This window comes from Cryptomeria japonica, chromosome 6 (genome assembly GCF_030272615.1).
Source record: "Cryptomeria japonica chromosome 6, Sugi_1.0, whole genome shotgun sequence".
In the NCBI taxonomy this organism is placed as follows: Eukaryota; Viridiplantae; Streptophyta; class Pinopsida; order Cupressales; family Cupressaceae; genus Cryptomeria; species Cryptomeria japonica.
In genome coordinates, this window is record NC_081410.1 from 63337493 (window position 1) to 63409581 (window position 72089).

Here is a 72089-nt window from a genome sequence, read left to right on the forward strand (position 1 = left end):
CCCTAATCCCTCACCCCCCAATCGTCTTCTCTTTTCTATGTGTAGGTTGTAGGTACACGGCTGAAATTGAATATCTGGAATCCTTGTGCAGAGACGAACAGATCCCCCTTTGTTTCGCGGATTTTTCGGAGGACCGTGGCGCTCGGGCGCCATTGTCCCGGCAACTTTTGCTCAAATTTGCAGGACAGCGCCGTATCGACATTTTACTGCTAATTCCAGGTCCGCAGCTTCATCCTATATCCTTAACTCAGTTTATAAGCGAATCTTTCTCACTTTCTATGCATTCCTAGCTTAATTCTTCTATCAACATTCTTTACAAAAGAGGGTAGCCTTGCTGTCATAACCCTTGAAACTCATTTAGCATCCAATCTTGCATTGCGTGGGATTGGATCTTGTGGGTTTCAACCCCTCTTTTGAATGTAAAGTCTCTCCCTTAAGTGAAAACCATCAACCCTAGTGAATCTCCCTTCTCTCTCCTTGGAGTTGGAAGAGGGGAGAGCGACTAGGGTTCGATCGCGATTTTCCGCTTTACATTTTGGTGAACCCGACGTGAACATCCTTTTTGATTATTCATGATTAGATCTAAAAATTGGATTCCTTGATTACATTTCCATGTTTGATCTTTTGCAAAATTTTAGAGGTTAATTGCATAAAAACCCTAAATTTTCTTTTTAAGTAATTAAACTTGTGAAATGTCTAAATGTTAATGCTTGTTTCAGATCTACCCTTCTATTACAAATTATCAATTCATATCTATGCTTTAATTTTGAAAATTAAGTGGTTAAGTGTCAAAACCCTAATTTTTGAAACCCTCTTGATTCAACCTTTGTCCGACAATTTCACTGATCAAAACATCTCCAAATCAGCTGTAACTTTGGATTCCGCAATAAAATCACAATATCTTTCATCCCTGAAAATTTGGAAAAAAGTTGCGAGGACCGTGTGCACTCCGAGCGCCATCGTCCCCGACATTTTTTCCGAAATTTCGGGAGCTAGATCTTACTATATTTTCCTGCTAAAATCCAGAATTTTGGCTGATTTTATCAATTATAACACTTTCAAAATTAAAGTCAAAGTTGGTCTAGGGATTGCTTGGATTAACGCTTCTAATCATTCAAAAATCATTGAAATTGAAATTTTGTGTCAAAATTGTGTTCTTACTGTCCTAAATCTGAAAAGTGTGTTTGCATTCATTAAAAATTTCAGTGCTTTATTTAAATTCTTGCAATTTGTGACTTTTGAAATTAAGTGCTTAATTACAACAACTTTAATTTCCGCTTTCAAAATTGAATTTTGCGTGAAATTGAGTCAACTTTTGAATTTCAAAACTTGCATTGCTTTCGGTATTCCCTCTAAAATCATAAAATTCAAAATTTCAGTTTCCCTCTCTTTTTCAAAATTCAATTTTTTGCATTTTTCGACAATCTTGGTAGGGTTCAATTTCGAGATTGCAACTTTAATTTGGCCTATCTACAGATCGTAAAATCACTCAATTTTTTCAGATTAGCTCTAAAATCATCATAACTTTCATCCCTACAAATTTCGAAAAAAGTTGCCTGGACCGTGTGCACTCCGAAGCGCCACGGTCCCTGACATTTTTTCTGAAATTTCGGGAGATTGTCCTGATTATATTTAACAGCTTAAATCCAGAAGATTGGCTGATTTTACTGAAAATTGTTACCTCTAAAATCAAAACTTTCTCTCTCTCTCTAGTGCATGAGTTTTACAACAATAAGCCCTACTTACACTATTCCCGTTAGACGAAGCCGTAGAATTAAGTCTTTTCAAGGTTTAATTACCGAGGAGATGGAACCTAATTTGAATAGCCTTTTTAACGAGGACATGGGTAATTCCTCTAATCCTCCTAATGATGAAGAAGCTCTCCATGAGGTTTCTGAAGAACAACTTTCGAAATTGGATAACCAATTTGACGATTTTCGACAATGGATGTCTCAAGAATACCCCGATAGTCAAGCTCTTCCTTTAATTGAGGGTCTAAAACGTATGCTTCAAAGTGATAAGAATGGAATTGATATTTTGCATGGTATTGCACACATTGTGGATTTGAATGTGATGCCTATGAAGAGTTGTGCTGAAAATTTGGGTTATACACAACCTCCTACTCAAGTCAATCATTCTATTCCTTTGATGACTTCTATTGCTAGCGTACCTACCTTTACATCAAACATAATGGCTACTTCTACACAATACATTCCTCTTGTGATCACCAGTCATGGGGGCAATCCTTCCTCTTCAATTAACCCTCTTCCTTCATTCAATCTGATTTCTTCATTCACTCCTTCAATGAGTATCCCTATTATATCTCCACAAATGAACATGACGCAAGGGGGCAATTCATTCAATCATTCCATTCCTCCTTGTAGTGTTCCTCCTGTCCAATCATCTCCTATGACTAATTATCATAGGGTCCCACCACCTTACTCTTTACCTTCTTTCAATAGCATAACACCTCCATCTCAATCTAACACATCTAATATGAATTCTTCGACTGAAGCGACCATTAACAATCTTGCACAAACTGTCTCTTCTTTACAGCAACAAATTGCCTCTATGAATCAATCTAAGTTTAGTGTGCCCACATTTGATGTTGCGAGCCCACTTTCTCTTGACATTGTTCGAGCTATCCCTCCTAAACATGTTGAAATCCCGCATTTGGAGCTTTATAATGGTAAAGGTGATCCTCTAACACATGTTAAGACTTTTCAAACAATATGTACTGATTTTGCTTATGACCAAAGGTTGCTTGCAAAACTGTTCACTAGAACATTAAGAGACAAAGCCCTACAATGGTATTGCTCGTTGCCTTCTTATTCTATTTCTTCTTTCGAACAACTGGCAAATGCTTTCATTCAACAATTTCAAAACAATATAAGTCCTAAAGTTACTTTGATTGATTTAATGCATTGTAAACAAGGTGTTAAAGAAAAAGTGACTGATTTCATTGGTAGATATAAGCATTTGTATGCTCAAATTTCTTTTCCAGTGCCTGACAATGATATTCAAAGAATCTTTATTTCTAATTTACAAAAAGATATTCGAGACAAACTTCTGTTTTCTGAGTTTACTTCTTTCCAACAGTTGTGTGCAACTCTTCACAATTATCAACTGACTGTGAGTCAAATGGAACAATCACATCCTATGGCTCCGAGTGATAAGGGTGATAGCAGTCAACAACCATTTGGGAAGTTTAAACCGAATAGAGATTCCATCAAATTCAATGAAAACATCATCAACAACAATGTGAATGCAGCATCAGGTGTGCCTCCTATTTCTAAATTTTTCAAGAAAGAAAGAAAGTATACTCCTTTGAATGAATCATTGCATACTATTATGAATAAGTTATTGGAACAAAATGTGCTTACTCTTCCTCCTATAAGGCAAATTGATCTTGCAAAGATTACTTCACCTTATTTTGATAACAAATCTTTTTGTCAATTTCATCGTCAGCCTGGGCATGATACTGAAAAATGTTTTTCTTTAAAGGGTAAAATTCAAGATTTGATTGATAATAATACTATTTCTGTTTCTGGAGTGAATGATAAAGGCAATACATCTGTAGCTCCTCCTAACCAAAATCTTCAGATTTTTACTGATCCATTACCTTCTCATACCTCTAATGTGATTGAGACTAATGATTCCTCTCTTTCATCTGATGGTCTTGTGTCTATGACTCCGAATGTGATTAACTTTGTAGAGCAGCAAGAAAACCCTAAAGAACCTTCCATCACATTTGATTCCAGTGAAACCATTAGGGCACCTGATGGTCCTTTATACATAGTTGCAAAAGTCAAGAATACACCTTGCCGTGGAGTGCTTATTGATCCTTCCTGCATGGTTAATGTTATTACTGAAGAATTTCTTTTTACTTTGCAATTGAATCAAGTGATTTATGACAAAACAGATGTGATTGTGAAACTATTTGATGCATTTTCTTCTCCTGCAATTGGTTCTATTACATTGCCTATTGAGGTCCATAACAAATCCCTTGATGTGAACTTTGCTATTATTCCTTCATCCGAACAATTTCGTGTGAAGCTTGGCTATCCTTGGCTATCTTCCATGAAAGCTATTGCTTCTCCTATTCATAAGTGTTTGAAATTTTCCCATAATGGTAAAGTTGTTACTGTCAATCATAGTCTCTTTAGACCAGCTGAAAGAACTTCTAGCGTTCCTATTGATTACTTTTGGCCTAAACAATTCCAATCTCTTCCTCCGTGAAGTGATCATCTTTTCAAATCTTATCAAAAATGGAAAACAGATATGATCCTATCTTTAAGTGAACCTAGAACACCCAAACTTGATATTCCTATCATTCTTGAGAAGGAAGTTCTTCCTTTGAAAGATAAAACTAATGTCTTTCCTCAAGAAGATTCCCAACCCATCCCTATGGATGTGATTATGTCTATGCCTAATAAACCTTCTAAGAGTAGACCTATACCTCCTCGTCATGATGGACTTGGTCTTCTTCCTAAACCAAAAATTCCTCCTTTATATGGAGTAGTTCCTCCTCCTTCTTTTTATAGAGAGAAGAGACCTTCTTCTTCTCCTATTATCCAGCCTAAGAGACCACAACCTAAACACCCAAGTGATAAGGATGAGAACATTCCTCCTCCTCAATCTTCTCCACTTCCTACTAAGACTAGACGAAATCGTTCTGCATGCGAACGTCGACGAAAGCGTCGTCTTAGAGCTCAAGCAGCTGCTTCTCAAACTTTGCAATCTCCAAAAACACCTTCAACAAGCATTATTCCATTTTCTCCAAAATCTCCTAAACATAAGATGCATGATGGTCTTGATCCTGTGCGAATTAAAGACCCTATTTTTATAAATCTTGATGATGCTATAGATGAAAATGTTATTCATGATGAAAATGTTACTTCTCTTGCTTCTGATAGTGAATATGAACTTGTTGATATTGATAACCATTTATCTAATGAATTTTCTAAAGCACTTATCCTAGCTCCTAGACAAGAACAGTGTGGCTTGGAACATGAACATAGCCCTTGTTTGGATCTTGTGATAGCTCCATCTGCTATGTTGGATGTTCCTCCTCTAGCGTGTTCCCTGCCTTCCCAAAACGTTGATCAGCAAGATCGGGGGGTAGATGACGTGCTAGACTAGTTCATTAGCATAGCAGACTCTCTCCTCCTCTCTTTTGTTACTTCTTCTATATGTTATTCTCATTCTTCTATTTGTTGTCCTTAGTGTTGTCTACTTGAGGACGATGCAAAGTATTGAGATCTCTCGATCTCTCTCATGTTGACTCAAAAGACACATGTGTTCCCTTCTTCTAGGTGACCTTCCTTGATTGGGGAATGAAGAACAATTATGCATACATACATATGATATACATGAATTATCATACAGCATACTGACCCTGAGGAAAGCGAAGTCACCTCGTGCTTTGTGTTTTGTGTCTATTATCCTTGGGCTTATCTCACACTTGGGGGCTAAATCCTTGCGATAACGTGCTCCTTTCCTTTCTCATTTCTTATGTGTATCACTACGTTAAAACAATCACCCCCATTGAGGCGTGTGCGATCGCTTTAACGTAGGGGGGCATACACCCTGTCTATCCCTTCAAGATGCTTGAAAATTTTCGGTATTTCTCTTGCATGACTTATAGTGAGGGAACCTTACTACTGACAGTCATGGTTCTCCTTCGTGATCTTCCCTTTTACTTTGTCAATCGAAGTCGTAAGATCCTTAGTCCACTAGGGGCTTGGTGTATCTTGCCTCCTTGACGTGGTGAAAGTTTTTCAATGTTGTTTCCTTGTACTTTACCGAAAGTATGAGCGTACGCTTATACTCCCGCTAAAGTGGGGGCTAAATGTAGCGTCCTAAAATTGTGACACTTGCAATTTTGACCGCATTTGGGTCTTCACGATGGCGACGCAATACGCAACCTGAATGGAGACCCCGAAACCTGATTATGACACTGAAAACTGCATTTTCTTGCACCCTGGCCTGAACCTCCTTTGCACCCTGCTGTCCCGAGAGGTGGGACCAGAGCGCCCAGCGCCCTGGTCCTTCAGGACCAGGGCACCCAGCGCCCTGGTCCCTGGGTCCTATTTTGGGCCTGGTCTCTTTTGGACTTCGGGTCTTTATGTTTGCAAATTGGAAAATTATCTTTCCTGGTCGGCCTAAGGTCGGTAAAATCAGTCTATCAGCCCTAATTGACAAGTATATAAACTACATTTTCCTCTTTCATTCGATATGATGGAAAAAGCATGGAAACTATACTCAAGCATTCAAGCATTCAAGCATTCTTTCAAGCAATTGATCATTTCAAGTCTCCATTCAAGGCTAAGTGTTGCATTCAAGACAAGGATTCAACCATTGAAGAGGAGATCACTTACAACATACTACTACAACATACAACATACAACATCTATACCTTCGCACATAAGGATACAAACATCCTTACAACAAGGTATTAGTACTTGTTTTACATTACATTTACAGCATTGCTCATTTCTTGGTTAATTCCAAAACTGGGGTTTGACCTAAAGGCAAACCCCTAATCCCTCACCCCCCAATCATCTTTGCTTTTCTGTGTGTAGGTTGCAGGTACGCGGTTGAAATTGAAGATCTGGAATCCTTGTGCAGAGACGAACAGATCCCCCTTCGTTTCACGGATTTTTCGGAGGACCGTAGCGCTCGGGCGCCATCGTCCCGGCAACTTTTGCTCAAATTTGCAGGACAGCGCCGTATCAACATTTTACTGCTAATTCCAGGTCCGCAGCTTCATCCTATATCCCTAACTCAGTTTATAAGCGAATCTTTCTCACTTTCTATGCATTCCTAGCTTAATTCTTCTATCAACATTCTTTACAAAAGAGGGTAGCCTTGCTGTCATAACCCTTGAAACTCATTTAGCATCCAATCTTGCATTGCGTGGGATTGGATCTTGTGGGTTTCAACCCCTCTTTTGAATGTAAAGTCTCTCCCTTAAGTGAAAACCATCAACCCTAGTGAATCTCCCTTCTCTCTCCTTGGAGTTGGAAGAGGGGAGAGCGACTAGGGTTCGATCGCGATTTTCCGCTTTACAGGTTTATATATGTAGCAGAGATTAAACCGGTACTGGATCTGGCATAGCAAATGCTAATCTGAAGTAGTACAAGACATTGGATTAATATAGTCCATTTTTGTAAGTCAGTGTGACTTCTTTGTAATTGAGCAGTGTGCTCTAGGCACTTGGCCTTCTTGCATGTGCAAGCCCCTATTGTAAGAGTAATATTCCCTTATTGGCCAGTAAGTGAATATTGTGGGTCAGAAATCCCACCGAGATTTTTCCCACACCAGGTTTCCTCATTAAAATACTGTGTTATGGTGTGCTTCTCATGTGGTTGTTTTTATTCTTGTTTACTGCGTTATTTCTGGTTTACCGGTACACAGTTTTAATATGCTTTTCGTGTTTTAAGTCAAGTAAATTTATTAATCAGTCAGATATTGATTCACCCCCCCCCCTCTCAGTATCTTTGGGAATCCTAATCCTAACACTTATAATGTTTCTCAACTACTTGAGTGGATTATTGATTCTGGTGCATCTTAGCATGTTACTTCTCATTAAGAATGTTTTGAATCTTTGCATCCTAATACTTCCAATATTCTTGTTCAATTAGCTAATAATCGTAGTTGCAAAGTTGAATTTATTGGTGATGTGAATGTCCCTAATGGGAAATTACATGATGTTCTTTATGTTCCTAAATTAAAATCAAATTTGCTTTTAGTTCCTAAAGTTTGTCAAGATTATAAGATTAACTTTTATAGCGGCATGTGTTATATCATTGATCCAAAAACTAATCATGTTATTGCTACTGCTAAAATGGATACTGATAACTTATTAAAGTTCTATGAATTTTCTCCTACAAAGTATTCATTGCTTACTACTGTTGATTTTACTATGTGGCATGAAAGACTTGGCCATCTCAATTCTAATTATATTTCATTTATGCAAAAAGAAAATATGGTTGATGGATTGCCTACCAATCTTGGAGGGCATATACTAAATTGCATCTAGTTCATAGTGATCTCTTGGGTCCTATGGAGAATCCCTCCATCCAAGGTTCAAGGTATGCTCTTACCTTTGTTGATGATTTTTCAAGGAGAACATGGATATATTTCCTTCATAGTAAGGATCAAGTGCTTGATGTGTTTACTGAATTTGATATGTTTGTAGAAAGGCAATGTGGTTCTAAAATTAAGATTCTTCTTAGTGACAATGGAAGAGAATATGTCAATAATGCATTTAATGCATATTTGAAATCTTTTGGAATTAAACATGAGATTGCCATTCCTTATACACCACAAAAAAATGGTGTGGCGGAATGGAAGCATAGGACCATTGTGGAAATGGCAAGATGTTTATTGCATGCAAAAAATATGGATTACAAGTTTTGGGTTGAAGCTATGGCTTGTGCAACTTATTTAATTAATAGAACACCTACCAAAGCCTTAAAGGATAAAACTCCTGAAGAAGCTTGGTCTGGTAGAAAGCCCAATTTGCAAAATTTAAGAATTTTTGGTTCCACGACTTATGTTCACAAACCTAAGGAGAAAGGACAAAAATTAGATGCTAAATCTTCTCCTTTTATTTTGGTTGGTTATGATGAAAATACTAAAGGTTATAGAGTTTACAATCCTATTAATAACAAGGTAAAAGTTGCAAGAGATGTTTGTATTGCAAAAAAAGGCATTCATGATTGTTCTAAAGTGGAGGATGATGAACTTGCTCAAAGCAAAGTTGTGCTTGTGGAGGACCAACCTCCTTTTCTTAACCATATTCCTAATGTATCTCTTTCTATTCCTTCTAGTGATAGTGATGATGATAATAATAACTCTACTCCTCATGACTCTTCTTCTAGTGATGAATCCATTACTTCTAAAAGAAGACCTAAATGGTTTAAATCTTTAATTCAAGATAGTGATGAATACTTAGCTAGAATGGATAGACTTCAAGCTAAAAGAGTTAATTATTGTAATTATGCTTTAATACATACTATTATGAATTCTAATGATCCTAAAACATTTGATCAAGCTAAAAATCAACCACGTTGGCAAAAAGCAATGAAGGAAGAATATGATACTTTAATTTCTAACCAAACTTGGGATTTAGTTCCCTTGCCTCATGATAAAAATCTTGTTTCCTGTAAGTGGTTATATAAAACTAAATTGAATGCAAATAATGAAATTACTAAGTTTAAAACTAGATTAGTTGCTAGAGTTTTTTCTCAAATTGAAGGCTTAGATTATACTAAAACTTTTTCTCCCATTGCTAAAATGCCTACTATCAAACTTGTCCTTACTTTATCTTCTAATATGAATTGGCCTATTCATCAAAAGGATGTTAAAAGTGATTTTCTAAATGGTGATTTACATGAGGAAATTTATATGTCTCAACCTCCTAGTTTTGTTAAGGAAGGTAATGAACATTTAGTTTGCAAGTTAAAGAAATCAATTTATGGTTTGAAGCAATCTCCTAGGGAATGGTATTCTAAGATCAACGCACTTTCTTTCTGAAGGTTTCATTAGAAGTAAAAATGATCCAAATTTGTATATTAAACATAGTGTAGATGACATTGTGATTATTATTTTATATGTAGATGATTTAATTCTAACTTCAAGTTCCAATAATTTGATTTCTGAAATTAAGTTTCAATTCAATAAAAAATTTCAAATGACTGATTTAGGACTTTTACATTATTTTTTGGGAATGCAAATTTGGCAATCAAGTAATGGTATTTTTCTATCTCAAAGTAAATATGCTCAAGATCTTTTAGACAAGTTTAAAATGAATGATGCTAACCATGTTTCAAATCCTATTGAATTAGGCACTAAGTTAATACTTGATATGCAAACTCCACTTGGTGATCCTACTTTGTATAGACAATTAGTTGGAAGTTTGAATTATTTAACTCTTACTAGGCCAGATATTGTTTATAGTGTTGGTTTGGTTTCAAGATTCATGTCTAAACCTCAACAAACACACTTTAAAGTTGCTAAAAGAATTTTAAGATATATTGAAGGAACTATTAATGTAGGTTTGTTTTATGATGCAAATTCTAATTTTACTTTAAAAGGTTTTACTGATTCTGATCTAGGTGGAGATCCCAATGATGGGAAATCTACTTGTGGCTATTGTTTTTTTGTTGGTTCGGGAGCAATTTCTTGGAATAGTAAAAAGCAACAATCTACCTCTCTTGGATCCACTGAAGCTAAGTACAATGGATGCACTAATGCTTCCAAACAAGCCTTGTGGCTTAGAAGACTACTTGAAGATTTGGGTCTACCTCAACATGAACCAACTCCATTGTATTGTGACAACCAAAGTGCCATTGCCTTGGCTAAAAATCCAATTTTCCATGCAAGGACAAAATATATTGCTCTCCAACACCACTTTATTAGAGAACAAATTGAAGACAAGCAAGTTTCACTCCTCTATTGCAAGGGGGAAGACCAAGTTGCAGATATTTTGACCAAGCCACTTTGTAAAGAGAAGTTCCAATTTCATTTTAAAAATCTTGGTTTGCAACTCATTGAAGGGTTTGATGTAAACTCCCCAAGTAAAGCTTAAGGGGGGTGTTAGAATATTTAATCTTTACTTGGTTTAGGTTTATCTGTATTTAGTTTGAAATATTCCTTTGGAATCCCTACATGTAATTTGTCCTCTAGTACATGTGTGAGGATAAGTCATTTCTTTTATTTTCCTTTATTAAGGAATATTAGATTTCCTCCTTAAGAGGATGTGGACACATGGCACACACATTTTATGAATGGTGGCATTCATAGATTTGGGAGTTATTTTGTAACTCCTCTCATCTCTATTTAAGAGATGTCTCCTCTTTCATTTCTTCTTAATGACAATATTGTAAAGAGCTTTTTGCTCCCTCTCTCTCTCTCATTTTAGGCATTGCCTCATTCATAATAACACAAGGGGGTTTTCTTTGCTTTTCCCTTTTCAAAAGTTCTTGTGCCTCCTTCTTCACATTTGGGTGATTGCTCCAAGGTTTTTGCATTTCTCTTGGTAACATTTATTTCATCAATAAACTTACTTGGATTTTGTTTTTTCTTTCCTTGCTCTTGTATTTTCTTTCAGGTATTTTGAATTAACATCGCATATGGGTTATTACACATACACATTAAGGCTTGTAATTATTCTTGGATGATAGGATTGAGGCTTGGGAGCATCATTTCCCTCATTTCAATGTGTTTTTTCTTCTTCCAATCTAGTTTCTCAACTTCCTCGTCATCAAGTTTACACATTATCAAGTGGGTATTTGTAAAATTGCTACCATAATTTCATACATCTTCTCAGCTTTCCAAACATATAATTTTTTAAATTTGAACAACATTAACATATTAGTTTTTTAATTTCTTTTACCAATGTCTCCATAGTTCTCAGACATATGTGTGTCATTTTTTTAATAACTTTTGACCTACTCGTCCAAATTTGAAATAAATTATATATTATTATTTTGTACTTCATTCTTTATGTTAGCACTCTCAAATTCAATATAGAATATGGGTGCACATGTGAAACTCAAAATAATGCACACATATTTACCCTTGAAAAAGTCTATGTATAATGCCTTGGGGTTTGGTTTTTAACCTCACATTATTTTTAAAGCGTTTTTCAATATTCCTTTGGCAGGTTTTCATGTTTGCTCGGTGATCTCTTGTTCTGGTCACCCTTGGCTTAAGTTGTTCTTTCATGGGTTATTAATCATTTACCACCAACCTCACATCCTAGTGCCTTCATTTCAACCAGTAACTGTAGTCTATGATTTATCTTAAGTCTTTTGTGCCCACCATAATGTTTGAATATATTGTGCCTAGTGTTTGGCCTCTTTCCACGATGTCCTACGGACATGACTTTTCAACACGTGCTTTAAATTATTTCTAGGTTAGCCTCTATTTTAATGGTCCTTGACATGCGCTAAGATGTTGCACATGCCTAGCCAAGCACCCAAGTTCCATCTGATGTGGCAACAGGGCAATGTTCTAAGGGGTAACTCGGGACTCTGTGAGATAAAGGAAGGTATCTCACTGAGCTCCAAGCAATGTTATTTTTCATAGAGGCAGAGGTAGTGTTAAGTCGAGTACTCGGTGAGATGTTTCAAAGCTCTCATCGAGTCTCGAGTCTTATTGATAAGAACGGGAGTCAAAGAACTCAGAGCTCGATAAGGTTTCTCTTTTAATCGATCGAGTGTCTGAGGAAGGTGACAGTGGGATGAAACGTGGAATAACACAACACTTGCTAAGATGTTTCCCTTCTTTTGAGTGAGTTCCTGAGTAAGTATCAAGAGAGATTTCTATAGCGGATGAAGAGTCTAGTGTGTCAACTCGGGACTTAGTGAGACTTCTTATGGGATTTTGATGAGTACCTGAGAATGGAAGAAAACCAGTAAAATTAAAACCAAGAATCATTGAATATATTTGGTAAAGCTCTAGATGACTCTCATTGAGCTTAAATGATAAAGTCAAGGAGATTCAAATTTTGTCAATGGTCGTCAATGCTTTATGACCAACCAACAAGATTTAGAGGAATAGCCTGTAGATTTATCGACCAAGCAATAGGTCAGGAATGCAAGTCTATGGCCAGAAAATAGGAAGATCCCATCGAATCGCCTGCAAAAGATAATGTCACCAAAGGAGGAAAATCAAAAGACTTAATGTGTGATAAGCTTGAGGAAAAGCTTTAGTGGCATAGAAGTTGCATGAGTACAGATGATGGATTGTTCTTAAAGGAAGAATTGAACTATCAGTTAAGTAATCATAGCAGATAAGTTTTGAATATTTGAAAAGACAAAAGGCAAAAAAGATGTTTTATATGCATGGTTCAACAAGCTTAGCTATATTTAGAGCTTTTGAATTTAGAAGCGTCAAGTTTTTTCTCAAGTCAGTGACTAATGAGTTGGTCAAGCAACATTATAAGTATGTCCCTATATGCTTGTTCGAGAGTAGTTTCAGAAACGGAGTGCCTATGTGCAGAAATAGACTATGTGTTCACAAGATGTAAATTTAACAACACCAGGTGGAGAATACTTCAGTAAAGTACCTTGTAGCTAAAGGGATATTGAAAGGCAGCTTCAATTACAAAAGACCTTTCAAAAGCTACCTATCTTCATCCCTTCATCGTTTGATGACTAAGAGGCAAGGGGAGTGGGGAGGAGAACAAGGAGGATCAGGGAGAGTCGGCTCTAGCAAAGAGCCTGTTTAATTGAATTTGATAGCTAGAGCTTCGCCCCCTATTCTGATTATAAGATTTCTCTATGAGCTCCTCTGCTAATTTGTATAATGTGAATCTTGCGTCCCCAAAGTCATGAGCAATGTGATGGTGGTGTGGCTCAAGCAGTTGGTCTTCAACGACATTTTATTCTTCACTGAGATGGTTTCTAGTGCACATAGTCTGATAAGTAGTCCTTTTTTGTTTTAGTTTTCATATATTGGGAAAAAAAAAATTCACATGTATAAAACAAATATGTGTCAAGTGAGAATATGCCAATTGTAAACAACCTAAATCTTGTTGCATTCCTTACTCATATAGGAGGAATTCCAGGACTATACAAAAAGGGGATCCTAATTGATATAGAATTTTGGGGGTTTTTACAGAAAATGGTAGAATAGCAGTGTCTAGGTGGTGCAGGAGCACCCATGGAGACAAGGTGCACTAGGGTCATTAATAGGCCCTCATGGAGAATCAAAGGGAAATTTAATTATAAAAGGCCTTTGAGGTCTTAAAACAATGTAATAATGGCCAATAGAGCCTAAATGTGCAATGAAATGTAATAAAAAGATCAAAAAGTGTAAAATTGTCAATGTTGGCAATTAGGCCTAGAAAAGGCTAAAATTGGGTTTTGAAGGGTAGAATAGGTGGGTGAAGAGTAAACCATGTTTTAAATGTTTGTAAGGTCATATTAAGACCATTTCTATGTGTTGGTAGAGTTAGGGGTCCAAGTTGTTCGTGTTGACAACTTTGCTTGTCAACATGACAACTTTTGAGAGCAACTTTTATTGTCAAAATTGCAAAAATGACAAGAATAGGTGGTTAGAGGTATTTGGGTGGCTATAGTTTGGTCTTGAAGGCCACAAATACTATAAAATTTTGCAAAAAAATACTTTTGAGGGATTTTGTGGGTGTATGGTAGAAGATAATCAATTTGAAGCAATAAAATCTATATTTTCATGTGCATTTTTTGAGTCTCAACGTGTTACAAGCTGATCTTTATTAATTTTGATGCATTTGATGTTCATATCTTGAAATTTTATTGGTTAGAGATGATAAGTAAATTATTTAACTTTTCTTTGGAAGCAGTGGCATTTGATTTAGTGTTCATTAGATAAAGTTATCAAAGTTTTAGTAAAATCTGCCAAAACCCTGAACTAGGGCATCCAGTGGCTTTATAAATGTAATATATTTTATTTTAATGTTTTTCCAATCCTCATTTTGGGCAGGGATGAGGTTAAGGGTGTATAATACCTGTCCATGGTGTGCAGAGGGTTCCATGCAGGAGATTGAACGTGCATGCAAGAGATTTCCATGACTGTTGCAGTCACAGAGGGGCAGTTTGACTGTCACAGTCAATGGTAGAAGCTTTGTTTGAAGTGACAAAGTGTGCTATGGCTAGGAGGGCTTAGAGGGGAATTTTGTGGTGTGTCTACTACCTTCTCAAGGTGTTTGTGCAAGTGGAGTGCCCAAAGGAGGGGCTAAACAAGTGAGTTAGTAGCATACTATCACAGTTAGGATAGTAGAAGGTAAGGAGGATTATTTACCAAGGCACGTTGATTGCAGAGGTGCCATGGGATGTAGATAGAGCCTAGATGTATTTGAAAGTTCCTTAAGTGTGTGGGAGTGGATATAACCGTTGTTTGGGTGTTCACCTTAAGGGGTATTGGCTGACTATCAAGCAACCAGTGTTAGGACATTGATAGTATTTTGTCTTGTGGACCTAGTTTGGATTCTAGTTGGGTTGTAAGACTTTCAAATACAATGTGGGAAGAGTCTACCTTGGTGTTAGAGTATGGATAAGACTAAGAGAAAAGTATTGATCCTAGGGTAGGGTCCAAAGGAGTGAGTAGGCTATCAAAACCTTGAAAGTGTGGTCTTAAACAAAATGATGAGATGATCAGTCATGATCAATAGGAGTTGGAATGGAGAGGTTGTAACACCTAGCATGTAGAAGGATCTTTGGTGTATCTCCTTGTGTGACTGAACCCTTGGGAGTTTTAGAATAGATCCCTTTGCATCACTAGGTCAGGTAAGGATTCACTCACAATGAAGAATGTAAATATTTCATCAGTAATATCAATTAGTTTCTAAACTATCATAGAAATTTTGTAGAAATTGTCTCCATGTTGTATTTCTTCTTCTTACATGAATAATAATATCAAGGATTTTGTTATTTGTATTCACAAAAATCTTGTGAATGTGTAATTCTATTTATGGGTTTTCTTCATGGAAGAGATTAAATTCCTGCATACATATTGTAGTAGGCTTATAAATATGGTTTGGATCTATAAGAATGATTTCTGCCACAACAACAAGAGTTGCATTAGTGCTAGGCATTAATGTCATAGAAGCTCACTAATGAAGATAAATTGCTATTTGATGTTTGCACCGGATATGGGTTTGACTTTGTACCCTGGAATAGGCACTAGTCTATGAAATGTCCAAAATTGTGACTCTCAAACTCTCAAGAAAATTCAAAGTCACATTTCCTTTTATTCTTTGTTTTCTTGTTTAAGTTATTTCTGATGTCTCCAAGGTGTTTAAAGGGTAAAGGAGCAAAGTATGAGAATGTTACCATTTGTTCTTTTATATGATTGAAATAAAGATGCATATTTATTTATTCCCAGTGATTATCTGGATGAAATTGGATTAGTATTAGGTAATGGTGAATTATGAACACCCATTCTTTATGAACCTAAGAATTATCCACCATTAACGGCCTACAGTTGTTTTTTAGGAATGATTTAATGATATTGTATGATATTGTGAATTGGGAATACCCTCCCGAGTTTAGTGGAGCTCAAAGTGAAGAATTCTTGTCCAACCTTGTTAATGTTGTGTTTCCTTTTCCTAAATCTAAAGATAGAGTCAAGTATATGACCTAGATCCTTAATCTCATGTTTAGGTTTTCATATTTTCTCTTAGGATTGAGGGTAGCAAGAAAATTTGTCAACACTTTACACTTTCAAAAAAATATTATTATTTTGGTGCAAGTTATGTGACTTACATGAATAGGTAGCTAATTTTCAAGATGCATCCACACTGAAAAATTATTAAAAAAAATAGTTGACAAAAAATTACAAAACAATACACAACTTCTAGTACTCATTCTTAACTATCTTTCTACCAAAGGGTTCTTCAAAATACTAATTGCAATTGATGCTCTGCAAAAAAGGATTAGAAAATCTGTTTGATGGCAACACACACAAGAGCACAAGAAACAAACGTTAGTGTTAGCAACAAAAGATTATCCTAAACAGGCATATCAAGAGAGATATTAAGCATGAAATAGAAAGCATATAAACATAGAATAAAATAGCTAATCAAGATGCTCATAGTTGTTCCTCCTTTGTTCCTCTCCTCTCCAAGTCCCAAATGAGTGTAGCTCTCAGCTTTTAGCACTAGCCATGGATGCCATATGGAGATTCAAGATAGTTGAATATGATAAGCAAATGCTATGCAAGTGTAGATAGTGATGCTATGAAAAAGCTCTATGCTAATACCAGTATAACAACAATACTCTAATGCTTCTCTTTTGCTTGAGGAGAAGGGTTCTATTTATAGAAGAAATGGGGAAATGAAGGGTTAAGATTGAATGGTTTAATCAAGGGCCAAGTTTGAAAGTTGGGGATCCATGTGCACAATTGGCACCAATAAAATGGTGACAAGTGTCAACATAGGATTGGGTTGAGAGAAGAGGTTGGAGGCATTAAAGGCCTGAGAAAACCTCATGGTTATCTAGAGGCTAAGGGTCAAGTCCAAATTAAGATTACCCACTGGATTAAGAGTTAATCCAAGGATAAACCTTTGTGCAAATGTTTAAGAGATAATCATGGTCAAAGCATTAATGGCCTGATGAGACCTTTGGGTTGGGTAGAGGTTGAGTCAAAACAAATGTTTTAACTATGTGGGAGGGTTTGAGGTAACCATTAATGGTTAGTGGAGACTTTGGGGATTAAGTGGTTGAAGGTTGAAAGCCTTCAATGGTTATCAAAGACTTTGAGCCATTTAGTGGTTGAAGGTTGAAACCCTTTAATGGTTATCAAAGACTTTGAGGGTTTGAGAAGTGACTTCCCTTTTGCTTAGGAATGTGACAAAGTTTAGAGAAGGGGTTAGGTTATTTAGAAGTGATTAGAAAATTCTAGAAGGGGTTTAGGCATGCAAGTGGATTTTGTAGGAAAATGCAAGTGGGAGAAATTTTGGTATTTTCAATTAAAATAAAATCATTTATTTCAATTAAATGGTGTAATTTGCATTTGGATAAATATTCAAATAAATATTAATTTATTTAAATGAGAAAAATGAAGATAAAGCATTAAAATGCTTGAAGACTTTGAGGGAAACCATTAAAGGCTTGAAGACTTTAAGGAAAACCATTAAAGTCTTAAGAAGACTATAGAAGGAAGCCATCAAGTTCGAAGACTTTAAAGCCATCAAGTTTGAATACTTTAAGGGAAACCATTAAAGGTTTCAAGTGGGTGAGGATAAATAGGATTTTAAATAAATAATTTATTTAAAATAGTTGTGCAACTTGCTTTTGTAGGAAAATACAAGTGGGTGGAGGATAAAGGTGATTTAAATAAATTATTTATTTAAAATAATTGTGCAACTTGCTTTTGTAGGAAAATACAAGTGGGTAGAGGATAAAGGTGATTTAAATAAATGTTAATTTATTTAAATGTGAGAGGTGGGATTTCGGGGGATTTAAATAAATATTAATTTATTTAAATGTGAGAGAAGATTTAATTAAACAAATATGATTTATTTATTTAATTAATGGTCTGAATTTGGTTAAGTGAATTAAATCAAATAAATTGAATAATTTATTTAATTAATAGGAGAAGAGGGTTAAGATGAATTAATTAAATATTAATTTAATTAATTCATTAATTGATGGTTAAATAATCAAATAAATACTAAGTATTCATTTAATTAAGTGCACAGATTTATGTGACTACATTTGCCCCTCTTTGAGACGGTGCGGTTTATCGCGTCGTTTCAAAGAAAGAAAAATAGGTGTGAAGAAATGCCCCATAAAATGTAAATTTAATGGGTGGTATGCCCCCTCAAGAGATGGGCCGAATTTTTTTGAAAAATCGGGCAATCTCTCGAAAAAGAATGAAAAGTGGAGGGGAGGTAGAATAGAAGAAATTAGAACTAATGATGAAAGAATGGGAGAAAATGGAGTGAATATGAAGAAACAACAAGCCAGTGAGTACCCTGAGGTCATGCAAGAGATACATAGCAGATGTATTGTGGGGTTTGGATTGATGCTATACAATTGATCAAAATTGGTTGGACAATCTGGTGCAATCGGTTTAATTGCCCCGGTCAAGTCAAAGCGTGACAGTTGATGTCAGTTGGTCGCTTGGACATGATAAAGTCTGATTAAGTGAATCAAAGTGACCTGATGTGACTTAGACAATTGATATAATTGCCCGATGAAGTCAAGGTATATGAAGCAAAACACTCGTTAAGATGTAGACAATTGATGTAATTGTCTGTTGGATTGTGTTTGATTGGTTGATCAATTGATAGTGTGTGTGTGTGATGGATGGTTGTGGGGAATCATGGCAGCCCCGTTGAGACTAGGTCATTATGATAAATGCCTGATGTAGTCTAGGATTACCATAATTGATTACCTGTTGAGACCCGAAGATACTTGATCAGAGTATCTGTTGATAGTCTAGGTGTGTGGGAGTCCATGTATCTATGTAGACAGAGTAACTGGCTTAATTTTGTGGATGAGTGAGGATGGGAAGCGATGAAGGGATTAGGATGATGTTGATGATCAAGATAGGGAGGGTGAGGGGGGATTTGATGTTAGATAGAAGATATGGAGGACTAGGACCAAGTCCTATGGAAGAAGATGAGTAAAATAGAGTATGCATTATTATGACTATGTATGCATGATATGCAGCTATTATGAATGTATGGATGGGTGGAATGCAACGAAATGCAATATATACAGATGAGATGGAATGACGATCCATGGTGCTTTATTTTTCATCATTGAGCTTTAAAATGTTGTAAGAAAATACAAGCAACTTGACATAAAGATTCAAGATGACCAGAGTATTTCTTACATGGATTTTGATAGAGCAAGTTAATACAAGCAACTTGATATAATGGATCAAGTTGACCAGAGTATTGCTTGCGGAATAGACAAGGATTATCTCCTTTCATGCATGACTTGGATCGTCCTCCTTGATCTTAGGCTGATCATATCCTGAGACAAGTGCATACCGTAATAAGAGATAAAACCTTTATCTAGTTTGGATGAGGTAGGAGGAACCAAAGAAAGAGCATTGTACCTGCAAACAAACAGTATATACATAAAGAATAAAGATTAAGGATCCTTGGTAATAGTTCATGCTCATATGGTCGAGGTATATGCTGTAGTCAGCAAGCTGTAGTGATCTATGACTGTATTTTTGCCTATGATCACGTAACTTAGTGAACTTCCCACGTAGACACCATTAGTACATGCCCCAGAACTTCATCGGAAATAATGCGCAAACGATACAAAACAATGCTGCAAGATCCTGATACAGATAAACGAACGATTGTACTCACAAATCAACCAAGTATTTGATAGCTTAACATAATTTTCTTGTCAAAGAAAACGTCACTTTTGTCTTTGTTTTGGTAAGGAAGGATGCATCCTTGTTGAAGACAGTTTGATTGTTGATGTTGATTGTGTGGTTGATTGGTAAATGGTCATTGTGTGAGTAGTTTGTCAATGTTTATTTTGGTATCTGCATGGATGGGTATGTACAAGGTGTTGTCATGTTTTTGTGTGATTTTTCAATGGTTTTGTCGATGTTTTTGGATTTTGAATTGTTTTGAATGTTTTTGGATTTTTGATGATTGTTTGAATGAAGAACTTAATGAATCATAAGACAATGTGGAATCCACTTCCATCAATAGGTTAAAGGCATTGCCCCCAATTTTAGACATGACTATGAAAAAGCGAGATGCAAGATGTATGGAGTACTATCATAATTGCAGAGGAATAACAAGCCATGTTTTTTGGATGGATGGATGTATGTATGAAGTAGATGTGATCGCAACAAGTCTGAAAGACAATGGAGCCATAGCCTTTACGAGTGGTGCCTGTTTTCCAAGTTTTCACCATCGTACTTACCCAAGGTGCCACCGGAGTGGTTGTTCACCATTTGGATGCATGATTTTTCTTTACTTTTTTTGAATGTTTTTGTATTTTCTTCAGGACATTTTTCTGAATGTTTTTGGTATTTTCTGGTATGTAGGGGAGCCTGATGCTCTGTACAGCTTAGGTATAAAACCATTTGAGGTGCATGTTGTTGATTGGATCTGCAAGCGGTTCTCCTTCTGATGTAGCCAACTGATATGCCCCGGACCCGAACACAGCAGTGACAACATATGGGCCCAGCCAGTTTGATTCAAACTTGCCCTGATGTTCTCGGTTTGGTTGGTTGCAAGGATTCTCTCGTAGAACAAGATCACCTACCTCAAATGTACGAGGTCTAACTTGGTGATTGTAGCTTCTGCTCATGCGCTGCTGATAGGCTTTGAGATGATTGTATGCAGCTTGTCGTTTCTCATCAAGTAACTCCAAGTCCTGAAGACGGGATACTCTGTAGGCTTCATCATCTATTAGATTATGCAAGGAAACTCGTAGTGATGGTATCTCCACCTCAATAGGCAAGATAGCTTCTGCACCATAGACCAATGAATAAGGAGTTGCACCTGTAGGGGTTCGAATGCTAGTTCGATATGCCCATAGCGCTGGATTTAGTTGAACATGCCAATCACGGCCGACATCATTGACTATCTTCTTTAGGATCCTCAATATGTTTTTATTGGATGCTTCGGCCTGACCATTGCCTTGTGGGTAATAGGGGGTGTAAAAGCGATGTTGGATATGAAATTTCTCACAAAGTTCACGGACATCCTGATTTTTGAAAGGAAGATCGTTATCTGTGATGATGGACATGGGTACACCATACCGGCAGATGATGTAATTGAGGATGAATGAGGCGATCTGCTTGCCTGTGACTTGGGTAAGTGGAACAACTTCGATCCACTTTGTAAAATATTCGGTGGCGGTAATAATGAATTTATGGCCATTAGATGAAGATGGATGAATCTTACCCACAAGGTCAAGGCCCCATTGACAAAAAGGCCATGGTGTTGTGATTGGTTGCAGTTCCTGGGCTGGTGCATGTATCAAGTCGCCATGAACTTGGCATTTCTTGCACTTCCTGACAAAGTAGTAGGAATCTTTTTCCATAGATGGCCAATAATATCCAGCTCGCAGGAGTTTCTTGGCTAGTGATGGACCACTTGAATGAGTCCCGCAAATTCCTTCATGTACCTCTTCCAAAGCCTTTGTTATCTCATCTTGTTCCAGACACCGAAGGAGAGTACCATCAAGACCGCGTCGGTATAGGGTGTCGGCAATAATGGAATATCAAGCAGTTTGGCGAATGAAGGTTTTTCGTTGGTTATTTGATTGGTTGGGAGGAGGGGTATGATCGCGGAGATAGGTGTAGAACTCACCATACCATGGGGATTCGGTACCGACAAGGCGACATATCATCTCGGTTTCAGGGATATCATAAGCGGGGATCCAAAGCTATTCTACCAAGAACTCGTAGCGTGTTGAATTTTGTGGAAGATCTAGGAGAGATGCGATGGTAGCCATAGCGTCAGCAGCTCGATTCTGATCTCTTGGTATCTGCTCAAAAGTGATAGTAGTAAATGATGTCTTTAGAGTGTCCACCATTTGCTTATATGGCATGAGTTTATCATCTTTGGTCTGATATTCATTAGTTGCTTGTCGAATGACTAGTTGGGAATCACCATATACTTGCAGTTCTTATAATTTCCATTGGATGGCTAACCTGAGTCTTGTGATCAAGGCCTCATACTCGGCTATATTGTTTGTGCATGGAAATGTGAGCCTGTAAGACTTCGGGATGCTATCACCTTGAGGTGTGATAAACAGAATGCCTGCCCCCGAGCCATGCCTAGTGTATGAACCATCAAAATATAGTTTCCATGGTTGTGCTGTTGTGATCATGAATATCTCCTCATCTGGAAAATTGGAAATAAGAGGATGATCACCTGTGAGTGGTGCATCGGCCAACTGATCTGCAATAACCTGACATTTGATAGCTTTACGGTCTACATACTCAATGTCAAATTCACTTAGAATCATCACCCATTTGGCCAAGCGGCCTGTCAATGCTGCTTTGTTAAGTAAATACTTGAGTGGATCAATCTTTGCAATGAGTTGTACCTTGTGTTTTAACAGATAGTGTCTCAATTTTGTGGCTACTAAGATTACTGCTAGGCAAGCTCGCTCAATAGGGGTGTAATTGAGTTCATAGCCTACCAGTGTGCGAGAGATGTAGTAAACAGCACACTCTTTTCCTTCTACATTATGTTGTGCCAGTAATACACCTAATGTTGTACTTGTTGCCGAGATATAGAGTAACAATGGTCTACTTGGATCTGGTGGCATCAACAATGGTGGATTCATGAGATAGTTTTTAAGCATCTAAAATGCTTGCTGGCATCGGGCATCCCACTGAAAGCGGATGTTCTTGTGTAGCAGATGTGTAAATGGGTGACACTTATCGACCAATTGTGCAATGAATCTTCGGATGGATTGAAGTCACCCTTGTAATGTCCTTAGCTGACTGATATTCTTTGGTGGTGGCATGTCCATGATTGCTTTTACCTTTGCTAGGTCGACCTCAATACCTTTGCTTGAGACAATGTATCCTAGAAGCTTCCCGGAGGTCACTCCAAAGACACATTTCTTTGGGTTGAGTCAAACATGGTATTGTTCCAGTCTATCAAAGATTTTATCTAAGATGTGGAGATGTCCTTTTCTGGTGAGTGATTTTGCTAGTAAGTCATCCACATAATCTTCCATCATGGTATGCATCATGTCATGGAAGATGGTGGTCATTGCTCTTTGATAGGTTGCTCTTGCATTCTTGAGGCCGAAAGGCATTACATTCTAGCAATATGTGCCCCATGGTCATGTGAAGGCTATCTTATGTTGATCTTCTGGTGCGATCTTTATCTGATTGTATCCTGAAAAGCCATCCATGAGTGAAGGCATGGCATGTCCCGCTGTTAGATCCACTATGATGTCGATATTTGGTAGGGGGAAGTCATCCTTAGGATAGGCCTTATTTAGATCTCTGAAGTCAGTACAAATGCGGATGCCCCCTTTTGGTTTGCCAACAGGCACAATATTGGAAATCCATTCTGCATAATCAATTGGTCTAATGAAACCAACATCTAGGAGTTTCTTGAGTTCTGTTTTAACTAGTACTGCAATTTGAGGATGCATCTTACGAAGCTTCTGCTTGACAGGTTTGGCTCCTTCTGCGATGGTGAGCTGATGCATGACTAAATCAGGATCAAGCCCAGGCATGTCTGCATATGACCATGCAAAGTTGATTTGATGCTTCTGGATGAACTCTATAAACTTAGGTTGTTCCTCTAGAGTGAGAAGAGATGCTAGATGTATGAGATGAGGATTTTCAGGAGTCCCCACATTGTATTCTTTGGTTTCCTCGATGAGAATCGTTGATCGTTCCTGTTATGCATTAGCAGGGAGAATGTCAAACCCTTCATCCTCAGGTGCCTCGAAGAGGTTTTCACCATTGGATACGCTCTTTCTTTTTACTTTTGTTGGATCAAACAGTGCCACAGTGTGGTTTTCACTAGAAGATCCATGTTTTAATGTTATATTTTTGTAGCTGAAAGGTTTGGCATCCACCCCGAAGTATGCTGCGCTATTAAGTTCAATGGCAAATCTAGCTTTGTGATCCCCGCTTGGTAGGTTATCCCTTAATTCCAAAAAGTCAATGATGGCCTCATCATTTTGGAAGAGGTCAAGACATGGGGGATTTGGTTGGTTCCATTCGATGAGTTCAGGGTGGATAATGGGCATTACTTCATCGATTATGTTAAGTGCGGGAGATGTATTAGTGAGGGTTAAGACGTTATGGTGAAGGTCGTTAATGGTACTCTCCCTGTCAGAATCAGGCGTAGGATGAAACGTAGGGTCTGTGGAAGACGTTTCCAGCTCAGGAACCCAAGTGGTCTTTATCTGTGCTTCTCCGTAAACAGGGATATCTTTGCGTGGTGGAGGTGGTGATGTGTCTTCCTCATCTGAAGTGTTAAGCTGTACAGAATCAAATTCCCACTCATGTGAGTCAGTCTCTGAATCACTTTCCAGCATCCGATTACTATACCATACTGGGATGTCCTTTGAGTTAAATACCGCAGGTGTGATTGGTTGATGTACCTTTGTAGTGATCGGTGCTATAGGAAGTTTGATGGGGATAAAAGAATCTGGCACAGGAAGTATCGGCAGTGTTGACTCAGTGGCTTCTGCGGGAACTGCTAGTACCATAAATGTTGTTGCGGGTTCTGATACAGTTGCTGCTGCTAATGGTACTATGGATGTAATGGCTGTTGCGAATGGGATTACTGGTTTGATTGGTGAGATGATTGGTATTGTAGATGGTTGTGTTGGGGTTGTGAGCCTCGATGGGGTAGTCGGGATGGTGCTTGATCCTGCTTTAATGATGAAAGGTGTCCTTTTTGTAGTAGGTTGACATAATGGTTTGCTGGGTTTTCCTTTGAATCTGAGTTTAGGAAAGATTTCTTTCTCAAAGCTTAGGCCTATATTACCTTTGGGCTTTAATTCTGGCAGCAGAGGTTCATGTCGTCCTTGTTTGCAATATCCTAAAGCACTCTGACCATCATACCCCATTCTTTGCATAATGAGGAGGCCTTTGCCATACTGATCCATAGGAAGTTTAACTTGTGGTAGATTAGTGGTGATGGGATCTTTATAGATCCATTTTGCTAAGTCCTCATCTTGGGTTTCTTCTTCTTGACTCTTTCCAAGGATGAAAGGCGTCAAAGCACATGCAGGAGTGATTAGTGGTTGCTGGAGTAACTGCTATGGTTTAGCATGTGTTCTAGGAGAAGTGGGCATCTGTCCCACACAAAAGAGTTGACTCAAGTTGTATTCCCCGGGACCTTCCTCTGCTATTTTCATCTTAAGCTTTTCTTGCTTTGGTATAGTGGTGTTCGAACTGGCAAGAGAGGCTGGACTTATATATGATGTGGAGGAAATGGCTTCTCTATTATTAGGAACAGTAATCTCTGGTTGATGGTTGATATTATGGCAAAATGCAAAGGGGTTTGCATTGCCCAGAATTGTGATCTCTACACCGTTATGTGGGAACTTGATACATTGATGGTAGGTAGATGGAACGGCTTGCATGGCATGTATCCAAGGTCTTCCTAACAATAGATTGTATGGCAGAGGAAGGTCCAGAACCTGACAAATGATGTGCTTTACCATGGGGCCCACTCGGATTGGTAGTACCACAGCTCCTTTGGATGAACACTGCATCGTCATAGGCTTTGATTGTGATCTTCTTACGAGGATCCACTGATTCTACCACAGCCCAATGCTGTGACCAACTGTAGTGTACAAATGTTCAGGCCTGCTCCATTATCTATCAAGACTCGCTTGATCCTATGCTGGTTAATAAATCCTTCGATGTGGAGTGAGGCATTATGAGGTTGCTGGAAGGAAGAGTTGTCACTTTCAGAAAAAGTGAGACAAGGTGAGGACTTTAGATTTCCAACCATGGCTTGAAATTGGTCTGTATTCAGATTTGCAGGGACTGACGCCTCTTGGAGTGCTTGATCCAAGATAGTTTTATGAGATGGCGATAGATGCAAAAGCTCTAAAATGGATATAAGTGCAGGGGTTTTGTCTAATTGTTCCACAAGATTGTACTACTTTGGGATGGAGGTGGTGCCTTGTGGAGCTGCCTTTATGGTAACTTTGCCACGACGCGTAACAACATTGTAGTTTGAGTTGGAATTTTTGAAGGTTATAGTTGCAACTTGTTCATTGGCATCATACAGATGATTTACAATGTAATTATACGCAGCCTGTGTATAATCAGTGGTATCAGTGCCTCGCCTAGAAGTGGATTTTTGAACATCAGATGATCATTATTTGTTGTTTTTGGGTCATGTCCTTCAATTTCAATTTCTCCTCGATCAATAAAATCCTAAATGAGATCTTTCAATTGGTGACAATTACTTGTCTTGTGTCCTCTCCCTTGATGGAATTCACAGTGTTCAGTATCTCTCCACCATGCTGGTTTGACCTGAGGCTCATAGTTTGATAGCTTAGGTAGAGTGACCAAATTTTGAGAGAGGAGTTGTCGCAACACTGTTTCAATGGGTTCCCCTAAGGGAGTGTATGTCCGTTTCTATTTTTGCTGATGAGGTCTAGGTTCATCATGAGATGTGATGTGACCTTGATTGGAAGGAACATTTGTGTTATTCTAAGGTGGAGGATTTTGTCTTGCAAACCGAACCACAGGTTGTGCATTTTGGATAGTTCGGGCATCCACAACCCCATCGTTGATGATATTCTTGTTTTTATTCCAGAAGCTCGGTTTATCACTATTGAAGCGTGGGCGAGGACCATCCTTTGGTTCATTATAGATTTTGATGAGTCCTTTCTTGATAAGTGCCCGTTCACATTTCAAACCCTTGGTAATCATATCATTAAAAGAGTCTGTGTCTTCGACATCCAGGTGAAATTCCATTTCTTCATTTAAGTTGGAAATGAATATTTCCACTAGTTCTCATTCAGGTAACTGAAGAGAACGTCTGCTAGACATTTGGCACCATCGTTGCAGGAATACTGAGAATAGTTCACCTGGTTTTTGTTTGGTGTTGCACAGATCAGCCATGGTGATGTCGCGTTCAATGTTATGAGAGTAATGAGTGAGGAATTTTTGGATAAGTTCCTCAAATGTTCTAATGCCACCTGGTAGTTGGGAAAACCATGATTTGGTTGTTCCTCCCAAGCTTTGGGGGAAAAGGCGCATTAGGTATGTGTCTTCATATGCTACTTCGAGACAAGCGGAATGAAATTCTCGGACATGATCGCGGGGATCCCCCTTTCCTCTATATTTTTCAAATTTGGGTGTTTCGAATCCTCGTGGAAATGGTGGCATGTAAAGATTCCTATCAAAAGGATAGGGACAGATGTCATTGAGTGAGAATTGGTTAGTCTTGACACCACTATGAAGTTGTTGGGCGAGATTCTCGACTTGTTGCCGCAACATCTCCATTTCATTTGGAGGAGGAGGTGGTGGGTTACCTCGAGGAATGTTATATCTGATGGGATCTCTACCTCTTTCCTCTTCATGGTGACTTTGTCTTTCTGATGCTTGTCTTAATTGGGCAAGATCAAAGTTAGAGGGGAGTTTTGCTCCTTCTTGAGCGAGTCTTAAGAAGTGAGCATCCGCATTGCTCCTGAGTATTTCGTCAAAAAGTCTGTTAAAGAGAGGGTTATGCTGAGCCCTTTCTATTGTTGCAAGAGTGGGAGTACTTGGGTTTTCATCATCTGCATTTCCTCCAAGTGCTTCTTGAAATTCATTGAGATTTTCCTCTTCTTCTTCTTCCCTTTCTATTTCTCGTTGCCTGGACTGTGATCGGGTTTGAGCCATTTTGCTTGCAAGCTTTTGTTGAAGTTGATTGAAGATGATGATGAGTTGTTTGATGAAATGAGAGATTGATGGTTGGTGAATTGTGTTGCACGTGGATCTCTAGCACCTTTAAGGTGGATGTAACCAAAATTCCTTCTTTAAATTGCTTGTTTGTTTGATAAGTTTTGATGTGATAAGGTGTAGAGAAATCTGAGATGTGCTACAAATTTAACTACCTAGTAATGAGAGGATTCACTCATGAACTAGTTTTAACCTGCATAGATGTGTCTCTTAGGATGAGCTTATCCTAGATGTAGAAACAATCTAAAAAGTGATGTGATGTGTTTGATTTCAAGCAATAGCTAAAAGAGAACTTGGGACAAGAACCTCTTAATGTTTTGAGAGTTGGGACGGATTGATGATGAAGTGATGATGTATGAGTGAGATGATGGATGAAAATGTTTTCAACTTCAATAAAAACTTTGTGTTACAAATGGGACAAACTCTACCTCTTCCCTTTCGGGTGTTGGTGGTATTTCTCGAGCTGTGTTGTATATGATACAGACGTTTGGGAAGAAGTTGGGATTAATCTTTCCTCCTTGGTTTTTGTGATAACTCAGAGCTCTATATTGCATAAAAGCTCTGCGGTTCAATGATTCAGAATCAAATTCGTTTGTTTTGCCTTGAAGATAGAGACACATGTGACGCAAGAAAACTCTATGGGAGACAAAGATTTGTCTATTGATATAGAAGAATTTCCTTCGTTTGATCAAAGCCTTTGAGCTTAATTGGCTTCTTTTCAAGTTGATATTTTGATGAGGCTTCTTCTTTCGCAAGATGTGAAGAATGGTCATAAAATTTTTGACTCTTTTGTTGTTTGCACTTTGTTTTTGATGTTTTTGGTTGTTTTTGAAAGATGTTTGGTTGGATGAATACTTTGTTTTTGGGATTGATTTTCTGATTTGATGTTTCTTTGACAAGAAAACAAAGCAAGCACACAAACACCAAAATGTTGCCTCAAAGGCACAAATGAGTATGGGCCTAGATCAACCCAATCTTTGGACTTGTATATGATCCTTCCTTTAGATGTATTTTAAGGTGTATTTCCAAAGCCTGAAGTCGGCTCAATTTGCACTTGGTCTTTAAAACGAATACATTTCAAACACTTTTTATCCCTAAGGTCAAATGGCCAGTTGTGATAAATTTAGCCCACATCTTGATATTTCTTCGACTTTGGTACTACATACCTTATGAATCCCACCGTGGCAGGTAAGGATGTGATATACTAAGTCTTGCTCGAGCATAACAAATAGATGATCCCTATGATGGGGGAGTCACCACTTTTATCAAGCCACAAGTGACTTTTCAAAAAGCTATGTTTCTACTCAAGGAAATATGTATGGTGAGTATCTTGGGAGCAAAACCATCTATGCTCTTGCACTAAATTATATCGCAAATATCCTCAATCAATAGAATGGGTGGGCTACTACTTAAAGGTGTTTAGTCATGTTCGATGTTTTTGGACATAAGTTCATTCTGCAGTGACTCACTTAAGAGCCTTGTAACTGGTGGTGGGGCCCATTTGTCCTTTCGGCTAGTTACACTGTAGGAACAGCTATACCCAAGGCTACAGCTTTCGTTCTCACCTGATTTCTATAGCGGCTCGAAGGATTTACCGCTCGAGGTCGTTCCCAAGAGTATCGATCCCCTGGCAGGCCTCTCTTAAAAAGATAAAATTTTGAGTGTTACTAACACTTTTCTCTTGCACCTAGGACCACGAAAGCCAAGGGAGAGGATAGTGTGTGTTAGAAGTAGGACCACTCGACCAACTCTTTGCACGAGTGTGCCAAGCACGAAAAACACTTGTTCTTTTTAATCTGTCATTGCAATGTGATCTAACTATTTGGAGATGTTGCTCCAACAGTCATGGTGTTTTTTTTAAACTTCAAAAGCAAAATATTTTGTAAACTAGGAACTTTGAAATCCTAGTCAAATGAATTGAAAACACGTCTTGCTTGAAGTAAAATTGTTTTTGAGCTTGAAGGAAAAATGGCTTGTTCTTTTTAGATTGCCCCCAAAACAAAGTGTTGATTGTAAATTTCTTTTAAGTTGATGCAAGAAAATAAATTTTGTTTTGTTGATTTTAAGCACCAAAACGAAGTTTTTTTCCTAACTTGCAAGAAATAAAGTTGTTTTGTATAAGTTTGTGGTTCTTTTTACCTTAGAACAATGAAATTCTTTTTAAGAGCCCCAAACAAATGTGTGATTCTTTTTTTAAAAGCCCAAATTTGAAATATGAAGTTAATTTTAAACCAAAATAAAAAGTGAATTCATTTTTTTAAAACCAACTTCAAAAACAAGTTAGTAAGAAATATAAATCTACTTTTTAATCTAATTTACATCTGCACAAAAGAGAAAAATAGTTAGTAATCCACCTATTTGGTGGGCTTCTACAAGCCTAATTTTTTTTGGGGGGGTTTTTTTTTTTTTTGGTTACAAGGTGATTTGTACAACGTTTTGTTACAATAGCGCTAGTCTGCGTTTGAACAGAGGCATTATTTAACACAAACGCACTAAAAGAAAGGGAAAGACAGAGAAGGCAAAAGCACTGAAACAGGGTGAATAGCGCCAAAATAATGTCAAACGCACCAAAACAGTGTCAAAAGCGCAACCTGTGTGACATTTTCAACATTCAAACATGTTAAAAAAAAAAAAAAAGTTGATCTTTTTGGTGTTTGGATTCACGTCGGGTTCACCAAATGATGCTCTGCAAAAAAGGATTAGAAAATCTGTTTGATGGCAACACACACAAGAGCACAAGAAACAAACGTTAGTGTTAGCAACAAAAGATTATCCTAAACAGCCATATCAAGAGAGATATTAAGCATGAAATAGAAAGCATATAAACATAGAATAAAATAGCTAATCAAGATGCTCATAGTTGCTCCTCCCTTATTCCTCTCCTCTCCAAGTCCCAAATGAGTGTAGCTCTCAGCTTTTAGCACTAACCATGGATGCCATATGGAGATTCAAGATAGTTGAATATGATAAGCAAATGCTATTCAAGTGTAGATAGTGATGCTATGAAAAAGCTCTATGCTAATACCAGTATAACAACAATACTCTAATGCTTCTCTTTTGCTTGAGGAGAAGGGTTCTATTTATAAAAGAAATGGGGAAATGAAGGGTTAAGATTGAATGGTTTAATCAAGGGCCAAGTTTGAAAGTTGGGGATCCATGTGCACAATTGGCACCAATAAAATGGTGACAAGTGTCAACATAGGATTGGGTTGAGAGAAGAGGTTGGAGGCATTAAAGGCCTGAGAAGACCTCATAGTTATCTAGAGGCTAAGGGTCAAGTCCAAATTAAGATTACCCACTGGATTAAGAGTTAATCCAAGGATAAACCTTTGTGCAAATGTTTAAGAGATAATCATGGTCAAAGCATTAATGGCCTGATGAGACCTTTGGGTTGGGTAGAGGTTGAGTCAAAATAAATGTTTTAACCATGTGGGAGGGTTTGAGGTAACCATTAATGGTTATTGGAGACTTTGGGGATTAAGTGGTTGAAGGTTGAAAGCCTTCAATGGTTATCAAAGACTTTGAGCCATTTAGTGGTTGAAGCTTGAAAGCCTTTAATGGTTATCAAAGACTTTGAGGGTTTGAGAAGTGACTTCCCTTTTGCTTAGGAATGTGACAAAGTTTAGAGAAGGGGTTAGGTTATTTAGAAGTGATTAGAAAATTCTAGAAGGGGTTTAGGCATGTAAGTGGATTTTGTAGGAAAATGCAAGTGGGAGAAATTTTGGTATTTTCAATTAAAATAAAATCATTTATTTCAATTAAATGGTGTAATTTGCATTTGGATAAATATTCAAATAAATATTAATTTATTTAAATGAGAAAAATGAAGATAAAGCATTAAAATGCTTGAAGACTTTGAGGGAAACCATTAAAGGCTTGAAGACTTTAAGGAAAACCATTAAAGTCTTAAGAAGACTATAGAAGGAAGCCATCAAGTTTGAATACTTTAAGGGAAACCATTAAAGGTTTCAAGTGGGTGAGGATAAATAGGATTTTAAATAAATAATTTATTTAAAAGAGTTGTGCAACTTGCTTTTGTAGGAAAATACAAGTGGGTGGACGATAAAGGTGATTTAAATAAATTATTTATTTAAAATAATTGTGCAACTTGCTTTTGTAGGAAAATACAAGTGGGTAGAGGATAAAGGTGATTTAAATAAATGTTAATTTATTTAAATGTGAGAGGTGGGATTTTGGAGGATTTAAATAAATATTTATTTATTTTAATGTGAGAGAAGATTTAATTAAACAAATATGATTTATTTATTTAATTAATGGTCTGAATTTGGTTAAGTGAATTAAATCAAATAAATTGAATAATTTATTTAATTAATAGGAGAAGAGGGTTAAGATGAATTAATTAAATATTTTTAATTAATTCATTAATTGATGGTTAAATAATCAAATAAATACTAAGTATTCATTTAATTAAGTGGACAGATTTATGTGACTACAGCAACTATAACTTTTTTGACCTGCACACCAAACACTATGTTATGTTTTTCTAAAAAAAATAAGAACACTTTTGTGTATGGGAAGTATTTGACCCTCTTGATCATATCAATTTTTAAAAAACTTTAGTAGTTTAGAAACTAGTTTCAAAATATTACAAATTATTGTTTTTTGGGTATCTTCAAATTTTGAGTGCATGAGTCTCAAATTGCTTTTCCAAGTTCAGGTTTAGCTAATTTTGGGAAGAAAAAAATGTGGCCACTTATACCCCCTTTTTTCTTCACCATCTTCGTGCACTTACCCCTTGGAGCAGTGGCATTCTACATGGAAGGTGAAGTCAATCGCATGTTTCCTATTGTGTAAGAAAGTAGATGTGGTATTGTGTGAGCTTGAATTTCATCCTCAAAATATTACCTATAATAAGTTAGTTTCACAAAATACAATGGAAATGCATACAGGAAATCCAAAATCCACCAATGAAACTACATGAAATACATGCTAAAATAAAACATTATTTTACCTTCATGGCTTATGTCTCATTGTGTCCTAACTCCACTGTTCTTGGTTGCAGATGGTGTGCTCTCAGACAATGCATTGTTGGCTTCCAAGATGGCATATGAAGAATGGACTGATAACTTGTAGTTAACTAATAGTATGATATGAAAAGCTACATGATTATGCTAAAATGATAATGCTATATGATTATATTGCTAAAATGATATTTCCTATTTGCTAATTGCTTCAAAACTCACAGATGCATATGATTGATTGAAAACTATTTTTAAAGACCAACTCTCTCAACTGAAGCTCTTGATTTTATAGACTTTGAGAGGATAAGATGATGTGGCTCAAATCAACGGTCATGATCAGATCTACAGATTTGAATGGCTATGAGAAAAAGTGAAGGTTGAGAGAAAGGGGGAAGGAGAAGACAAGTGTCACTCATCTCACATTGACTGGGTTGCTGACTGAGGGAATCTAGGGATGGTTGGAGGAAATTTAGGCATGAGAGGACAAGTGGACTCAAGTCCTTTCTAAGGTGTAGGGGGTGTTGGAGAGAATATAGGAAATGGTTATGAGATATGTGTATGTACATAATTTTCATTAAGTTTGGAAGTTGAAGATAAATGATGAATTAATATTAAGAAATATTAATTTCCTTAGCCACATGTTTGATGAGTTGGCAAAGGGAAGATGAAGTGGAGATGGAGGGAGAGTTGGATAAGGGATTAAATAATTTAGAAATTATTTAATATTTGAGACTATAGGATAGGAGAATAACTATTAAATATTGGATATTTAATTGTTTGGAGGAGATAATTAAATATTAGATATTTAATTAACTCGGTTAGAGGAATAATTAAATATTAGATATTTAATTAATTAGAAGAATATGATAATTAAATATTAGATATTTAATTAATTAGAGGAATAAAATAGATGAATTAATTAATAAAATATTAATTAATAGAAAGACATGAAAATGAATTAAATAAATTAATCTTTTCAAATTAACTATTTAATAGAAAAATAATTATTAAATAAATATTAAATATTTATTTAATTTCTCATAGCCAATTTTTATGTGTATACAAGTATAATCCCTATCTTTTAGGAAATGGGTGCCCATTTTGGAGGTCCTATGATTTAGGGATTGAAGTGAAAGGTTCCATGTTAAAGATAATAATTTTTTTTGACAATCTCCTATGTTTATAAGAGAGACTTAATGTGCAATTTTTATTCCTAAATAGGGAAATCAAAGAAAGCAGGTTTTTGCTTTTATCTTTTCTTGGAGGCTAAGTTTGTTGGCATTCTACACTCTTATGAGAATAGTTGATGTTGTCATTGATGGTAAACATCTGGAAACCAATTGGTATTCATCTGGTAAGCCACCGGCAGTTACCGGCACCGGCAATAAACATCTACATACACCGGCGGGCACTTCACCGGCAATGGCAACAATTCATACTGACACCCCAACCGACAGGGAATAAAATTTTATTTATTGTATTTAAATGTAATTATCTTTTGTAAAAGCTGACATGGCATATTGTAAAAGACTCATATATATGTATGAGATCTTATAGGTCATTTAGTATGCATGGAGAGAATATATGGATAATATTTTTGTATAAGGAGATATAGTTGACAACGAAGGTTTGGTTATAGAATGAGCTTAAACTAGTACTAAACTTGGCATAGCTGATGCTGATTTGAAGCAGTACATTGTATTGGATTTCATAATCCACTTTTGTAGTCAGTGTGACTCTTATTGAGTAGTGAGTTCTAGGTAGTTGGCCTTCCTGCATGTGCAGGCCCCTCATTGTAAGTAATATTTATTCATTAGCCAGTGAGTGAATATTGTGGGTCACAAATCCCACCGAGTTTTTTCCTGCACCGGGTTTCCTCGTTAGATATCTTGTGCTATGGTGTGTTCTCTATGTTGTCTTTGTTATTCTTATTTGCTGCATTAATTCCTATTTACCAGTACACCGTTTTGGAATGCAAAGTTCTTAATAAGTTTAAATATTTTGTTAACCGGTTAGATACTGATTCTCCCCCCTCTCAGTATCTTTGGGACTATCATTAATCCTAACAATTGGTATCAGAGCCTAGTCCTCTATTTTCAAAAGCCTAACAGCTTGAGGAAGATTCTGACACCGGTACAGATGGAGAACTTAAGAAAACAATTGGAAGGAGCTCTTGTAGAATATGATGCAGAGAAGTTGAAGAATATTAAACTTGAAGATGATTTGAGGACTGCACAGGAATTCATTCAAGGACTTTAGGAGATTCTTACTATAGCTCGAAATAAAAGAAAAGAACTTCATGAGAAGATGCAGAATTATAATGATGAAAATGAAACTCTTAATGAACTTGTAAACAAGTTGAGACAAGAAAATAGTACTATGAAGAATGAAATGCAAGATATGACTATGAGGTTTTGTAAAGACATTGAAGACAGAAAGAAAAATGAAAAAGACTTGACTAGGAGACTCAATGATGCTGGAAATGAAAATCTAAGACTCAGTCATGAAAATGATATGTTGAAGACAGATCTGATTCACATGCAACATGATAAAACTGAGCTTATGAGACAAAAGGGAATTCTGGAAAATAAGTTGGCTACTGCAAATCAACATAAAGAGAAATTCAAGAAAAGTTCAAAGGAACTTGATGATATGCTGAAAAGTCAGAAACCTAATGGAGATACTAATGGACTTCGATTTGAAGTTGGAGAAAGTTTCGATGTTGCAAACAATCATGATCACAGTAAACCGATAAGACAACCTAATGCTTATAAATTTAATGGGAAATGATTTAACTGTAACAAGTATGGTCATAGAGAAAATCAGTGTAGATCTAGAAACAATCAAAACATTAATGCACCCACCAGTCAATGTTCCAAATGCAGCAAAGTTGTTCATAATTCAGAAAACTGCAAAATGAATGTGAGATGCTATGTATGTGGAAGATATGGGCACTTATCTAATCAATGAAGAACACAAACTGGCATAGGATATGGAAAGGCTTTTCAGAAGAACAATGTGACTTGTTATGCTTGTAACAAAATTGGACATATTACAAAATTTTGTAGAAACAAGACTTCACCGACAAATAATAAAGGATCCAGTTTGAAAGGCAAAGAAAAGGTAGAGGAGGTAAAACAAGAATTTTCAAAACAATGGATTAGGAAGAGAGATCAGAATGTTGATGAGACTATCTTTATATCAGTAGAACGTGATAGCTCTGATACCAATTGATAGTTCTGATATTTAATGTTAAGTACAGATGCCAAGCTAATAAGATGAAAGGGGGGGTGAATCATACAACCTTAATCTTTCATAAAAACAACAGATTCAACCTCGGTAACATATACACCAGTAATATAATCAGAACTGCTAAACATACAAACTCAAAAGCATATAAACATCATAAAACTCATAACACCAGATTTAACGTGAAAACCCAAATAGGGAAAAACCACTATGGGATTTTGGACCCACTAAGAAATATACTCTTCTAGAGTATGCTCGGTTAAAAGAAAATCCTGTTAAAGATTACAAACACATTGCTAGATGTGACCCAGTTAAGGGATCTCCCTCAGATCTGTTAGGATCTTCACCTTGTTAAAAGTGACCTTGTTAAAGGACTTCAAACACTCAATCAGAATGTCACCTTGCTAGAGGGTTTTACAAATAAGACTGTTAAGTCCACTCGGTTAAGAGATTTTCTGTCACTTTGCTAAATAAATGTAATAAAAATCTATCTGCAACTTCACATCTAAATTGCTAAAGCAGATTTTTATTTGCTCAATACAATCTAGGACTTATCTTGTCCATCTGCTAGGCTCTATACTTTGTTATTCAAACAGGTCTTCAAACTTCTATACTCGGTAATCACTATGTAGCATCCATGTGCATACACTTGCCCACATACATTGTTTATCAATAATTCCTTATTTATAAACAATTCGCCAACTGCTTAATCTCCTTGATCACATTTCCCATGATCAATCATAGCCATCAGATCTTCAAACTTGACTAGGTTCAATATATCCTTCGATCTGGAAATGTTTTACTCCGCCTTGGAACTTGTGCTAGGGTATTACGGTTCAATCTAAGCTGTAGATCTTCTTGCCGATTTTCCTTTACCATAGATTCTTTAAATAACTTCATGCATGGCATACCAATCATTTAATCAGTTCCAGCTCATCAGCTTCCTTCATTAAATAATGCTTTTATTCATTCAATGCATTCTGTTACTACTCGGTTGCAACTCGATAAATACTAAACTTTACTCGGTAGACATTTTGCCTTCATTAACTGATAGCGATAACCTTAGGGTTTACCGACTAGGGTCCTTAGGGTTTACCGACTAGGTTCTTTGCTCAGTAACATAGTATAGTATTAACCTTACAATCAATCAACATATGTAGGATATCAAAACAATCTAAACATCATGATCTCATCATTGTCTAACTCGGTAATATTTGCCCATTGAATAACTTATTTCTCCCCTTATTCATCACATTCTTTATGTGTCTTTTACTGACATCTTTATACTCATCAAATCATACTTCTTAAGATATGGCAACATCATACTGAATTAGAAAATCAATTTCTTGACATCAATGACAAAATAATAATATTAAGACAGTAAACATCCTTGATCAGTTATATCCCTAATCATCAACAACCTTATCAATATCCTAATTGAAATGCCAACAATCTCCCTTTGTCTGTTATAATGCCAACAATCTACCCCTTTAGCATTGATGGCAAAACCAATTGATTTGACCTAACTGATTCAAATTGTTGTGAGATTCTGAAATACTGAAATGCTCTCCCTGTCATTAGTCTTCTCCCCCATACATTAGTCTTCTCCTCTTTTTCTTCAGTCTTCTCCCCCTTTGACAACAATGCCAAAAAAGTAAAGAACTAAAACATAATTTCTTCCTGTATGAAGTTTTTTCCTGCTGTTATGTGTCAACTTAATCTCGGTCAGACTATTTTGTCTTCAATTCTTGTTCCCTGTATTGTTTCCTACACACCTTTAGAAAACATCCTGAAGTGTGTAAATCAGCATCAACTCCTAAAAGATATTATGTAGAGTCATCGAATTGATGCTTTCACTGAACTCAGTCAGTGAATGGAAGATAGGGGTAGGACCCCTAACTTACTTCTGAGATATTCAAAAGTGTCTCTTGGTAGTGGCTTGGTAAAGATATCGGCTATTTGTTCCTTTGTGCTAACATACTCCAACACCACTTTCTTCTCTTGAGCTTCTTCTCTAAGATAATGATATTTGATAGAGATGTGCTTTGTCTTAGAGTGCATAATAGGATTCTTTGAAATGTTAAGGGCACTAGTATTGTCACAGAATATAGTTACTAGCTCAGTAACTTTCTCATTTATACCTTCCAACAGTTGTTTGATCCATGCTATGTTGGTAGAATTCAATGTTGCAGCAACATATTCAGCTTATGTTGTTGACTGTGAAACACATCCTTGTTTCTTGCTAATCCAACTCACTAGTCTTTCTCCTAAAAAGAAAGCTCCTCCACTTGTGTTTTTTCTGTCATCAATGTTGCCTACCCAATTAGCATCAGTATAAAATTTTAAATAAAAGTCATTTCCTTTCTGATATACTAAGCCATAATCTTCAGTGCCTTTCAAGTATCTGAAAATTCTCTTGATTGTTGTCATGTGTGTTTCCTTAGGATTTGTAGAGAATCTTGCAACTATACCTACTGCATGTGCTATGTTTGGCCTACTGTGAACAACATATTGTAGCTTTCCAATCATGGATCGGTAAAGTGTCTCATCAACAGATGCAGATTCATCATTCTTTGGTAGTTTACAGTTGGTAGTCATAGGAGTACTTACTGGTTTTAAATCCTCCATTCCAAATTTCTTCAAGATTTCCTTTATGTACTTGGATTGAGTAATGAAAATCTCATTTTTCATTTGCAGTATTTGTAAACCTATAAAATACTTTATCTCACCGATTAATGACATCTCAAATTCTTTGCTCATTTCATTTCCAAAGTTCTTGCATAGAGAGTCATTTCCACACAATATAATATCATCAACAAATATGGCTGAGATCAGTATTCCATTTTCATCATTCTTCATGTACATATTGTTGTTTTCACTTGGTCTTATAAAACCAATCTTGATTAAATAAGAGTGCAGTCTTTCGAAACCATGCTCTAGGTGCTTGTTTCAGACCATATAAAGCTTTGTTCAATTTACATACCTAATCTTTATTCTTGTCTTCAACAAATCCTTTAGGTTGTTCAATAAAAACTTCTTCTTCTAATATACCATTCAGAAATGCAGATTTGACATCCATTTGATATACCTTGAAATTCTTGTAAGCAACATATGCCAACAATGTTCTTACTCCTTCAAGTCTAGCCACAGGTGCAAAAGTCTCACCATAATCAATTCCTTCTTCTTGGGCATAACCTTTGCAAACTAGTCTTGCTTTATTTCGAATGACCTCACCTTTTTCATTCAGCTTGTTTCTGAAAATCCAATTTGTACCGATTACATTTTTGTCCTTCGGTCTTGGGACCAATGTCCATGTGTCATTCTTCCTGATTTGATCAATCTCTTCTGTCATAGCATTTATCCAATCTTCACTGTTAAATGCCTCTTTCACTATTCTCGGTTCAAATTCAGATATCAGACATGTGTTCTATCTCAGTTTGTTCCTTGTCATCACTGAATCATCCTTATCTCCTATAATCTGACTTGATGCATGATGTCTTCTGACATACTTGGCTAATACATGCTCGGTAGGCTCTATATGATCTTCTTCATCACTCGATAACTGGATATTCTCTTTATTTTCTTCAACAGTTCTCTCGGTAAGACTTGTAGGTTGAACATAGACAAATTCATCATAATCTTCTGGTTCTTTGGAGTTTCCTTCATCATTTCTTTCTGCAAATTTATCAATTTTCACATTTGCACTTTCTACTATTTTGTTAGATGATTTGATCAGACATTTAAATGCTTTACTTCTAGAAGAATAACCTAGAAATGTTCCTTCTTCACTTTTTTGATCAAACTTTCCATTTCTATCATCTTTGTGAACATAGCATCTACTTCCAAAGATTTTGAAGTAACTTACATTAGGTTTCTTGTCATACCATATTTCATATGGTGTCTTCAAAGTTCCTTTCTTCAGTTGTACTTGGTTCAGGGTGTAAACTACTGTGCTTATTGCTTCTCTCCAAAATATTTGTGGCACTTTCTTTTCAATCATCAAGGTTCTGGCACAATCCACAATAGATCTGTTTCTCCTCTCAGCTATCCCATTTTGCTGTGGATTTCTTGGTGTAGAGACTTGTCTTTTTATACCATGATCATTGCAGAATAAGTTAAACTCATCAGATGTGAACTCTCCTCCTCTATCTGATCTAATAAATTTCAGTTGTCTTCCTGTTTCATTTTCAACTCTTGCCTTGTACCATTTAAACATTTGAAAGGCTTCTGATTTTTCTCTTAAAAACATTACTGACATCATCCTTGAGTAATCATCCACAAATAATATGAAATATTTATCACCATAATAACTTTGAACTTTCATAGGACCACAAAGATCAGTGTGCACAAGATCTAAAATTCCCTTAGAAGTGTAGGACTTACTTGTAAAGCTTGATCATGTCATTTTACCCATCTGGAATCCTTGGCACATAGCATTCTCAGGTTTCTCAAGACTTGGTAGACCTCTTACATGGTGCTTCTTGCTTATTTTGATCAGATTATCAAAATTTACATGACAAAACCTTTTATGCCATAACTAGGTATCATCTATCTTTGCATAGACACACTTATTTCGAGTTGAGTCAAGATGAAATGTATTACCTTTTGTTTGTGTCCCGGTAGCAACTAACTTTCCATGCTTGTCATGAACTTTGACAATTCCTTTCTGAAATTCTATTTGGTAACCTGTATTGTTTAGCTGTGCTACACTCAACAAATTGTATTTCAATCCTTCAACCCAATAAACATCATTGCATCTAGCATTTTCATGAAGTGTTATGGATCCTTTACCTTTTACTGGACATGGTGCATCATTACCAAATCTTACATAGCCTCCATCATAATCTTCTAACATAACAAACTTGTGTTTATCTCTTGTCATGTGATGTGAGCATCCACTATTTATGATCCAAGAATCATTAGTATTTATGTGAGATATTAGGGCTTTTTCTTCATACCTTTTTTCATCTGATCCATCTTTGATAGCCACATAAACTACTTCTTTTGTATCAGTTTCATCTGATTTATCATCATTGGATTCCTCATTAGCTATTAAGCATGACTTTCTATCTCTTCTTCTGAAGTCTCGATGTCCTCTGTAATGATTATCTTTCTATCTGTCATCTCGGTAATCTCTCTTTTCAGTAGATTCTTTGTTAGGACAGTTAGAAGCCATATGTCCTATCTTATCACAATTGAAACGTTTCAAAGGTAGTTTTCCTTTATACTTACCTTTGCCTCTCAGTAACCTTCCGGCTAATAGTGCTTCAAACTCTTCTTGCTTTCTGATTTCCTCATACAGTTTGTGTACTTCCTCCATGTTCTTGCAAAATCTTTCACTTGCTCCATTGTGATACCCTTTAGTGTACTTACTCATTTTATCATTGTAATCATCAGATTCACCAATATGAAAAGAACTAAATGCAGACTCAACTTTATTTACCGATGACCCACTGTTGTCAAAATTACTTAACTCAAATGCATGTAGCTTACCAATAGTAGCATCTAAAGAAACTGGCATATTGGGTACAGACCTTAATTCATTGATTGCAGAGACTCGGATTGCATAAGCTGGTAGAAGGGTTCTTAACAACTTACATGTTATATCCTTTTCTTCAATAGTTTCACCTGCTCCTTTGATTTGATTGACAATCTCCTTTAGTCTTGTACTGTACTGGGTTATGTTCCCACCTTCATTCATCCTCATAGATTCAAGTTGTCCTCTTAGACTATCCACTTTTGCTTTTTGAACATGTTCATCTCCACCATACATAGATATGAGCTTGTCCCACATTGCCTTTGCATCATTGCAGCCTTCTACATCATTAAACTCCGAGTCGGTCAATGCAAATGTTATTTCAATCATTGCTTGGATATGTTCTTGCTTTGCCTTTATCACTTCCATTGTCAATGGATAGGTGCTCGGTGTGATCAAATCATTCTCTAGATAATATACAACATATTCTCCAACTCTTGATAGGTGCAGCTTCATCCTTTTCTACCATGTAGAGAAACTTGACTTGTTTAGCTTCGATGCATCCCTCTTATACATCTTTGGATCTTTGCCTCAAGTACCTTTAAACTTTTTCTTCCGGAGTCCAAAGCTCTGATACCAATTGATAGCTCTGATACCAATTGATAGTTCTGATACTTAATGTTAAGTATAGATGCCAAACTAATAAGATGAGAGGGGGGGGTGAATCATACAATCTTAATCTTCCATAAAAACAACAGATTCAACCTCGGTAACATATACATCAGTAATATAATCAAAACTGCTAAACATGCAAACTCAAAAGCATATAAACATCATAAAACTCATAACACCAGATTTAATGTGGAAACCCAAATAGAGAAAAACCATTGTGGGATTTTGGACCCACTAAGAAATATACTCTTCTAGAGTATGCTCGGTTAAAAGCAAATCCTGTTAAAGATTACAAACACATTGCTAGATGTGACCTGGTTAAGGGATTTCCCTCAGATCTGTTAGGATCTTCACCTTGTTAGAAGTGACCTTGTTAAAGGATTTCAAACACTCAATCAGAATGTCACCTTGCTAGAGAGTTTTACAAATAAAACTGTTAAGTCCACTCGGTTAAGAGATTTTCTGTCACTTTGATAAATAACAGTAATAAAAATTTCTCTGCAACTTCACATCTAAAATGCTAAAGCAGATTCTTATTTGCTCAATACAATCTAAGACTTATCTTGTCCATCTGTTGGGCTCTATACTCTATTATTCAAACAGGTCTTCAAGCTTATGTGCTCGGTAATCACTATGTGGCATCCCTATGCATACACTTGCCCGCATACATTGTTTATCAACAGTTCCTTATTTATAAACAATTTGCTAACCGCTTAATCTCCTTGATCACATTTCCCATGATCAATCATAGCCATCAGATCTTCAAACTTGACCAGGTTCAATGTATCCTTCGATCTGAAAACATTTTACCCCGCCTTGGAGCTTGCATACATTTCTTGGAACTTGTGCTAGGGTATTGCGGTTCAATCTGAGCTATAGATCTTCCTGCCGATTTTCCTTTACCACAGATTCTTTAACAAACTTCATGCACGGCATACCAATCATTTAATCAGTTCCAGCTCATCATCTTCCTTCATTAAATAATGCTTTTATTCATTCAATGCATTCTGTTACTACTCGGTTGCAACTCAACAAATACTAAACTTTACTCGGTAGACATTCTGCCTTCATTAACCGATAGCGATAACCTTAGGGTTTATCGATTAGGTTCCTTAGATTTTACCGACTAGGTTCTTTGCTCGGTAACATAGTATAGTATTAACCTAACAATCAATCAACATATGTAGGATATCAAAACAATCTAAACATCATGATCTCATCATTGTCTAACTCAGTAATAGTTGCCCATTGAATAACTTATTCCTCCCCTTATTCATCACATTCTTTCTGTGTCTTTTACCGACATCTTTATACTCATCAAATCATACTTCTTAAGATATGGCAACATCATACTGAATTAGAAAATCAATTTCTTGACATCAATGACAAAATAATAATATTAAGACAGTAAACATCCTTGATCAGTTATATCCATAATCATCAACAACCTTCTCAATATCTTTATTCAAATGCCAACAATCTCCCTTTGTCTATTATAATGCCAACAAAATGGAGTATTACTCCACCGACAGGAGATTCTTCATCCAACTAAGAGTAACCCTTTGGGGGTATTGCAGCAAATTGAATATCATGCAGATTACCCTCGGTTGATGGTGAGAAGATAGATTTCTTCTTTACCGGTAGATGTATTAAGTTTTCACTTAACCGGTGAGTATTTAATGCGGTTGTTGAGAGAAAAGTCATTATAAATCATCGAATTTCCCTCATTTTTTATTCACCGAGAATTCAAATTAGTAGAGAGCATGAAAACTGAGCGAAGGCATTCAAGGCGAAGGTGTGAAGCGATTTCTTTCAAGCATTCAGATATTGTCATGCAGCTAAAGGTATTTTTCAATGGCTTCTTCTTCTGCTCCCAAATTTATTGTGAACCCTACTATTGTAGAAAACATAAAATGCCCTAGGCCCAAGTTTAAAATAATTCCCGAAGTAGCTAAGAAAGATGATTACATAGGAGCATTTTTAAAAATTCCTAAAGGTGTAGCTTATGTTGAAGACCCTAGGATTTATATTCATTACAACATTGAAGAATTAGGTTCTGAAGAATTGTTGAAAATGTTTAGAACGGTAATTTGTGATAAAAATGGCACTGTTAAACCTGAACACAAGATGGTGGAGACTTTAGGTTTTGTTGAAATATTGAATGTCCCTGAATTTCCGGAAGTAGTGAGAATTGTCCTAAGTAGGGCTCATGGAGAATTTCTATGGTTGGATTCTGTCTGCAAATTTACCCGACAAGCAATTAGGGCAGTAACTGGTTTACCCTCAACCGACAACAAACCAGACAAAACAAAGAAAGTTCCTAACAACAAAGTAATGACCCTAATTGGAGCAACATCAGATAGTAGATCACTAAGAGTGAATGACATCAAAGACATGAATGTGAGATTCATAAGTATGGTGTTAGGTTACAAGACTACACATGCAAACAGACTTAATTCAATTTCTAGTCTTTGCATTAATAGTGCTTATGAAATGGTCAACAACAATGCAATGATTGATGTGTGTGAATGGTTGAAATATGGACTCATAGATAATTTAAAAAAGATTAAAGGAGATAAGAAAGGGACATTTCGCTTTGGTAATCTTTTAGTATGCTTAATGTTGTATTTCACTAAGGAAATCCCTAGTATAGGACAGAAAGAATTTGGATATGACATACCAGTAGGAAAACAATTATAGGAAGTTTTTACCGGCATGGGAACTGCAAAGGACAACAACATAACTGAATACTTTAAAGCTTTTCAAGCTAAAATGAAAACTAGAGAAAGACTACCGCGGAGTGTAGTGGACAAATATGACAAAGACATCTGTTTTGTCATCAAGAAGGATGAGACATGGATGGACGTTGTACTTCCTCGAACTATCTGGGTAACTAAAATGGGTTATGAGGTAGATCTCAACATTATTGAGACATATGCAAAAGCTTTGTTAGATGCACCAAGAGAACCAACAAAACAAGTTTTGGGTAGTGCTGAAACAATTGAAAGTGATGTGAAAGTATTGAAGCAAAGGAAGAAAAGAGAAAAATATATTAGGGATGCATCAAAGAAGGTACATGAAATCAAAGAAAGTGTAATGAACTTTACTGGGATATCGGCTAGTGAGCTGGAAGGACTACAACCAAAGGCACACATTTCACCAGTTGACACATCTTTTGACAGTGAGATACCAGCTGAATTCAAAAGAGTTGAGAGGAAGAGAAAACCCTTACTGGTACCCTCTCCTTCACCCAAAAGAACAAGGACTTTAAGGAAGAAACAACAAGCAGTAAGGCAACCGGCTAAGAAACTAACTCCCAAGAAGAAACAGAAACTAGTCATCCCTTCATTAGATGATTTACTAAATGAAATAACTGATGATGGTAATTTGGCTAATGTGAGTAAATTGTATAACACATTCAATGATTCAGACAAGGAAAGCATTGAGAACAGTATTATCTTACACTTGGACATATATAAGAAATTCTTAATTGAGGTTGTGTATGACTTGCCTAATGAACTATATGGAAGATTAGATGCAAAGAGGATTGCAATGATGGAATTGGATAAGAAACTAAAACTTGAAAATCTTCTAGCTGTACATCCAGTTAACTCAAAAGAGGAAATTGATGATCTAATTTGTGAGGCTAACAGATCCATTTTTGCTAGTGGTCACTGGCAAGTAAGTTTGATGGCAAGTAGAGTAAATGAGATTGTAGAGGAAACTGTTGATAAATTGGATATATTTTTTGTGGAAAAGGAGAAACAAGAGGAAATGAACCGGCCAAAGAAAAAATTCAAAGTGTATCAGAAGGATAAGGACAAAGAAAAAGGTAAAGTTGGTGGAATACCAAACATCAAGATCACTAACAATTTGCCACCACCTTTGGATATTGCACCGGTACATACTGATGATCCGCCGGTTACTGACACTAAAGGTGTCACACATGATGAAACTAATCCTGAATCTGAAATACTATTCACCATGAATGTGGATACTTAGGAAGTGAATATTGTTGTGGACAAGGACAGTACAAAGGATAATGATGATAATGTTGATAGTGGCAACATTGCTGAGAAATCGGTAGAGACTTTTGAGGTTGAGATCCCAACGGAGCAATCATTACAATCAGAGCAATCATTACAAACAGAGCAACCATTGGATACTGGGAAGAATACTAAAGGTATAGATGTTGGCATAGAGAAACCTACTGAGACTGAGACGCCAACAGTTGAGCATATAGAGAAACCTACAGAGGCAGAGGTACATATTGAGGTTGTGAAACCGGCAATCACTGAGACACCTAAACAATTAGACAAACCTTTACTGGTTGAAATGCAAACTCAGATTGAACCACCGGAGGTTAACACAAGCAAAATGGTTACTAATGTTGGAAGTATAGAGGTAATTAAGGTAATTGGTCAGACATCCGGTACTTCATCAAGTGAATTCAGACCTGCTAATGTAACAAAGGTACTCTTGGATTCAATTAAGAAGATAACTGACTGTAATATGTTGACCTACAAAGCAATTGATGATACCATACCAATTTTTAAATTGATTGCACCGAAATGTAACATAGATCATGTTAAGGATTCTTTAGGTAAATTGGACACATTGTCCAAATTTATTGCTGACAATGTAATAACGGCTGATAAGGTGAATGAGGACACCTTTAAAGAGAAAGTTGAAAAAGAGAAGGATAAATTCTTTGAAGACACAATAAAGAAGTGCACAGAACACATGAATACACTATTACTGACACTAAACTCTACAATTTTGGAATATAAGGAGTTGTACAGAGAAACATGCAAACCACATCTTTTGACACAAGACATCGAAAAGGAGATCAACAGAGTACAGAAAGAAATAGATGACATAGATGATAACATAATTGGTTCATCCGAACCTATATCAGTTATTGAGCAGGAAATAGCAGTTTTTGAGGAGACATTGGAGAAATTTGAGAAAGAGAAGGCAAGGATTAAGGCTAGTGTCAGAGAGCTTAAATATAAACTTGGTCCCAAGTTGGACAATCTTATCTCTCTGAGAAATGAAATCTCTAAGGCATTACTTCAAGGAGAACAATCATCGAAAGAGCACATGCATCATCTCACCGGCACGATCCAACAGACTGAGGCAACCCTGAACAACAGCAACAGATTCATACAGAGTCTAAATTTGGTTTTGGCAGATATATTTCAAATTGTAACCAGCCGGTTACAAATCTTGAGGTGAAATTTTTGCACTTGTTTGACAATTTTGACAACCTCTGTCATTGATGTCAAAGGGGGAGTAGAGGAGAGAAAAATGATTATTCAGAGGAGATCATCTGCTGAGGGGGAGCACATCTTTTTGGAAACTGTTTGGACTTCAGTTTTTGGAAACAGTTTTTTGATTTTTCTCATAAGTGTTGCCATCAATGCCAAAGGGGGAGATTGTTGGCATTCTACACTCTTATGAGAATAGTTGATGTTGTCATTGCTGGCAACCATCTGGCAACCAACTAGTATTCATCTGGTAAGCCACTGGCAGTTACCGGCACAGGCAATAGACATCTACATACACCGACGGGCACTTCACCAACAGCGGCAACAATGCATACCGACACCCCAATCGACAGGGAATAAACTTTTGTTTATTGTATTTAAATGTAATTATCTTTTGTAAAAGCCGACATGGCATATTGTAAAAGACTCATATATATGTATGAGATCTTATAGGTCATTTAGTATGCATGGAGAGCATTTATGAATAATATTTTTGTATAAGGAGATATAGTTGACAACGAAGGTTGATATAGCTGACAGCGAAGGTTTTGGTTATAGAATGAGCTTAAACTGGTATTGAACCTGGCATAGCTGATGTTGATTTGAAGTAGTAAATTGTATTGGATTTCATAATCCACTTTTGTAATTAGTGTGACTCTTATTGAGCAGTGAGCTCTAGGCAGTTGGCCTTCCTGCATGTGCAGGCCCCTCATTGTAAGTAATATTTATTCATTGGCCAGTGAGTGAATATTGTGGGTCACAAATCCACTGAGGTTTTTCCCACACCGGGTTTCCTTGTTAAATATCTTGTGTTATGGTGTTTTCTCTATGTTGTCTCTGTTATTCTTATTTGCTGCATTAATTCTTATTTACCGGTACACTGTTTTGGAATGCAAAGTTTTTAATAAGTTTAAATATTTTGTTAATCGGTTAGAAACTGATTCCGCCCCCTCTCAGTATCTTTGGGACTTTCATTAATCCTAACAAAGTTAAGGATTGAAATGTTTTCCTTGAAGATTTACACCTAGGGAAGAGGATAGCTTTGTTTATATATGGAAGATGAAGGTAGAGTCAGTGATGATGTGTTTCATTTATCTTTTATGCTTTGTTGAAGATGGAGTTGATTTATTTGGCACCTAGCTTGTAAAACATTATATGCTTGAGTTGTATTTCATTATTGGATGATAGTTTGAAGAATTGGGAGCTATCGTTATACACTTTTTCAATGCTTTGGAGTGTGTGGTTTTTCTTTGAAAAGGTTTTCCCCGCATATATTGTTGTTTCTTCTCTTTTGTCCAATTCTCTTTCTTTCATGTTTTAAAGTATTAATTTATATGTCGTTATTCAGCTGAAATTTACATAAATTTGTGAGTTGAATTATCTTTACTCAAAGGGTAAATGTAACATGGGAAGTTAATTATGTATGTTTATGTTTTAAAGGCATAGTAGTATGTTCGTATATCATGACATTAAACATTTAATTGAAAGAAACAAAGGATAGTGAAGGTTCATATTGATTCTCAAAGGTCATTTTCGGATGCCCTTTTTCTTTCAAAGTTATGCCTACTATTCAGTAGGGCATTCCTCATGCACATAGTTTGGTGAATTAAGATTTAAATATTTTGAAGGATTTTCAACCCCTAAAAATTAAAAAATGTTAAACCAAAACAATTATAAAATAAAATTAATTTTAATTTAAACCATTAGAAATCTATCTTACCTCTTCAACCTTATGAATGTCATGGCAGCATGTTATGTTGGGTTGGCTCCACTTAAATAATTTGTAAACGCAGTCATGTTATTTCTCTATTGTGTTTGGGCATTGAAGAGAAATGGGGCCAAGATGAAATGAGCTCAACCTTTCATCAATAAGCACTCTAGATAAAATTGAATTTTTCGAACATGAACACTTCAAGTAGACTAGACCACATGAAAGATCCAATCCCAAATACCAGAAACCACTAGATCTATGAGTCCCAAACCTTAATCTTATCATAATGTCTTAATTAACATCAATTACTTATCATCTTCATTTCTAATTAATCAATGTCAACTCATTAAATAAAAGAGGGGTAAAAATTTATTAAATCACAAAAAGAGATACAAAACAAGAAGGGCCACAAGCCCAGCAGAAAACAAATTACAGAGCTATGTCAATCTCCACTAAGTAATCCAGTTGAAGAGCCATATCTAGAGATAATTGTTTTCCATCCACAATATTCCAATCTTGCCCATGATCATAAGCCCATTTGGCCAAACAATCAGCGACATCATTCCACTACCTAGAAATGTGACTAAAAGTAACAGATTCCAAGAAGCCAAACAACCAAAGAATTTGTCTAACCAAATACTAATTCATATTAACATAAACTATAATTACATTAATTAATTTACTACACATTAAACTAGGTATTGTTTCTGTACAAATTACAATTGGCCAAGTAGAAGATCACACTCATCCAACGGATATTCATTACAATTTTTTAATAATTCTAGCTTAACTTCGTGACAGAGACAGACTAATGAAAGGTGGATGAAAGGTGGATGAAAATATCTTGGAATAATATCTCCGAGAGGGAAAGAGCAAGGACGAGTGAAATAAAGAGTCATACACATGGCTAGGAAAAAAATAAATATCTCCATATCCAAGGGCTTACGTTCTGTTTATGTAAGGAGAAAGGGAAAGTAGACAACGTCGAGAACAGGAAAAGACTAGTTAGTTTTTCAAGAGAAATAACATGGAATTGGAAGGCCATTTTGCAACGCCATTTCTTACCAAGACATACGCCATTGTTGACGATCCCTCCACAGAGTTTGCTGTGTCATGGAGTGCAGGAAATAACAGTTTTCTGGTGAAGGATCCACACCATTTCTCTCTTCATTTGCTGCCTCGCTACTTCAAACACTGCAACTTTTCCAGCTTCGTTAGACAGCTCAACACATATGTTAGTATTCTTTGCTCTCCTTTTTCTTCTCTAGTTTTGTTCTAAGATGCAGAGTTTTTATAAAAGATTTCATGTTTAGTGATTCAGAATAGTTTCTGAAATTTAAGTGTTTTGATATCAAGATAAGAAGTGTTTGGGGTTATATAGTGATGTAGATCCAACTATCACTTCTTTGGCCTCATTAATCTTTTTTTTTTAATAGAAGTTGAGCTTTCAGGTACTGTAGTGACAGAAAATATGGTGTACCCAAAAGATGTAAAATGAATCGTGTATATGGGCTAAGAGTTATTTTACAGTTATCCTGGTTTTGAATTTCAATATTTTGAACTCGATTGCTTTAATAATTGTAGGTTTTGAATGCTTATTCTAAATGTATATTTATTTTGTGTTGAAAACCTGAAATACCTTGCATCTGGATCAATGCAAGGGTTAATATGAAAGTTTTTATATTATAGAACAAGTGAAGGTAGACTGACCCACACCAATACTTTTATGTAAAAATAACAAAATGGGCTCAAGCATGCCGGTCACAATTTTGATCTTGGGACAAAGAATAACCAATTACAGTGAAAAATATGGTTAACACAGTTAGAATTATGCCTGTAATTCAAGTTAATTCATGAGGTTTTTCTAAATACAAAATATATGCAAGATCTATCATTTAAAACCATCGTACTTGCTGATTATCAATGGACTGATTGAATTAACCAACCAAAGTTCATTTCAGTCATTATGTATTGATAGAGGCCAAAAAAAAACTAACATCGATGGATTGAATTAGCCAACCAAAGTTCATTCAGTCATTATACTTGTTGACCATACTTGTTGACCATCGATGGACTGAATTAGCCAACCAAAGTTCATTCAGTCATTATGTATTGGTAGAGGCAAAAACTTCAACAAGTGGGATGTCATGAGGTTTTTTCTAACACAAAATATATGGAAGATCTATAATTAAAATCATTACACTTGCTTACCATCAATGGAGTGATTGATTTAGCCAACCATCAATGGAGTGATTGAATTAGCCAACCAAAGTTCATTTCAACCATTATGTATTCATAGAGGCCAAAGTTCATTTCAGTCATTATGTATTCATAGAGGCAAAAACGTCTAGAACAGTGGAATCATAGTCAAAAAGTCATAGCATAACCAGTAGCTACTTATGCTAAAAAGCTAGTGAGTGTGATCTCCCCTGGACAACAAAATGTGTTTACATAAGGAAGAACATTTATTGGTGATTGTCTACTTCTCAAGACACTCTTGAAACTAATCATATACTTTATTGAGATAGGTAAAATCAAATCCTCTCTCTACAAATGGTATATAAAAATTTACTTTCATATAACTCAAAACAAAAATATCCAAATAGCTTTTTGAACAAAATACATGATCATAAAAAACAAAATATTTGATATTTCATTCCTTTATATAAAGTGCAAATTTCAAAATAATTCACAATTTTATATAATGAGGAGGAAAAACTAGTCATATTCAACTTTCAAGTTGGCTATTCTTTTAAAAAAAAAATTAAAAGTAGAAACTCTTTCTAGACTGATTTTCATGTTCAATAATGTTAGCTTAGTTAGATATTTTCTACAAAACCCGGGGATGCATCCCCTACCTGAAAACCCCCGTCCCGGGCTCGGGGACGTTTCGGGGACTTGGGGACGGCCAGGGGACGTCCCCCCCCCCCCCCGGTCCCCAAATTGTCAGAATTTTGAGGGGATGTCCCCGGGACGGGGGGACGACTGGGGACGGATTGGGGACGGCTGGGTACGGATTGGGGATGGCTGGGGACGGATTGGGGACGGCTAGACGTCCCCCACATCTAGAGTTAGGGAAAAATATTAAAAAAAAAGTCGTATTTTCAAATTTTTTTAAATTTTTCTAACATGGGCCCTCTATATTGAAAAAATTTAAAAAACGACTATCAATTTTTTTATTATTGAATTTTAATAGTTATGAAATCAAAATACAACTATCTATATTTTATTATTTTTCTAACATGGGCCCTCTATCAAAAATTAAAAGGCAACATTAAATTTATTAATTCATATCAAATATTCATATTATAAATTTTAAAATTTATAAATAGAAAATAAATTAAATAATAAATATTATACTTTGCTTTTTAGTATTTACTTAGTACTATTTTGATTTCCATATCGCAATTGACAATGAAACAATATGGCAGCAGTGTGGCCTTTGGGCATTTTGTATGTTATTTCTTTAATATCTATTATGATATGCATATTGACAATGTGAATGAATTGAAATTCTGAATTATGAGTGCATATTGAGTATTGAGTCTATTGATAATGTTGTATGTTTGATGTTTGCATTCTAAAATGTTTTCATAGTATCATACACATGCTATATCTATGTTTTCATATGAATATAATGTATAGATGCATGCTTTATCCATGTTTTCATATGAACATTTAGAATTTTCCTATATATTTTAAATTTTTCTTATATTTTATATAGCCGTCCCCTTTGCCGTCCCCCGTCCCCAAATTTGACAAAAAAAATTGCCGTCCCGGAAACTCGTCCCCCCGTCCCGGAAACTTGGGGTAACGTAGGATATTTTAGGATTACATTATGAAAAAAAATAAAAAAATTCGTTCACATTTCTCTTTTCATATTTGTTTATTCTGATGATCATGAAATATGATCCAAATCACTGATGAACAAAACAATGTCACATAAAAAATTCTTCAGTCACATTCCTCCTTTCTTACTTGAGATGATGAATCGTGAAATACAATATAAATCATTGATGAACAAAACAATTTCAGAAAATCCAATTCTAGAAAAATTCAAACAACATTATAGACTTGGAAATCTTATCCTTTATAATAAAATTTCAATTGCAATTCCCAGTTTTCTTGACCCTTCTTCTTTTTATGGTACAGGGATTTCGTAAGGTGGATCCTGATAAATGGGAGTTTGCACATGAAAGCTTTTTGCGCGGGCAAAAACAATTGCTAAAGAGCATTCATAGAAGGAGGTCTCCTCCTAAATCCCAGGGAAATGGAGGTACAAACTCTCTTGGGTTATTGGGCAGTGAAGTGAGTTGCAGATATGATTTGGAGGGGGACTTGGAGAATCTGAAGCAGGACGAAGATACCATTGTTAAGGAGATTGTTCTGCTGAGGAAAGATCAGGCAAACAGTGATAGAGAGATGGAAGATATGAAGAGGCGCTTAGATTTGACAGAGCGAATTCCTCAGCAGATGATGACATTTTTCAGCACAATAATTGACAATCCCAGCCTAATTACACAGATGCTTCAAAAGAGTGTTAAGAAGAGGAAACTGTTGCCCCATATGGAGCAACATGAAAAAAAGCCCAACTTGGTTTTGGATGCTTTTAGTACAAATGCTTTGAGTGCGGATGAGTTTGAATACTCCCCACTAGATATGCCTCTGTTTGACTCTGATACTAGTGCTGGACTGCTGTCTAAGGAGCTAACAGCTGCTCGTTCACTCAAAGGTCGAAATGCAGAGAATTGTATTGAAAGATCTCAGTTTGAAATTGATCTAGGCTTTGAAGAAGATGATGAGGGTTTGAGTAATGAGGGTGACATGTTATGGGGGAGTTAAACTTTTCTCTGAGTAAGCCCAACTTTCCAATTAGAACTTCCCATCAGAAATGCCTCTGATTTTCAAATCTCTGATTCCAAGTCAAGAAGAAGATGTGATGGAATTCTTTGCTTCAGTTATAGTTATAGAACATTCATAATTTAGTAAGGCTACTCTGAACTACTCTGAATTTTGTTTGAGTAGCTTTGCTGTCTCTTGCCAGAAATCCAGTCTAGTCCAACCACTTTGTCACTAGTTATTTGTGATTGATCTGGTAGGTGATATAGATATAGGTGGGTTTTTGAAACCTTACAGTATGGTGAGTTTTGGAAATGGCTATATAGTTTGTAGGATGTATTAATATATAAATTATTATTAGTTTATGATGTATTGATACATCTTAAAGGCTGAATAGCTGTTTTCGTAAATTTTACTAGATTACTAAGTTTTGTATGTCCTGTGGCAGGTGGATGTTAGTTGTTCCAAGAGAGCAAGGATCGTTCTCTTCTGTCAAATTGAAGAAGTAGTTTGTATATGAACACAACTAGTGCACATAGTAGCAGCAGTTTGCAGTCGGGCCTGTCTCGTCTTGGAAGCAGTTTTAACAGACTTTGACATAATTTGGTCTTCACTTTTCTGCTCTGTTTCCCTGGTCCTATCTTTAGGCCGACAATGTATAAAAAAATATGACCATGGACAGCTCTTTTCTTGTTACAAAGCTCAAAGCCTTTTATCATTTTGCCTATAGATATGGCATAGATATTGTCTCTGTTACTTTGATAGAAGTAGTGTAATTAAAGAGTTGATTATAGAAAGGTATTTGTTTTTATTTATTTGTATATATGTATTTCAATAGTTAGTATGAGTTTTTTATAATCTATCTTGTATTTAAGAGAATATATTGTTTTGGAGATTAATTGTGTGTATTTTTGTATCAATTCTTTTCTTTTTGATAGTGGATTGTTAAGTGTAATATGAACCATCGATATAAAACATATACAATTGATTGCAGAAACAATTTTTTGAATATTTTTTAATATCAATAAATAGTAGGAAGTATAGGAAAATATTTGGCATATCTATTCCATGTCACCAAGTAGAAAAATATAAGTGAATATTTGATGTATCTCTTCCATATCACCAAATAAAAAAGTATAAGAAAGTATTTGATATAGCTGTAAGCCTGTATATATAATGTAAAACTGTATAGAAACTTCTTAGTTTAATTTTGACAAGATAATACAGTTTCTATAAGATTTTTTAATTTGTTGGTGAATGAAATCTGTCAACTAAAAACATTTGATTCCAATTTCTCATTGAAATGAAAACAATCATGTTTATATGTGAATATGCTTATATATTCTACAATGTTTTCACAGATGTTTATCAAAGAGAAATCTCCTTCACAATACTAGAGGAACTAAGTTTCATGTACTACCCATTTTAAATTTAGCATTCCATGCTTGGCATGAGCTGTAAATGATTCTTGGATTATAAATCCAGGTTTAAAGATCTAAACTCTATGACCGGTCTGAGGTACTTGGGTGTCTAAATTTAAACTGTTCTTTAAGAATAGGCATTTTACTGGTTCTGCTGCATGAATTAATCCTTGCTTTGTCTACATTTTCAACTGATGATTCTAGTTCAAAATATTTTTCTAACTATTTTGGATGTTTGTTTAGTTTCTGAAGTTTCAGTAGAGCGGAATAACAGGGGAGAAGGAACCTCTGGATTAAGCGATAAGAATTATTAATAATAAAATTAAGTAGATCAGATTAAAAGGAGGGTAAATCGGTTTTCCCTTAAGAGGTTTTACAATTTGTTTTTAGGGTTTTATATCTTTTTGGAGTTCAATTTGTCACATGATATAAGAATACAAACTTATGCTGATATCTTTTTGGTTTTGACCCAAGAATTGACAGACATCAATTTCACGAGTAGCCTGAGGCACACTGTTGACCTGATCCCTTATATCATACCTCCAAAGGTTTTGAACCTTGGTTGATGGCATGATCAAACAATTTACCATCACCCTCCCTAATTGTGCACAATCAATTACGCTACAACCCTTGAATACAATTTTGCATTTTAAAAGATAATATAGTTGATAGAATTATTGCAGGAAGTTGCAATCAATTCTATGATCTTACATTTTGAAAGAATTATTCTTTAAGGAGTTACAGGATTATCAATAATTTATGGGACAACAGATCTTATTTTATTAACTTTATAATTATTAATATACTATTTAATTTGATGTTGAACTTGAACTTTCATTCTACACAAATTTAAATAACTGTGTTATTACTTTCTATGTGGATACATTCACCAAAACACATCTTTTTGATGTTCTGTCAAGACATATTGACTTTCTCATGATATGAAATCTTGAAAAAGAGAAGGAACAACTTAACAAGCAAAAACGGTTTGAATACATTTCAACATAAAAGTAAGTGGATGGAGGCAAAGAGGGAGACAAGGATATGAAATCTTGAACAATGTTGAACAAGAGAAGGAACAACTTAACAAGCAAAAAGGGTTTTGAATACATGTCAACATAAAAGTAAGTGGATGGAGGCAAAGAGGGAGACAAGGATAGGGATTTTGTTGAAGAGGGTGTAAAGGATATGTTAGATTTTTTTGGACACTTTAGAAGATCAGTTTCTCAACAAGTCTAACAATGGTTTTGTTTCCTCTACTAGTGTGAAGTAGGTTCCAAGTCATCCAACTGAACATCACATCTTCAAGAGTTGTAGAAATGTGGGCAATATTTTCAATTCCCAAAACTTTTTGTAAGGAGTCTCAAGCTACCTTAAGGGAAGTTCTTGACACTACTAAGAAAGCTCAGTTAAATATGGGAAGGACTCTAGCAATGAGGCCTCTTTTAAGAAATCTCGGCAAGGCCTTAAAAAAGGTTTTCTTTTCTCTTCTATTGTGACAATCTGCTCTACTATAGTGGGCCAAAGATCTTTGTCACTATACAGAGGGATACTGGTATCCTATTGTAGAAGGATTCACATATGCAAAAAATGTCATTGTTGGATTAGTGCTTCATTCCAAGGCTTTGATGAAACCTCTAGAACTAGTTCACCCTCTTGAAATGAATGAATATAATGTCTAGCCTTTAGAGCTCAGGTTGGGAAAAAATTTAGGCAGACCTACTCAAAGGTAAGGAATCTTGGCCTTAATCTTTTTCTAGTATGTTGGATCTTGTTTCATACAATGAGGGCCTCCTCATGAAGGTCCTAGACTCTAAGGTTGAGTGGTCATCACCTAGATTTGCTAACACTCTTATTAGGAAGTTCCTTGGATCTAGGCCTATTATTGATTTTTTTATGATTGATCCCTTAGGAAATTGAAACCTAAAGGCTAGGAGGAAGTATCTAGTATGTGTAAAGATTTATTTTCGTATTCTCCTTCTCTAGTTAAGTAAACTTGTTCACACCCTTTTTGATGGTCCATAGATTTTAGGAAGAAAAGGGCTATTCTTAAAGGATGGAAATAAGGGTTTGACTTCAAGAAGGAGAATATCAACTAGGTACCGATCTAGGTTAGACTTCCATTCCTACCAGTAAAATACAGAGAAGATGATGTCTTGTTGGACATAGCATAATCAATTGATTGACCTATAGCACTTGAGGTTGTTACTAAATCCATGACGTATTTAGTCCTCACAATATTTTGTATTTTTGCTAATCCTGAAAAAGCATATACCATCATCAATCATTTTTTGTTCTAAGTATGGAAGATGGGTTCAAAAGATTGAATATGAGAACTTGATATAAAATTCAGTCAAAGTTGCTAGTCTTTATTTGGCCAAAAAAACATGATCAAATAATATAGATAAAAAGGAATCAAATGGATCCAATAGGAGTAACAAACCCTATATAAGAAAAAATGAAGGATTGACTAAGAGATGTTGTAGGAAAGATTCTTTTCCAAGGACCCAAATCCAAAGATGGGGAGGCCACTAAAATAAATGAAAGAAGGATCAATACAAGTGAAGGTGTGTTTAAAAGTAACAATTAGATGGGCCCTTACCCTCATTGGAGGTATTTTATACCCTCAAGATATGTTCTTGCATCCTACCAATTCCCTCTACCATCCAATAATAATCCAATAAGAAAAGGTTTAGTATCTAAATTTGGTGTTGGTAATTTTAAGAGGGAAGCTTATGTTGTGTTGAATTTATCCTCCCATTATTGGGCTCTTTTGCAAGGATCTCATGTGCCCTTTTTCTCTTGATTTACTAAAGTTAGCTATGTGCTATGTTGAAAGCTATGTGATGAATGCTTACCTAGGCTTTCTTTCAAAGAGATGGAAACCAAATAAGAAAGAAGATTAATCTAGGGAAATATATGAAGATGTGTATGTGGTTGTCAATGCACTTTCAATCTTCATGGATCCAAGCCTCTTATTAGGGATATTGTCTCAAATTCTTCACTTGATTTTATTGTCTTTTAGCTATTAGATGATTTTTTTTTTGTTGATTAACAAATATTGTGATGATGGACTCATTTTTTAGTCTTTATGTGTAGTTCTTATTTTTCTCAGTGGGATTTAATGCTAAATTTTCTTCTAAGAAAAAGGGTTTAGGCTCTTTAAGAATTCCACCTTTACCCTTTGTAAGAAAAAATTCTATTTGTTCAAAAAATAATGCAAAATATATAAATATATATAAATAGAGTGCTTGTATAATGGAAATCATTGCAATAATTTTATAATGTTTATAACAATGGTATAGAAAAAAAAAATCTTGACCTATATGCCTTGGATTGCCTTACTTATGTCTTTAAAACTAATAGCCTAAAACTATCACAAAATACTACTACATCTAATTAATAAAAAGGGTCATGGTAGCTAGAGTCTTGGTCATTGTAAGCATTAGATCTTGAATTACCTTTATAGCAACAATCCAAACATTAATAACAATATCCTTATGAGAAACAAAACAATTTGGTGTTAAAGCCTAATGGTGTGATTAGGAATTTCAAAATTGATAAAAGACAAAAAAGTGTTTCTTTGACAATGGTTTCTCTTAGTCTTTATAGTGGATAATTGTAATGATATGTAATTGTTGACTCTTAATTTTACCTTAAACGCTAACAGCCTTATGGGAAATTCAGTGATGGGCGACCTTTTGCGCGAAACTCACTAAATGACCTTCGGATTTGAGAAGCCTACTCTCCATACAATTGGGGGGAGAAAAGGGGAAGAATAAATCTTAAAACAAATGATCTACACTACTTAGGCGATATGCCATAATATTTTGGAAAAGCATTAACAGCATATAAAACCCAGATACATGTGGCTTTAAAGCTCATTCAACAATCTACATGCTCATAACCATTTGAGAGAGTAATTCAACAAAACTCATTCAACATAAAATGACACTCACCATTCATCCAACAGATAACAAGTCTCAAGACATAGTTTAATCCGTGGAGTCTCACAACAAATATCATAGAAGTTATCGAATTTGAAAACAACACAGAAGTCAGTATATTAAGCTTCAAATAAAACAATCACAAAGGCCATAGGCACAATCTGACATGTCTATTATTCACCAAATTTAATTAACATAAAAGCTTCTTCAATGAGCCAAAGTCTAAAAATCTCTCTAAAGTCTAAACCCCCTAAAAGCAGAAAAAAGAAATCATATATAGAGCTCCCGACTCTTAACTAATAGTATGCAACATCAACAACATCCTAGCAACCGCTTCTGATAGGAAACTCCCAGTGTGGCACTCTGCGAGACGCTACCCAGGGAAACGGCCTTCGAAGTTGTTATCCCAACCGCATCATGGCGACCCCTGCACCTACCCAACAAGAAAATCGTGATGCAAACTGCATTTTGGTTCACAAACCACCATGGAAGACATGCGGCGACTCGGGGGAGACCTGAAGTCGAGCACGAAAAGAGAATTGGATCGTGCAATGCAAGGATACCAAGTGTCACCACCTTTACATGATGGATGGTGGGGTCGAGAAGCATACATTGAGAAAAAGACTTGAGCCATGCGGCAGCTCCGCGTTCTCTCAACTTTGAGCGAGAAAAGCGAGCAACTTAGGACAACACCGAGACACCACTTGGCATGCATGTTGACGAATGGGAAAACGGGTCGAAAATCAAAAGAAGTCGCTTCCACTTGACCAAAATGCCTCCTACGAGCAATCTTGAAATAATATTAACATTTCCTGGCATCTAAATGAGTAATTCTGCCTGCGAAATGCTAGAACCCAAAAGTGTTGGTTCGGAGACCAGACTTCATGCCAAAATGGGGAAAAGCAGATCGAAGACCTGCTACAATAGAAACCATTCATCCTCGGAGGGTAGCACCTGCGCTTCCAGATTCTGGTAGTGTTGGTCTAAATAGATTACTTCATCAAATGGCAAGTTCGTTGGTTCATCATGCACCAGTTTCAAGAGCGCATAGAGTTGGGCCAAGGGATACAAGAGACACTCGACTTCCTCTGTCGAAATAGGATTGCTCAGGCACTATAGGAAGGTCCGATCTTACTATATTTTCTCTATCTGGCTCATCACTTGTTCAATCCCTAGCACAGAGCCATCTGCGGGAAAAGGAGAAGGCAGGCCTAGGAAAACAAACCTCTCTACGCACTGCTTGATATCTGGAATCGAAATCTTCAAAGGCTCAAGCGTTGCTGATACATGCATGATTACCCTGTGCTGATTAATGAAAACATTAGTCTTCTTGATTAATTTCTTCCAGTCTCTAATTCCTTTTGCTCTCAATTCTTCATCTAGAGAGGCATACAACAACTAAATTAATCTCTGGGCTATGGGGAGCTTAGGACCAATAAAAAGCATAGAACTATTAATGAGAGCGCCCGCTTCGGCACAAAGAGATTGCGCTTCTCCTAGGAATATCAGTACAGATTGCAATGAAGTGCAAAACGGCTTAATTCTCTCCCAATGAGAAAAATTCTACTAAAATTGGAGAGAAATCTTGAAGAACCTCCAGAGGGGGAGGAAGGTTTGATAACTGCGAGACTTCCTCATATGTAGCTCTTATCTCGTCTTGCATCTCCCTGCACTTGTCTTGTTCATGGACCACCTGACCTTCCAAATCGAGGATCTTGGTGTTTTCACCCTGTAAAGCTTGTTGAAGTCACGACATGTGATCCTGTTCTTGCAGCAACAAACCTTCCACATCCAGGAATTTATTTTTAGCTTGCTCCATGCTACTTTGTTTTTCACGTGCATCTATTTCAAACCTTTCTCTTTCCTCTGAAAGCGTGACCTATGTATCACTCAGCTGCCAAGCATATTTTTCTTTTAGGCGGATCTCCTCACGCAGTTGTGTATGAATTTGGGTAGAATCTCTAGAAGCTGCTTTTAGCTGCTATATTTCTTGCTCCCTCTCCTGCAATTCTTTCAAAGCCACATTCCTCATTGCCTCTTGTCCTTTCAATTGAGAAATCACGTTGTTCAAAGAGGACTGCAAATTTCCTTTTTCAAAGTTGACCTGGGTTAACAATCCCTGCAAGCGGTTGATTTCAACATTCTAGCTTTGTCTTCCTTTCTTTGTCGGTCCAAGGATTCTAAGAGGCTCGCATTCTCTACTTGCATTTTATCTAGATGACGGCTCTTTTTGATGAAATCTGAAGACACAGCCTTCAAAGTTTCTTCCATCATTTCTACTTTATCAGATGTCGTAGCATTCAGGAGATTGACCCCGACAACATGCAAGATGCAATCATTGAGTCTCATTTTGGCCTCCATCTTGTTGACCTTTGGGAGCATGGTCGCAAAGAAGAGATTATCCTTTTCCTCGTTGAAATGCGTTTGTACATGCGAACAACCTGGCTTGGTACCATATTTCTCCTTTCTCTTACCGGCCCTACCAATACATGCAGTCTTGGAGTAGGTAGCCTATTGCTGATAAGCATCCGGTTTTGCAATAGCTTGGCCTACAAATGTTGCACCAAGAGGGATTGCAAAGGGGAATTGGGAAATAGGGCCACTAAAAGAGGTCTGAATGGGATGTGCAAGCATGGTTGGAGAAAAAAACGGGACGAAAGGAGAGGCTCCTAAATAAAATGGATCAATGGACGCTGCCCCGATATTTGGGGGAGGAGTGGACTCTCTGAAACCAAGCCTACGCAAGACAGTGGTTGCATTAGGCATATGTAAGGAAAATGCTGCAAGAAGAAAATTGGGGGCAGGGAGCGAAATAGAGACTTGTGATAACGCAACTTGAGGGTCGATTGGCGCCACAATAGGTGCTAATGTGAGGGTATTGGGATTTTGGGCAGGCATAGATGCAACCTGGGATGCTATGGAAGATACAGATTGAGCAGAGAGAAAGGGAAAAGAAGGGCATACCTGAGCCGTAGAAGTCACCAGTCGCTGAGAGGCTGAAGGAACCACAGGGACCCAGGAAGACGAACCCTTCTTGGTAAAACCCAGATATTGCTTTTTACTAGAAAGGGAATCAAGCATCTACTTCTCAGCCGATCTTTTGGCAGTTTGGGAATGGGGTCTCTGGATTGAACTGGTGAGAGGAAGAGGAATACTAGACTCGGTCTCTTGCTATTCTACATTTATAACTTCTACCTCCTACTATTGGGCCGCCTCGGGGGATGAGTTGCCACGTGGGGACTCATTGCCTATCTCTTCATCTAATTTATTGTGTTGTCTCCATTCAGTCTCAAAACACTCATCAAAAGGATCATTCCTGATGTTAGCCCTGGGCTGATTCACTTCCTGACGATAGATCCAGAAATCCTCCCTCTTTTTCTTAGGCCATGAATCCAAACTCATGGCTTCTAGCATGCTCTGGGGAATGGGCTTTGCTAGATTGTACTTTTGTATGATAAAGTAAAAATTCAACCACGAGGGACATTTCAAAACAGGAACATCATTGGGACCCACATAGAGATTTGGATCATTCACTAGCGGGTTGGTGCATCCTTCCCACGAACTCTGCGGTTCATGTTTAACTGCACTTTTTCTCTTAGACAAGCACCCATCTGGATCATAACTCCACACATCATCAATTACTACCAAGCCAAGTTGCACTAGCTTGGAGGTCAGGACATTTTCAGCAATGCTACTTCGTACGAGAGTAATGGGGCCAATAGCCTTGTGGTCCTCTGTTATGGAGGTATCATGTTTTCCTGCCCCTATAGCTCTGTCAATCTCCACCAACTGTCAAAAAATTTCAAGGGCGAGGGTTCTCTCTATGACATAGGTAGGTAGGCGGAAGGGTTCTTTAGAGAAGCCATGCACCCGGATAAAGGAAAATTCACTACCCAGAAACCAGTCACAGGGGGGGCGTTCATTGTACATCCAATTCATTTGTATCTAGGAAAAGTGGGAAAGAGGCTCTTTGGGGATCAAACTGAGATCTCAAAGGACGGGAGTTAGGAAATAGTCTAAAAACTGGTAGGCATTGTAAGAAGCTAGCAGGATGGGCATCCAGGCCTACACCGGCATTTTGTTTCCTAACTCATCATGAGTAGCCAATCACATGAATTGGCTGAAAAAAGCATCACTCTGGTATATGAAAAAGTGAACTAGGAATGAGGCAAACCTGAACCGCTGAAAAATGTTGGAATTTAGCTAATTGCTTCACCATTTCTCTGGCTATTAAGACAGAGAAGTCGAAATGAAATGGCCCTTTTTGCTTCTGACATTTGAACAAAAAACCCATCATAGGAGCAGTGATCTCCCGATCGTTATCGCGACTGCATAGCCACGCAAGGGTCGAGGAGATATCTTTGAGGTCATCATGCCTCAAATCGTTGTAGGATAGATGGAGTCTTGGAGGCACAGTTGTTGGACTCTGATTCAGCACGCCATGACAAAATGAGACAATATCTCTTCTAGTGTCCCAATATTCCTCCATGCAGATCTCACCGAACACCTTTGTGCCGTCAAATATGGGACAACATAACATATCCCTAACAACCTCTGGGGTTATAACTACTCTCATAAGAGAGCCCTGAATTGAAGAAGAACCAGGCTCAAACATGTTGGCGCATGCAACTACAAACTCGGGACAGTGTGGAACCATGGGAACCACGAATTGAGGAGCACCACTATTCCAGAATTTGACTGTCGTAGATTGCGGCTCATTCTTGTGATTTACCATCCTACTACAAGCGGCCTCTTTGAGGTTCTTCAACTTCCTATGAAGTTCAGGCTCAATGACATTCTCTAGATAATCTATTACCATCGTCGGGTTGCGGGTGGCCGACTTTGATTTATCTTTGGTTCTTTGATATTCCGTCTTTGGGAGCACGGCGTGAGAGGAATACGAGAGCTCCTCAAATACATCTACCCACATTTTTCCTTTGAAAAAACCTGAGGAGGTTGCTTCCATCTCCATCTTCTGCAAGAAAATTTCTCATTCTGACACCTCTGAAGATTTTCGGCGCTTGGGGGTGTAAAATGAACAATATGATATGCACTTTTGGAGACCTTCTTCTTTAAATGCGTCACATGCCTATATTTGTGCAAAAGGAGGCATTTAATGACAAGTGCTTGTTCGCACGTATGACACTTCATTTTCCAAGTTGCAATTAATTCTAAAAAAGGATAAGCGCCACCATTTGCGTTTCCTGAGAATATGCCTATTCAGTCTGTCGTTACTTCAAGCCACTTGAGGCGATCTATTTGTCCGGACAAATCTCCCCATTAAGGAGAGTATCCACAACCAGCGAGGTTCGCACGAGTTATAACAAACCTGTGGGTATTCTAACTTAGACACGATGTACCTATATATACATGTGGCATCTAAGGACACTGCTTCTCTTTTCAAGGTACATGACAAGGCGTACGCAACCTTCGAGCTAGACTCTGTCTACTTGTGCGAGTTGATGATAAAAGATAGGTGCGTTGAAAATCGAGAGCACTCTCTTTCCACTTCATTCATTACATGGAGCTGAAAATCCACTATAAATATGTCTTTTCAGACATTCTTTTGCACAGTATCTAGCTCAATGGCGGATTTTTCCTGAAAAATGGATACTCCCGTCAGGCTTACCAGAACTAAGGCTCATGCCGCTTTCTTAGGCAATATATCAGATCGAAGGTTATAGGGGATGACGCGATGCAAAAATCCTCTGATCATTGTGTAGTGTCATAAAATTGTGACCCTAGCAATTTACAATTGCATTAGGGTCCTCACACATACGAACTTGAATCCTCTAGCCTGATCGGAGACCGGAGAGTCCTCGGCTTGCGAAAACAACTTCTTCCCTGGCCTCCACATCACTCTGTCCACACTCTGCCCCGGAGAAAGGGGTAGGACAGGGGCATGGTGCCCCTATCCCCCTTTGGATAGGGGCATGGCACCCCTGTCCCTGCCCTAGTTTGGGGCAGGAGCTTCCTAGAGCATGCATTGTGGGTTGTGCAGTGAGCGGGAAATCTCCCCGATGTTGGCCCATGACGAAATTCAAATCCTTCAAACATGTATTTAAGGGGGCATTCGCTCTTTCATTTGCATAGGTTCAATAGGTGGAATTTTGATAAGGTCATAAGCGATCAAGAGCATTCAAGAATTCAAGCATTCTTTTCCAACATTGAGCATTCTCAAGTCTCCTTTCAAGGCTAGGTGTTGCATTCAAGTCAAGGATTCAACCATTGATGAGGAGATTGATTTCAACATACAATTCCATACAAGAATTTCTATCAACATTGCTACTACAACCTCCCTTGAGGTGATTTACAATTCAGTCTTTCATTTACATCTACTTGCAAGTACTTTCTTTCATTACTTGGTTAATTCCAAAATTGGGGTTTGACCTAAAGGCAAACCCCCAATCCCAACACATTTCCCTCTCTTTTATGTGTGTAGGTTGCAGGTGCACAACTGTACTTTCGGATTCGGGCTTTATTTGAAGAGGTGGAAAAACCCTTTTTCATTTCGTGGATTTTTCGGAGGACCGTGTACATTCCCACCATGGTCCGAACAACTTTTCATCAAATTTGTAGAGCGACTTCATCTCGACATTTTATTGCCAAATCTAGGTGCACAACTTCATCCCATAGTCCGATCTCAAGTTATAATCAATTCTTTGTCACTTTTGCACTACATAATTTAATCAATTTCCTTTCCATTTCAAACAAGGAAGAGGGGATCATCCTAACATTCTTAATTCATTCAGAATTCAATCTATCATCTTTGTGTGGAGATTGAATCTAGTGAATTAGCCCTTATCTTCCTAATGTAATAGTGAAAAGTGCTTGAAGGATAATCAATAGTGAAACTCTCATCTCTCTTTCAGGGAAAGGGTTACTTCTCCTCTTGATCTATCACTCATCATTTTCACACCATTACACATTGTTTCCATCAAATGGGTGCTTGGGGAGGATTTCATTGACGATGTGGATAGATACCGTGTCAACACGGATATCTACTCATGTTTTGTGGCTTCATTACTGGATGTCGGGATGACTGGTTATCTAACCTCGGAGCTAGCTAAAGCACTCTTCCCTCTGGAGTATCTAGGTGGCTTGGAGGATGTCATGGTGTACTATGTTCCTTTCTGAGGTTTACCTCTGGCCGCAGATCTACAGCATTTCATCACCCTCGGTGAGGAGGTGACCTAGTATCCGCTTATAGGTGGCCTGAAGACCATGTCATTGTCGTCTCATGGCTTCCGAGCAGATCTTGCTATGGAGTTCCTCCTCCAAGTTCATCTGATAGTGCCTGTTTTGGTTGGCACGGAGTGGTGCACTGAATTCAAAGACTACATCTTCCCGCGGATCTTGACACTGCATGTTCTCCCTAACCTAGTGCTTGTGTTGATAGCTCAGGAGCTCGACGACAACTCTGGCCATGAGTGGTTGGAGGGAGGTGATGTTGAAGATGAAGATGACGACTCCGAATTCTAGATGGATGAGGAGGATGATGAAGAAGATCATTGAGATACTGCCACCCTATTTCAAAAGTTTGTCTCTTTATTTCTCAAATATAGGCCACAGGCCTTCTACATATATTGTACCAAGATACTTAAAATATAATGATTTCATTTTGCTTGCTCAAGGTGTATCTTGTGATTCACTTTTTCTCTTTGGGAATGCATGAAGAAACATAATTAAATAAATAAGGCACGTTAAAATACATTATTTATAGTATTTTACATTAGGAAATTTGTTGCTAGTGAAAGGTTTAAGATGAAACCCGTTGATCAGGATTCTGAGAGATTCCCCCTACATATTCTTGAGATCAAAAGAATTAAAATCCTTGCAATTCGTAATGCAGAAGGGTCCCTCCCATAAACCATCAAATTTATCATGCTGACTGGGCTTGGTTGCCCTCTTATTATACTTCAAAACAAGGTCGCCCTGTTTGAGTCCCAGGTCAGAACTTTTCTTATTATCGAACCACCTCTTGACAGTTTGTTAGCGGTTTTGAAGGGATGAAAATGCCACTTCCCTTGCTTCCTCTAGCTCCGTAAGCTCTCCCAATCTCGCCTCCATGGGACCATTTTCGGCCACCTCGATAGATTTGAGTAGCTGTAAGGCGGGGATCTACAAAGACACGGGGAATATGGCATCATTGTCATAGACCAACTTGTATGGAGAGTTCTTTACAACCTGCTTGGGCGTGATCCAGCCCACCCATAATGCACTTCTCAAGTGATGATGCCACTCCCTTTGTGCTCGGAACCCATCCTTTTAATAAGTCTTATGAGATTCTTGTTAGTGGATTCAACTAGGCCATTTCCTTGTGGATAGTAGTTTGAGGAGGTCTTCAAGTAGATACCTCGACTGAGAGAAAACTGGGTGACTCATGAGCCTGTGAATTCTCGTGCATTGTTCGATATTATGGTCTTTGGCGGACCATACCAACACACTAAATCTTCCATAAATGCTAATATCTTTGCCTCTGATGAATTCCTTAGGGGGACGGCTTCAGACCAACTGGTGAAGTAGTCAGTAGCAGTCGAGATCCACTTGTGTCCAGCTGAGCTTGGAGGGTTGATCATTCCTATGAAATAGAGACCCCATCAAGATAAAAGGGTTCTTCCACCATTATGGGCCTAAGAAGCATTGCCGCCTTTCTACACCTACCACTGTAGTACTAGCATTCTTTGCATTCTCTTACCAGAGTATGCGCATCTTTAAACATAGAGGGCCAGAAGTACCCAACACGAGTGATCTTAATGATGGTGGTTTGTGCTGAATAGTGGCCTCCCGATAATCCATAATGGAATTCATGTAGAATATTACTAGCTTGGCCTTGGTACACACAACGGAGTAGGATTCTGTCAAAATTTCTCTTAAAAAACACTCCTTCCACCAGGCGGAAGCTATTGTTCAACATCCTATAGAATCTCTTGTTTTCGGGAGGGAGGCCTGCAAGGAAAATTCCAGTCTTCATAAAATGTTTATGATTCTCCATCCAACATGCTTTTGTTGGTTCGGAGGTGACCATTACAACTTCCTCTATAGTAGTCTCGGCCTCTTGAGGGTCAAACTCTTGGGCTATATATTCACACAAACCTTTGTCGCGGATTACCTTGGTGGGTCTGACATCAATGTTATATTCTAGGATTTTGGTAATCCAGTTCGCTCTCTTCTCTATAATGTCACCTTCCATTATATATTCCCTAACTAAAGGGTGGGCGACATACACAGTAGTCTTATTACATGAGATAAAATGCCTGAACTTTTTAAGGCCCTTGACAATGGCCAAATCTTGCTTTTCAACAAAATTGTATTTAGCCTCATATTCTTTCATATTTTTGGAATGGAAAGCTATGGGATGCTCACCTCTTTTGTCTACATCTTTTTGGGTTAGAACCACGACAATGCTATAATTGCTAGAGAAAACGTACATTATAAAATCCTTGGACATATCAAGGTTGGAGAGTATGAGAGGTGAAGAGATGGCATCTTTGATCCTCTTGAATACGTCTTTAGCTTCAAGAGTCTATTTAAAATGCATTTTCCTTTTAAGAATTAGAGTAATGGGTCTCACCATCCAAGCAAAGTCTGAGATAAAGCGGCTAACAAAGTTAACTTTACCTAGGAAGGACTGAACGCCCTTCTTGTTGATAGGAAGAGGAAGCTCCTTTATTGCCTTCACTCAATTTGGATTGATGGAGACTCCTTTTGACACTATGTGTCCCAGTAATTTCCCTTGCGGGACCCCAAAGATGCATTTCTTTGGGTTTAATGAGATGCCAAATTCCAAACACTCTTGGAACAGTAACTCGAGATGATCGAAGTGATCTTATTTATGCTTTGAAAACATAGTCAAGTCATCCGAGTAGATGAGGATGATTTTGTTAATGAGCTCCTTGAAAGCCAAATCCATAGCTCTCTGAAAAGTGGCACCAACATTAGACAACCCAAACAAATTCTCCAGGGTGATCAATCCATTTGGGAGCTTGTTGGATTTCAATTGAATGATTTGATCCCCGTAAGCCTCCTTTACTTTAGGCTGCAATTGGTTAGCAAACTCTCCTAAGTTTTGAATGAATAGAGTAATTTTCTCATTACTCTAAAAAACTTGCCAGTGGGTGTCATTGTCTAGAATAGTTGATCGAACGATCACACAGACCGCTTGGGGATTGGCAAGCAGGTCCACAACATGATGGAATTGTGACCCAATAGTAGCCATCTGATCAACAGATGCATTTGTCTTTCAAGAAACCCTCTAGATGTTGAAAGCATCAAATCTTTCAATTAGATCCCATGGCTTATGATGGTAGGATCTCATACGGGCATGCTTGGCACTAGATATTCCCCGGACCTGGTGTACGATCAACTCATAATCACCCAAAACTTTCAACTGCTTTATGTCCATCCTTTCTGCCAAACTTAGGCCTTGGATCAACCCTTCATATTTTTCTTCATTGTTGGAGCAAGCAAACTGTAGGCGGAAAGACCTTGGGATCTGTTCACCCAAAGGTGAAGTAAGGCGAATCCCAGCGCCCGAACCTACCTTGCATCTTGTGCCATCAAAGTGTAAGGTCCAGAGCACAGAAGATAGCTCTTCCTTGGTTAGCGGATCCTTAGTTAATTTTGGGATGACTTGATCCTCATAAAAAAATATAGTAGGTACCAAGACCTATGGCATGATAGTTGGAATATGGATCAGAATTTATGAATTCATTGAGAAAAACTTCCTGCTCTGGTGTAATATCCCCGGTCACCTCTTCATCTTCAAGAAGCTCTATCATTTTTCTCTCTTCATTAGAGATGGATGTATGAGTTGGCTCAAAGTTGAGCATAGCCTGATCCGCTACGTTCTAGTTGTGTAGGGGTTCTGAAAGAATTTTGAGCTTAGCACCATGTTGGGTTCAAAGGATGAAGTGAGACTAGTCTAAAGATAGGTAACCTCATATTTTGGTGGTGAAGTCTCGAGAAAGGCATGGGCCAAAAACAGGCAGTATGTAAATAACTACTTCTTCTTGAGACACGGTGACACTAGGGCATGCAAACAATGTCAGTGGAAGGCTTTTAATAAGACCCACAGTCTGGACCGTATTTCCATCTAGTTGCATAACACCCCTATTTAAAGACTCATATTTAATATTCAAAACCTCGGCAATTTGCTTAGGCATGACGGTGGTGTTGGCACCGAAATCTATCATAGAATTATGTAAAATTTTGTCTCCTACTATGAGGGTCAAATAGAAAGGATTTGGTTTAGGCTTACCTTCCACTTGGGATTTAGGAGGTACGGCCTCATTTGTCAACACCGTTGGCATGCGTGGTTTTTCTGCAGGAGGCTGAAATCTTTCTTTGTTGGCTCACGAAGAAATGACAACATTCTTGCCAGCAGGTTTTTCCACCTCTGACAGAGCTTCTTTCAACCGATTCTTCTACTCTGAGATACTAAGGAGATCCCTTAAGGAAACGTTGGTCAGGGCTTTCTTTAGCTGCTCCACCATGTCCAACACTGATGGTATTGATTTCCTTGCCTGTCTCTGCTTATAGAGGATAAATTCCTTCCTCAGATATGTGGTAGCAACTGCGGGTTGTTCAGGAACTTTATCTGAGATGAATCTCCCCTACATGCCTACATTCTCTCCTTTGAAACATCTTTTTGATCGGAGGTTGTAATTTGACTGCACTTGAGGAGCCCCCAAGCTTGATGTGGCTGTGCCATTTGTGAGCACAACGTCTTCGTCCTCCATCCAAGAGAATAATGTATGGTCCGGAGCTACCTTCATTTCCTTCTCTATTGACATACCTTGCATTTGTGCGATGAGAGCCGCATTGTCCATGCCAAGGGATGTATAAACCAAATCATTTGAAGCCACACCTAGGCTCTGCTGATCTACAAATTTTTGTTGCAAATTGCTTTTCGGGCAATTTCTTGGGGCATGGGCATTGTTACATGGAAAACACCAAGAATTGGTATCATCTGCTAGATTATTCTATCCTATGGTCAATTCTTTACTTGTGCTGGGATAGATAGTTTGCAAAGGATTAGGCACTGGAACTGTCTGGCCATTTGGCTAACTTGAGGAAGTTCGGTTATTCGCATATTGGTTTTGCTGATATGCGGGTCTATTCCCTTAGAAATTTTGTTGGAAAGGAGGTCTAGCAAGTGGGATTTGGGACCTTTTCAAATTAACGATTTCATTTGAGAAAGATCTCAATAAATTTTTCGTATCGTTGACCTCCGCAACCAGAGATGAGGGGGAAGGCAAATTTTCTTGTTGGGATCTTGGGTACACATACATAGATTGGGGTGCAGATGTACTAGGCACGACTGGCTCAGGGACTTGATTTGATAACTCAGGAAAGGTCGGCATGAGCAGTTGTGGCACAAGCTTTCCAGCATCGATTAGATTGTTTTCTGCTCGGACTGCCAAATCAAACGCATCCGAGAGAGTATTACCTCTGAGAGATTGGATCATCACGGATATATCTAAATTGAAGGCTTTCAAATAAAAAACAAATCCCATATCCACAGGTGGAGGAGTGGACAGTCGTATTCTTTGCCAGGTCCTCTGAAATCTCATATTGAATTCCATCATTGCTTCTTGAGGGGCTCCTTTTATGGTAATCAAATGTTGCATTAAGGACGACC

General features: G+C 37.1%; 1 protein-coding gene across 9 annotated transcripts; it reads left to right on the top strand.

The window, feature by feature from the left end:
* The first annotated feature begins 50150 nt into the window (after positions 1-50150).
* On the top strand, positions 50151-54893 carry LOC131064213 (heat stress transcription factor A-2e). Of its 9 annotated transcripts, none has more exons than XR_009111223.2 (4): positions 50151-50473; positions 53392-54093; positions 54265-54353; positions 54527-54893. XR_009111223.2 is itself a non-coding variant. In XM_057998292.2 (3 exons), exons 1-2 carry the CDS (start codon positions 50267-50269, stop codon positions 54079-54081), a joined length of 897 nt encoding a protein of 298 aa, XP_057854275.2. In that variant the 5' UTR covers positions 50152-50266; the 3' UTR covers positions 54082-54093; positions 54527-54893. The 9 variants fall into 9 exon arrangements, 2 of the variants coding, with proteins under 2 accessions (XP_059063135.1, XP_057854275.2); XR_009111217.2 differs by having other exon boundaries at positions 54265-54334; XR_009111224.2 differs by having other exon boundaries at positions 54284-54353.
* Positions 54894-72089: the final 17196 nt, after the last annotated feature.

Excerpts from the sequence above, each read along its gene's own strand:
- LOC131064213 (XM_059207152.1), top strand. The coding sequence starts at position 50,267 with ATGGAATTGGAAGGCCATTTTGCAACGCCATTTCTTACCAAGACATAC. Across the intron at positions 50,474-53,391 it reads TTAGACAGCTCAACACATAT|GGATTTCGTAAGGTGGATCC; the intron begins GTTAGTATTCTT and ends TTTATGGTACAG.